Below are 53,672 nucleotides of genomic sequence, written 5' to 3' on the forward strand. Positions count from 1 at the left end.
CGTCTTCTTTCACTTCATTTAACGCTGTCATCTCCGAAGATTACTGATTTTTAGCCTGCATGGAGCTGTTTAGATCCTTGTATATATCCTTGTATATCAACAATCGTATCTCAAAATATGACGTCACCAGCATGAAATTTCGAATGATAGACCGTTCCATGTATTAGTAGTAGTAATAGTAATAAATAGTACATTGAACGCTCTCTTATTCGAAATTTCATGCTGGTGACATCATATATTGAGATACGATTGTTGATATTCAATGTTCTTTCCAATTCTCTACTAGTTGCTGACGCTTACCCCCGACGAGTGTCAGCCTAAAATATTCGAGTTCATTTCAATATGACTATTCTCTTATTAGAAGAACCTCTAAACGTGTAGATTATAATCAAGGTCATTTTACGTATTACGATATAGAGACGATCAACGCAAGCCACCAATCATTGCTGAAGCGTTCTTGATGCTCGGCGCACCACGGATCAGGTCGATGTCTCCGAGAATACTAACTTTTCTCAGGTTTTCCTGTCAGAAATAACATGCTCTGTCCTCAACCAGTCATCTACTACCACTATTCACACAGATTCTGTGTACTGGATATGAATATATAAAGCCTATACAGGCCTATATATATTTACCTATTAGGCTACTTTGGGAGACAATCGTACTTATTTTTGTAGCAGTTGGGGGACGAAAAAAATAGGGAGACAATTTAGTGTCCCCCTAATTCTTGGCGACATTTTTCCCTCAGTTGTTATCGTCTGTTAAGCAAATCCGTTTGGGACCACGCTCATTAGTCCCTCATTTGCCCCTTACAAAAGAAATCAAGCCATGAAGTAGCAGGAATTTAGAGTTACAATGGCGACATTTTGACCCCTGTATAAACCCCGTATTTTGAAAAGTGGCATTAAGTCGACAACCAATAGGGGGGATTTTCTTCCACTTTTCGCGTGTATAAAATGACACCGCTTTGCATACATGATAGTTTTTGTTTAGGATTCACTCAGTTCGAACCATTCCGGTATATATAGGGATTTTAAGCATTTATACACTGTGTTAAAAAATGACGACACAAAAAATGCTGACCACCATTGTGATGACTCAACATAAGTTCTAGTTGCGATTTTGGTAGACACCGCGGGTAGTACGATTTTAATGTCGACTCCTAATATTTGGGCCCTTATTAGCTCTTAGCAAAGGCGAAAAGGCACTACATCATTGTTACATGTTGTTCAACACTCGTGATACACATTGTGAAAAAGAATTACTGCTTTACCTTAATACAGCTCCATCAAATATATGTATTGGTTATAGCATGATAAATATTCTGTAGTATTTCTCGCACCCAATATATTGAGCTGTTAGGTCGTTGATTTGCTTGATGCTCTGTCAGTTGCGAGCATAAGGAATATACCTTACGTCAGTTATTCTCAACCTTTTATGTCCTTGCGGACCCCCTTTGGACCGTCTCGAGCCTCCGCGGACACCCGACTTTTATTTCTAATTTAGCTCAAATTATTGTTTCCGCTCAAGCCAGACAATGTACAGTGCGGTACAAAAGATGCATTGCGACATATTGAACAAAGAGGAGAATGATGAAACTACGAAGCGCGTTATTTATTAAGGGTGCCAAATATTATTTCGTGAATGAACAATTAATATACGCTATTTATTTGAAAATTTTTGCATCTTTTTAATTCTGCTCGCACTATACGCGATTTCATGTAGATAAATGTTTTGATTATTAGGCACCCTTCCTCCACAAAAAATACGCATCATTTATGAAAGTAGGCATCTAAGCGTTGGCCATTACCACGCCAAGATGTAAGAAGATATATGAAGTTTGGGCGAGCATGGGTCTCATAGAAGTGTGCCAAAAAGATCGTCAGCGAGAACACATTAGTCGAAAGGGATTGCCCTTATGTTGACCGTAAACTTCGATATAAAAATGTATTTGTACGGGTGCCTAAAGTGCTGGCACATTATATTCATGTCGTGGCAATCTGGACCCCACAGGGCAACTGACATCCCATCCCGAATTATTATTGAACAGTGAAAAAATACCAATTTTGAATCGTGTGCTTCTTTTAGTTTAGTAGCCTGCGTATAGGCGAGTTCAATATCGTTTGATTACATACCGCACAGGAAGTCGGACTGAGAGGATAAAAAATTTATAGCAATATACACGCAATTATCAATATTTTATAGACCTAATCAATCATTAATTATACAAACATTTTACCAGGTCCACGTGGTCGCATCTAAATGGAGACTGCATAGGTCAAAAGTGCTACATTCGGTCAAAGTGGCGATCACCGAATAGATATAGGATTCTTAATTGTATCAATGTGAGGCGAGATGCTATGTAACAGTCCCTGGATTTATGGCTTTTATACCTATACAAGAATAATATATTGCTCAGAACGCAGTAGTCAAAGCAGATGAATATAAAATGTGACCTAATATGGCCGCGGGTGTAATCATCCCCTCTCCACATCCACAACAATTTCGTTGCTAGAGAGAGGAGAACAGCACCAACTAGCATAATAAATAACAATATATCTCGTAATTTTCGAATTATACGCAAGGTCCAACGGACTATGTGACCCCAAACAGCTTTCCATACTTTCGTAAGTTTGTTTTATTCCATAAATTATTGTAATCACCCTATCATCGTCACCAGAAACACATATCTGAGTCGAAAACGCCTGACATCAATCAAGCGTATACGTTTTACATTAAATTCAACTACGTAGCTCATGTCATCCGCTCATACCATGCAGGAGTGTTGATAGAAAAATCGAGCTGGTTTATTCGTCATCACATACACAGATAAAATGACTCTGCAAAAGCTAACATAAACAAATAATTATGATCAGGCTGAAATGTGGCAACATAGGATTGGAAAGCAGCCAAGTGCAAGTAGTAAATTAGTTGACTTGTTTTTGTCATTTCATAACGTCACAATGCTGAGGCAGGAGAGCGTCAAATCAAACACTTATCAAACATATTATGGTATCAGCTTTAAATACCAGAGGATCGAATTCGCACAATGCGTCGGTTACAACGCTCCGTATAGGCTTACAGCCCACAATTCTACATTGTATACGTTGCACTAACTAATAATTTCCACGAGTACAGATATTTTAGTTTCCCTATTATAAAACACGGTAAGAAGCAGTCAGATTCGGGTATCAATTACGACCCCGTCAGTTCAAGCCAAGGCAAGGCAACATTACATATATTGACTGACTGATGTTGAAGAGATCAGAGCGTATAACGTCATCATCGTTGCTCATTATGGCAGACTAGGGAGTGATATTCGCATTTGCGTCTGATTATATGAAGCCTCCGCAGTCCGCATGCACTTATCGGTCACGCATTGAACAGCTCGACGGCAAATTCATTGGAGTGAGTTCCCAGCTATCTTGACGTCTCGATTGTTTGTAGTGGCTGAAAAATAATGCAGCGATGTAGTGCCAAATTGGTAACTACATGCACATGCACAGTACACTCGCGTTTGGAGATGATACACAACTTCAGTAAATTTCAAAACAAAAATGCAGCATGATAGGTTGCTTCATCAAGATTGAGCTACGGAACGGCGGGCCTATATGCAAAAATTTGGGTGGATTCACAAAAATGATCATAAAATCCGAACCCCGGGACTTGTACCAACGCCTAACGTATCGCCAGATTCTGCGTTTCAATGCTCAACCAACTGAGCTAAATTGACGGCGAATGCAATGGGATATCATAGTTTAATTATCCCGAGTGTTCTCGATTTCTCATCTGAGAAAAGAGAAAACTGGTATTCATTTGACCGTGACGCCATTTCTAATCCTTATTATGTTATAGTGATCGCTTGACCGAATTCTCAGCTGTATCATCTATCGAAAGAGTCCTGAGTGACGTGTTTACCTTATGCAGTTATCAAGTAATGAACTCAGACGTACATGCGATTTGAGCGTGCGTGTTGCGGTTTGCGTAAGATGACTCACACCGCGTGTCGATTACACAACGCGGCAGCCACTTCACAGTCACTAAGCTATTGTTTTTGTGATCAATGATAACTAATGATAACGAATAAAGTATTGTTATCCATGGCATTAGACATCTAGCAAATCTGCCAATTCGAAAGACAATCATAATACAGATGTGGCAGCCCTCGTGCGCCCCCTATCTGGGTTGGCGCCCTTGGGATGCTCTAGTGATTTCATGCTAGGCGTGGCCTCTTTGTGTTTGGTCTCGTCGCTGCTGGGTTGTTGAGTACGACTGAGTGAATAAACTTCCTATCTGAACAAAGGCCTCTACATTGGCGAGCACGCCAGGACGATGTTCTACTGTATAATCATAGCTGCTCAGAAACGCAATCCATCTTGCCACCAAGGGACCATGGGGTTCGCTCGAAGTGAGAAGCCAACGCAATGAAGAATGATCAGTCCTCAGAATAAATGGTCTCCCCCAAAGGTAATGCCGGAAATGCTCAATTGCCCATCTTGCAGCATAAAGCTCTCGATATGTAGCACAGTAATTCCTCTGTGATTTGTTAAGAGTAGTACTTGCATAAGCGATTACCCTCTCAAGACCCTCTTGCTTCTGTGAGAGAACCGCACCCACACCAAAAGCGCTGCAATCAGTGTCAAGAATGAACACTTCACCATCTTCACGTGGGTAAGACAGTATCGGAGATTTTGTCAATAACTCTTTCAAGGTGTCAAACGCATTTTGGCATTGATCGTCCCAGTTAAAAGGCACATTCTTCATTGTCAGATGTGTCAGTGGGTAAGCGATGGACGCGAATGACTTCACATACTGCCGATAGTAGTTTGCGGTGCCCAGGAAAGCTTGGAGATCTTTCAACTTCCCAGGAACCGGCCAGTCACGAATCGACGATATCTTTGTCTCACTGCAGCTAACCCCTTTGTCTGAAATTTCATGGCCAAGATATTCCACACGTCTTTGAAACAACCTGCATTTAGTTGGTTTGAACTTTAGTCCCGCCGTGCGTATCCTGGAGAAAACGTGTCGGAGGTTCTCCATTTCGTGCTCAAACGTTTTTCCAAAAACCATCACATCATCCAGGAAAACCAGGGCTCGCGACCATAATACATCAGCAAGAACTTTCTCCATCAATCTCTGAAACAGAGCTGGCGAATTTGCCAATCCCATGGGAAGTACAGTAAATTGGTAGTGGTTATGGCCTGGAACACTGAAGGCTGTTTTGGGGCGATCCTTAGGATCTATTGTGACTTGGAAAAAACCGCTTGCCAAGTCCAAACATGAAAACCACGAGGCGCCTCCCAACGAATCGAGAATATCTTCTATTCGAGGTAACGAGTATGCATCTTTGACCGTTACGCTGTTCAGTTTCCTGTAATCCAGAACAATTCTCCAGGAATTATCTTTTTTAGGAACCAGCATAATTGGTGCATTGAAAGGTGAATCAGACTCCTCTATCACGTTCTGTTCTCTCAGCTTTTCCACTTCTTGAATAGCCAACTTGCGTTTCTCCCAGCCCATGCGCCGGGGACGTACTTTGACTGGTTGTTCAGTGGTGAGAGTGATTCTATGCTGCAAAACTTGCCTCTGTCCGAGTTTCCCATCCGGCCCAATGAAAACATCCTGGAATTCAGTCAAGAGATCCCGCACTGCCGACTGCTGCTCCCCCGTTAGGTCCTGAACCCCATCCAACATGGAACTCAGATGACCTGGAAATTCGCCCGTTTGCGATTTCGATTCTTCACCTAAATAGGACTTCGCTTCACCCGGGGGCACCTCTTCATCTTCACTCTTCCTTATACTGGCAATGCCGGAAACTCTTCCATGTACATCCTGGAAGTTGTCTGCAGGGCAAATCATGCCAACAAAAGTGCCAGAGGGTATCTCAACCACACGATCTGAATCATTCACAACCAGAACTGGCACCGAGCATTCTGATGCGGTAACGAAAGCAGGACACACATACACTCCCGACTTATTCTGTGCCCACGAAAAATCCCTGACCGGCTCAACTACGGCCGTAACTCCCTTAACATCCACTGGCCAAGGGTGGTTATTCTCTCCAGTCACACATAATTGACTGTGAGCGGGGACCGAAATTGATTCCCTAATGTTTATACGGCTGCACGTGACATTATTGGAACTCATTAATTGAACCGAGTCATCACCCACTTGCATTACTCCACGTCTGGCATACAAGGTGACATCAAAATCCTTCAGAGCATCCATACCCAAAATACCAATTTTCGCTCCGAGCTCAGCCACAAACACTCGCATCCTCACACAAACTTTATTTATACACATCTTGAGTGTGCAACTTCCATGCACTACTAGGGGTCTGCCATTAGCCACTTTAAATCGATTGTCATCCGGACTCGATTCTAGCTCACCGACATCAATAAACTCCCGTAACCCAAAATCTATGAATGTTACCGGACTACCGGTATCTACCAAAAATTTATAATCTGTCCTGGCAATACTAACAAGTGTGTACCAGTTGGTTGAAACATTGAGGGAGCAAATCAAGTTATCAAGATCATCTTCAACCGTATTACAAGCGGGGTTACTGGTTTCGCACCCCGCTACTGCGAGTTTAAACGACCGTTCCAGTTTCCATTATTATCCATAGTTGGCTGTGGTTGAGGGAAATATTGTGTTGGCCCATTAGGTCCATGCTGCCATGAACTATTCTGATTGGAATATTGACATTGATAATCATAGTGCCCTGCATTACGACAAAGTGGACAAAAAGGTGCCCGACAGAAACGTGCAGAATGACCAGACTTACCACACCTGAAGCATTTACCAAAGTATTTTGACTTGGGACTTTCGCGGTTTTTATTAGGTGAATTCGGACGACTCGTCTTATTGTCTGGGACATGATTTTTATTAAATAACTCTGTCAGTTCAGTTCTCAAGGACTTAATCTGGTTTTGCAATTCACCAATACATTCATCACATTCTGATTTTGAGTTCAAGTCAGCCTTGCGGGTAGGGTTATTAACGACTGCCACATAAGGTTTTATTGTACCCGCATTGGCCCCATGAGTAGCAGCCATTGACTCATAGTTTTCGGCAGCACGAACTAACTCCTCTAAACTATCACTCTCACGCACAGCAAGCATACCACACAGTGTGACATCAGAAAACCCTTGACAAAATTGTTGACGTACCAGTAACTCTGCAGCATTACCATTTATCATCTTGTAGCCTTTACGTACCAATTCTCGGAGAGCAGCAGCAAATGCAGCAGGGGTCTCAGTCGGCTTTTTCCTTCGGCTGTTGAACTTAGTTCTGTAGTTTTGTCCCGATTGCTCCTTTCCAAAACGTTTTCTGAGGTGCTCCACTATTATGTCGAAGTTTTGGGAATCCTCGGCAGAAACCTCCTTGGCGTACTTTAGCGCGGGACCTTCCAGGCTCCAGCCAAAATATGAAAGAATTTCACGTACACCCCAAGATGGGTTGCAGCCAACAACATACTCAAAATGGCTTAGATGGTCTTCTAACGTAACGTCCGTTGTTCCACTGAACTTTGTATGGTTATGGCTCATACCGTCACGCATGACTTTAGTTCATGCTGACAAAGACTTTTGTGTCAACTCACTGGAGTTGAAGGTAGTGACAAGTGCAAGTTTCGGTTAAGTCTTTCGTTGCTTTATTTACAGCTTAATCATTATTGGAGTATAAAACTCACTAATAAATGCATAATTGTACATGATTAAGCTTAATACACCTGGATAACGGATATGCCTGTCGGTCAATGCCCTCTTCCGAATTGCGGATTCCAGACTGCTGATACTGAAGCTGCCATCGCTGCTGCAGAGTTGAACATTCATGCTATGGTACATCTGACGGCCACACAAAATAATGACAGTGTCGCACGTCAAAAACTTCCCAGCATGGAACGCCCTGTAGTCTCTCGAGATACGACTGCTGAGGATTGGCATGTATTCCTTCGCAAATGGGAATTATTTAAAGGGGGCACGAATATGCCGGCAGATCAAATCACTAATCAGCTCTGGCAATGCTGCGAATCTGCGTTACAAACAGACCTTTTCAAACAAGTTGATGATGTGTCTCGGATAAGTGAGGACGAACTTCTGGCTACCATCAAGGCCTTGGCTGTTATGAATATAGCAGCAAGTGTTCGCAAGGCCAATCTATTCTGTTGTCGCCAGGATCGTGATCAACCTATTCGGTCGTTTGCTGCTCAGGTCCACGGAATAGCTCGTACCTGCACATTTGCTATGAAGTGCACGCGACAAGACTGTGATCAGATAGTCAACTATTCTGATGACATCGTCAAACATGTTGTGATATCAGGCATAGCAGATGAAGATATTAGGCGAGATATCCTCAGTTTACCTGACCTGGACGACAGGACTCTGCCAGAGACTATTAAAGTGATTGAAACGAAAGAAATGGCGTCTCGTGCTATCTGTGTTAGTAGCCAGAGTTTCGGATCATTTGATAACACCGGAACTGTCGCGTCTAATGTGCCAAAAGCCCAAGATGCACCGCCATCGGCCAACCTTGATGTCATGATACCATGCCGTTCTTGTGGCAAGAAAATTAAGAAATTCAAGTACATTAAGGGACGTTTCGGGAAGAAATTTTTGAAAGAATTCGTACAATGCTCAGAATGCTGGAAAACAGAGAGAAAAGTATCATCTGCATCTAGCCCGTCTGGACGTATGGCATCTCTTTCAACACTTGACCGCCATAATGACCATGCATCGACAACGCGTAATGTTACTCCGCGTGGCCATCAGTCGTCGTTCAAGCACTACATCTTCGATGGAACAAAGGGGTGGTTAGCAAAGGAATCGAAACCGCAACCGACTGTGGAATTGCAGGTATGGACTGATGCTCGAGATTATGATCAATTCAATATCCCATGTCCACAAATGTCGTCTAGGGCAGTAAAAGGTGTTGCGGACAGTGGTGCCCAATCGTCTTTGATGGGCCTAACAATGTTATTAGCATGTGGGCTTACTGAGAACTGTCTATTACCCGTAACTAAACGTATGCTTGCTGCTAACGAAGAGGGCATAAATATTCTGGGTGCAGTATTCCTTCGAATGTCTGGTAAAATGCGCAACGGACATCGCATAGCAACAGCCGAGATGGTTTATGTAACAGACTCGACTGATTTGTTCTACATGAGCAGAGGTGCGATGGAGCAATTGCATATTATTGGCCCGGATTTTCCTACAGTTGGCGCTGCCGCAATAACTGCTCCGGCCTCCACAAAGGAATATTCAAACACCAATAGTAATCAACGCTCGTGTGAATGCCTAAAACGCTCGTTGCCTCCTAGTTCGCCCACTGAGCTCCCATTCACGCCATGTGTGGAAAATAACGAAAAGATGAAACAATGGCTTCTACTGCGATTTAGTTCGTCAACATTCAACAAGTGCAAACATCAAACGTTGCCTTCTATGTCTGGAACACCCATATCCATTCATGTTGATCCAGATGCAAAGCCAGCAGCAGTCCACACACCTTCTCAAGTGCCAATTCACTGGCGTGATGCAGTTAAGAAACAATTGGATGATGACGTGCGTCTTGGTGTCATTGAAAAAGTTGAACCTAATACGCCGACAAAGTGGTGTCATCGAGCAATATGGGTTCGTAAAAGCGATGGAAGTCCTCGCAGAGTAATCGACTTCCAATCCCTCAACCGTCATTGCTCCCGGGACACGCACCACATCGTTCCACCATTTCATCAGGCCCGTTCCATCCCACCCGATACTTTCAGATCGGTTACTGACGCCTGGAATGGCTACCATTCGGTACCTGTCAGAGAAGATGATCGCCACTTACTCACGTTCATCACTGAATTTGGCAGATATAGATATCGAGTGGCCCCACAAGGTTTCATAGCAAGCGGGGATGGATACACTCATCGATATGATCGGATAATCGCTGATGTGCCTAGAAAGACAAAGTGCGTCGACGACACAGTGTTATGGGATGACAGTCTGTCTGAACATTGGTGGAGAATGATTCATTATCTCGAACTGATGGGACGCAATGGCATCATTCTTAACCCTTCAAAATTTCAATTTGCATGTAAGCATATTGAATTTGCAGGATTCGAGATTACGGCAGACGACGTACGTCCACTTCCAAAATATTTGGAATCCATCGCCTGTTTCCCAAGGCCACAGAAGCTGTCAGACATACGGTCGTGGTTTGGACTTGTGAACCAAGTCTCCCATTATGGCAAACTTACCGACATGATGGCACCTTTCAAGAGCTTACTTAGCCCGAAATCTTCTTTCACGTGGACCAATGAACTTGATAAGGCGTTTGCAGAATCAAAAGCTGAGATTATTCGAGCAATCCAAAATGGGGTGCGCATTTTTGACCCGAAGCGAAAAACTTGCTTGAATCCCGACTGGTCGAAAACGGGCATTGGGTACTGGCTGCGTCAAAAATACTGCGAGTGCGAATCTACGACGCCTGATTGCTGTCCCAATGGCTGGAAAATTACTCTGGCAGGTTCCCGATTCTTACGTGATTCAGAAAGACGATACGCTCCGATTGAAGGTGAAGCCCTTGCTGTGGCATGGTCACTGGAGGACACCAAGTTCTTTACCCTTGGCTGTGATGACCTTGTTATTGCTACCGATCACAAACCGCTGATCAAAATCTTCGGGGACAAATCGTTGGACGATATTACAAACACTAGAATATTCCGCCTGAAGCAGCGTACAATGTCCTGGCGCTTTCGTATTTTTCATGTTCCAGGTAAATCCATACCGGCATCGGATGCGTTCTCGAGGCACCCCGCATCACTGGACACGACTCACTGGTCCTCCCTGGACCCAGTCGATTGTGTGGCGGCAGGTCACGATGAAAACAACCAACTAGAGACGTCTATTATTGCAGCTACAAGGGCATCCCTGAACGCCATTAAAGTCATTTCATGGGAGGATGTGCGAAAAGCTACCCTATGCGATGATACTCTCAGTAAGCTGAAGGAATACATTGTCTCAGGATTCTCCCATGGATCGGAACAGTTGCCGTTTCAGGTCCAAGCATATTGGCGCTATCGTGGTAAGCTTTCTATTGTTGATGATGTCGTCATGTATGATGATCGAGTTGTTATACCTTCAATTCTGAGGAAACCAATATGTGACACCCTTCATTCTGCTCACCAAGGTATCAGTGCCATGTCACAGAGAGCTCAAGCTACTGTTTTCTGGCCCGGTATGTCGGCTTGCATTGCAAGAACGCGGGCACAATGTGATGCGTGTAGCAGGTCCGCACCGAGCCAGCCGCATTTGCCCCCTTGTGATCCTTACGTACCGACATACCCCTTTCAGGCTATTGCCGCAGATTACTGCACTGTTGCAGGTCACCAGTATCTCGTGGCCATCGATCGTTTCAGCAATTGGCCTGAAATCTTTCATATAAAGCCTGGCACTCAAATGTCTGGTGCACTTGGACTGCAGGATGCTTTACGAAGTTACTTCATGACATTCGGCGTTGTAGAAGAACTGAGCAGCGATGGCGGACCTGAATTCACCGCTCATAGTACGCAAGATTTTCTACGTCGATGGGGTGTTCGTCACAGACTGTCTTCTGCATGCAATGCTCGGTCAAATGGCCGGGCTGAAATTGCGGTCAAGTCAATTAAACGACTTGTCACTGGAAATATATCACAGGATGGTGAGCTCCGAACCGACTCATTTGTACGAGCCGTGTTACAGTTCAGAAACTGTCCTGATCCAGACAATGGCCTGTCTCCAGCTCAAATCGTTTTTGGAAGACCTTTGAAAGACGCTCTGCCATTCAAGAAAGTTGGTTCAGTCTTCAACGGACATATCGTAAGACCGATGTGGACAAAGCTATGGCAAACAAGAGAACGTACGTTACGTACCAGGTTCGCTAAGCAGCTCGAATCTTTGCGACCGCGCACTCATAATCTGGCACCCCTTGAAGTGGGGGACATATGTCGTGTACAAAATCAACATGGACGTTTCCCTCTTCGATGGGACAAGACCGGTATGATTGTTCAGTGTAACGGCAATGACCAGTATCTTGTTAAGATTGATGGGTCCGGGAGATTGACTTTGCGAAACAGAAAGTACCTTCGTAAAGTACAGCCATTCTGTCGATATACTGAAAAGCAGCATGGTACGGAAACTTTATTACCCGTGCCGACACCTGAGTCACCGCATGTTGATGGTGCGAATCCCGCGCAGAGGATTCTCAATGACGCACACGAGGAAAAAGATTGCAACGACCAGCCTGTGGATGATGTTGACGATGCGTACGTGGATGATGACTCTCCTGGTACTTCTCCATCAACCAGCGCTGATGGTGGCCGCATGTCAAACCGTGTCAAAAATCCTCCATTTTGGCACAAAGACTATGTCCTTGGCGCGGTCTATTCATATTGATGCATGTTTATTGTTGCGCCTTTTATTTTCAACTCCTCAAGTTGTGCCTTTATCGGAGTTGTGGGGGGATGTATGGTTATGGCTCATACCGTCACGCATGACTTTAGTTCATGCTGACAAAGACTTTTGTGTCAACTCACTGGAGTTGAAGGTAGTGACAAGTGCAAGTTTCGGTTAAGTCTTTCGTTGCTTTATTTACAGCTTAATCATTATTGGAGTATAAAACTCACTAATAAATGCATAATTGTACAAACTTATTAGGTAGAACATTTGGCGTTTTTGATTCGAGAGGAATAGGCTTACCAGGCACTGGTATTTCGGTTGATTTCTTGCTGGTAGCAACTATTGGATCGTCGGAATTAATCCCATTCGGAGCAGAAACACATGGACGATCAACACTGTTCTTGTCGCCAGAACTACCGGCAGTCTGTTCCGGTACAGTATGTTGCATTTCTTTAATTAGCGAAAGAATTCTGGTCTCCCACGCCTGCATTTTTCGGTCGATCATCTCTTCTACAGCAAGTAGAATTTTTTCTGAGATGCGCTCAATCTGCCCCGATACTCTACTTTCGGTGTTTGTCATTCTCACCTCGAGGTATTCAATTTTCGTTCGCAGCACGTCTAGTTGATGCGACTCGATCTCTTCTTCTATCTGTCTGGCCTCGGAAATTAACGACTGAGGTGAACTGTCCATTCTGGTCCTGGCGTGCTCGCCAATGTAGAGGCCTTCCATCGTGCGCCCCCTATCTGGGTTGGCGCCCTTGGGATGCTCTAGTGATTTCATGCTAGGCGTGGCCTCTTTGTGTTTGGTCTCGTCGCTGCTGGGTTGTTGAGTACGACTGAGTGAATAAACTTCCTATCTGAACAAAGGCCTCTACACAGGGTATATTGTATCACATAGGTGACACGCGGGCGTCGTTTCTACGCAGTATAAGTGATGTTTCTTTCATATCAATATGAAAGGCAATACACATCACCACGTGCGATTTATTGGCGTCATGATCGGCATACGTCCTTTCCTATCCAGAACTTATGATATCGCTGTTTATGGCGCGTTATTATATACACCAGTCAGCTAAATTACGGCAAAGTCTGCGGGCTCATTTGTACGGTCTCACTAGTCACGTTGGCATTTTTTGCTACGCCAGTGTCCAATAGATTGATAGTAATGAATTCTTTTGAATTGCAGCTATCTTGTACAATTTGCAAGTGCCTAAAAGTCTCATAAAAGCAAATATGTTGCCATGGCGGACGGGCATTTGTGAAAATTCAATCATGCCTGCCGACATCGTTAGCCGCGTAATGTTTTGCCGTATAGAACCTACACTTTTAACAGGTTTTATCATCATAAAATAGCTTATAAATGGCTGGGTACATGTGTGTCGATAGAAGCCATCCACAGCACAGTACTGCAACATCATAAGACCATCATAACGCATTATATCTCCGATTAGGTGAAGCGTGTTCAGGGAAGACTTTGCATGTCTGGTCTTACCGACACGCGCAAAATTCGTTTTTCTGTATTCAACCAGCATTTGAACAGGTTATACGCTGCTCGCGTATATGATATATAGCTTGATGTACGCGTATTGATAAAAATTATCATTACAAAAAGACTGTAACCGTCTATGACCGGTACAACGCCAGATATCTTAGATCAAAGGAGGCGTGTTAGTGAACAATTGCGTCCGTCTCACGACCGAGACAATCGTATCGATCAGGCATAGGCCACACACTGGATTTTAAAAAGAATCAATGAAACGAAAATGCAGATGTTATCGTAACTATATGCTCTCTCAAACAACGTTTAAATACGATTTATCAATATTTAGAAACTATCTAGTTGAACTATTTGAAATTAATCGGGAAACAATATAAAGTTAACGCGAAATATAAAGTTAGCGTGAAATATAACACAACAGAAGAGAAATGCATTCTTTACTCAATACTCACTTTTTGTCATGGAAATGGAGTCGGCGTGGCGATCCATTTTTACACGCTATTTGTACGCAGAATTCAGCAGCTATGTAGAATACTCTTCAATACGCACAACGGATCGTTCGATGAAAACACTGATTGGGAAGTAACTCCATCACGCATGGCATGTTTGCATCTTAAACTTTTCTTATGAGATTCGTGTTTATAGGATTCATGCTAATATACTTGTCATGAAACTTGGAGGCCATGAGCTGCTAATAACATCATCTTCATCATTCTACATCATCTGCTATTACATCTTCCAAAGTAACGTCCATTAACTATAACCTGCTAAAGTGCTAAAACGCTGAAACTAATCCTTCAATCAATCGGTGACAGCGGACATGAGACCTTACCAGTTGATGGCACGCAATTGGTCGCACGTACGTATACAACACTAAAGTCATCGACCTAATTCAACATTGTGAATTGCGCCTATCGCTGTAAGTAAGGCGGCATGTTAAATTTTTTGTGATAAAAGTAGGCTATTCCTAAGCTACTGCTCGATCTGTATATTCTGCGAATTCGGTAGCCTTTGGGAGACAAAAACCGACTTTTCAAACGCCAATACCGGGCCAACCCCGGGTCCCAAGCCGTTGAATCGGATATCATCGCGTTCAGTTCGACGAGAGAAAAACGGGGATAACTCTGTCGAACCCCTAGGACCAGCGGTTGTCGATCGGTATTTCGATCTCTGTTCTGATACCGACCGATCAAAAAACCAATTGCGTAACCCGTATTGGCGTACCATCACGGGTTTTTGGAAGAAAACTTTTTTCTACGCGTCCCAGCCCCATTTCCCGGGCATCGTTGGAATCGTAATCGAATTACGCGTCTGCCGGTACCAAATTTATCCGGCTACGATATTTGGTTGGTGAGAAATCGGTGATTAAAAAAACTGTGAAAAAAGCGCTATACACTGTTTTTTGAAGGCCGATCCCGAGTCGGCTGAAAGTCCGATACGATCGTATCAGGTATCGGTCTACGCGGGGCCCGAAGACGAACGCAGCGGTACCTCGTATGGCCCAGTGGTGTGAACGACCGAGACGGAACCTCGGATAGCCCGCCTATGAAAAACGTGAACTTCTCGGATGATCCACCGATCCAGGATAATCCGAGGATTATAATCGAAAAACTCACATAACTCCGCTTCTACTGGTCGGAATTGAGTCAAATTTGTTTTGCATCGTCTTTGAAAACAGCTCAACAATTTCATGGGGTTGGCAGAAAAATTTGATTTTTTTTTAAATTTTACCTAATAAATTAAAAATTCTAATTTGATCTGCGGAGTCCTATGCTTGTTAGAATTGAACCAAATTTGGTGTGCAGTGTTTTTTTAGAGTAAGCTGACAATTTAATAAGTGAATGGCTGGAATCCGGAATTATTTTTTATGACATTTATGATCAGTGCGGGATTTGAAGCACAGGCCTGCAGACATGGGCGGTGCCTGGAGCCTATTAAATCATATTACGTCGCGTGCAATACCTCGGTTACAATGATGATGACCCCATCAAGCGCCAAGGTAATCAAGGAGGTTCGCAATTCGAAATGAAGATAGGTTGGGATTGGTTTATGCAGGGTTTGACGCTTTGGCCATGTTGATAATTGTAATTATAATTGATCGGGCAGGGTTATTACCCGTAACATTTATGATACCTTACAAAACGCGTATTCAACGTAGTATTGCCGACAAATATAGCTTTAGTTACGAAATTACACATGAAGGAAATCTATCGGTATCAAGGTCAATATTACATGACTTCACTATTTCGAATCTGGTTTTACTGGTGGATGGCTGCATCAACAAACCCACTCTGACTGTTTTAGTATAGATTAGTGAAGATTCATTCGACTCCGAGCCGGTAAATCTAGGTTAATGTGTTTCAACTGCGAAAGTATGAACAGTGAACATAGACGATATCAGATCGATGCGATTCATGAAAGCAATTCTCACGCCGCAATATAGCGTACCGCAACAATTTTGGTCGTTATTGTTTGATATTCACGGTGCTCGACTACATTGTTCACATTTTACACCATGCCGATGTTTTTTATGCCATATTTACCTTCATAAGACAACGATTACGCGAATGAAATGCTACGTAGAAGCCGAGATAAACCTTTACTACCTTAGTACAAATTCTGGAGTCGACCTCGGTCGGACCCGAAACCGCAACCAGCTGGTCTTGCGGTTGTGGATTATTCCACTATACGCTATCTCGCCCCGCTCTCACTAGCGAGCATGATTGAATTGGAGATCTAGGCGTGTCTATGAATGTGGCGAATGTTCGGTTGGGTTTGCTGGATTTCCCGCTGCGTAGACGCCGAGGCCAGTCAAATGCAAATTTCGGTCATTTTTGAAATAATAGTATTTACGGTGACCAATTTCGTCACACCGACATGACCAAAAATCGTGTTCCATTTATGCCTGAAGAGGCTGGGATGTCCCTTAGACTTGTTTTGATCTTGACAAGGGCCTACATCGCCAGTAAATGAAAGAAATTGATGACACATATTAGCTGTAAATTAGTCCACTTCATTGAAATAGACACGTTAAAACGATGGTGAGATAATTTTCCAATAGAGTAGTTTACACACTGAAATTCACGACCACAATAAGCACGCAAAATACGGGTAAATATATTTTTCAAGTGATAGTCAATATCTATATTCTTTATCGGTCCAAGGTGGATTCCTTCACGCTACAATTTGATATTTATGATATTCTATCATTTGCTCTGCAGCACTCCTATAGTACTCTTACAGGCGGATTATAAGACTAATTGGCATCGTGACGGATCTTATTCCTATCAAAAGTCATCGTCCTTTTTTCATGTCATCCTCCACATTCGGTGAATACCATCTAATAACTAATTGTATCCATATATCGTGTTAAATCACCAATGTTTTTTATTACTTTATGACAAGAAGGGGGTTCTGGTGATATTGAAAGACCAGAAAATATCTAATGTGCTTTATAAGCTCAGTGGGTTACCATTTCGTTTCCCTGAAGCTCGCAAAGTTTCCAGCACATACACAGCTCTAGTATCAACGCCTAAGTGAAGTACCATAAATGATTTTTTAACTCATAAATACCATTCATTGGCATAGCCCATTCTCAATTGCAATCGGCATCATTTACGCCCTGGATCAGTCAATGTCAAGTGGCAGAGAAATATTCGAACGCTGCGAGTTGCTGAGGAATGCAATTGATGTCTCTGTGGATGAGATTTTGGGAATGGCGACTTTGCAATCAGTAAAAACTTCGAATCAAGGCAGAGAGACATCGGTGTGCCCTGCATAACTGGGATTGATTTCATGAAATCTAAATTATTGGTCCGACAAAAATACATGTTACTATCACTGGAGAAATATATTTACCCGTATTTTACCTGCTTGTCAGCTCATTTCATTTTCGTCGTCCTTAATTTCAAAAAATTATCCCACCACCCTTTGATGGAGTTATTTTAATGAAGTGGACTAATTTCCAGCTAATCCGTAACGATTTGAAGCGGCTTTAACATGACGAGAGTCTGAGATAGGAGGTAGAGACCAGACATGGGGTAATCGCGATTAGTAATCGTAATCGATTACGACGATTACAGCATTTTCAAGTAATCGTAATCGCAATCGATTACATTCGAAAAAAATCCAAAGTAATCGTAATCGTAATCGACTACTTCACATATCTAATCGATTTCTTTGTGAAAGAACGATTACTTTTTATTCGTACAATGAATTTGACATAACCGAACATTCGAACATTCGTGAATAAGGAAGAGATATTCTACCAGGTTATTGATAGCGCAAATGGTTGATTTTCAAACGCCACTGCTCATTATTACGTCAGAAGTATTAGCTTTGCTCGTCCTTCCGTTAGAAGTATATACAAAATACATACACGTAGTAAATATATATTCGATGGTCATTGTTGTGTGATTGTTAGAACAGTATAGGCCATGACGTATATCAGGTTATCAATACGCTCCAGACGCCACTACCTCGCAGCAAGAAAATAATCACCACTCTGACTATAGTTTCTAATAGTAACTTATGTATTGATGATTGGTTACGCAGTTTGACCGTTGCTGCTTGGCGAACAGTAGGCCTATCTATGTAGTAGGCCTATACGTATCTGTTGTACGTACACCCGACAAAGATTTGAAATTTTATACTCATCAAATAAAACATTACGATGGTTAAAATCAACAGCTGCTGATATATATCATAACCGAGCCGTTCTTTGCCGTTTCTCGTAACGGCAGTTTTCTGTATCTGTATTAAGTGGAAGGTAGAATTTTATTCTCATATGACTCTACTTGAAACGGGCGCCAATCGTTATTCCACAATTCTTCACTCGACATTTATACCTGTCACCATAGCCATCCGCTTATACGCCATGTTAGCGTGGGTTGTAGGTACAATCAGCACCAAAACAGTAATTCGTCCCCCACTCCAAACGTTGGTATTAGTCGGGTTGTAAGTCAATATCACTTTTATAGTTTTGACTCGAGTCAAGTCGAGTCATTTTGAATTCACCCCCGAGTCAAGTCCGGGTCCAAGTCAGCTATTAAAGGGTCGAGTCCGAGTCGTAGTGTTTGACAAGAGTACGAGAGTACGAGTCCGAATCGTTATGTTCACAGATCAGTTTTCAGATCAATCCGGTTCAACCCACTTTTTTCAACTCTGCTCGAGTGATATAGAATGGCTCGTATAGTAATTTTCATCAGTTTTCACTGTTTACGGCCCTACTTCCATGTACCAGGACTGATAGACGAAATACAAATAATGTGGTAACTTTATTATTCTTCGAAGTTACATGGAATGTCTGTCTTGGCCGTTCTAGTCTCGAGTCATGTGATTTGGTTCGAGTCATGCAAAATGACTCGAGCACAAGTCGAATCAATACAAAAATTCACTCAAGTCGAGTAAATTCACGCATTTAAAAAAATGACTCGAGTCAAGTCTAGTCACCAAATAATCGCGAGTCGAGTCATTACAACCCTGGGTATTGGGGCCCCATGGTGGTCAGTTTTCAAGTTGATAACTGAATTTCGTCATAATATTGGTAATTGCATTATATTGCTATTCATTCAGATTTAGCGGTAGAGCTGGGGGCACGTAATTCATAATTATAGCATCTGGTATGTTGCTATAATTACTTTATTGTATGTTGTTAATTCGTGACCTCCCGCCTTTCATATAATGAAATGATACTGTAGTAGCCCAAACGCAGTAGACTATACGAAAAACTTTCGTGAGACGCACACACAAATTGTCATGTTTTCATTCTTCTGTGAGTGCCCCGGCTAGCATTTGCATTGCTGGGGCTCAGATTGGAGGGACCGGACTATTCGTCAAGCCCACAGAGCACGGCTACTGACAATGGACACATACCCAAAGTTTTGGCCAAGTCGTTCTTTGGTAGCACACTTTGTGGAGTTGAATGTTGGCCGAAATTGCATACGTCTTTTGGTGTGTCGTGGTGGGGAGTTTGGGGTGTGGCAGTTACGGACCTGGCAAGAATGCAAATCGTCGGGTGCGACGAATAGCCCTGCATAGAGTTGGGCAATGGGTGCATTATGACGTAAAAAGCAAATGACGTATGATTTATAAAGAAAGTTGTTATCTCATTAGACCTTATTTTCATGGAAATAGCCTTATATTGTCTTCCAATATATTAGTTCTAAGAAGCAAAACAGATGTAATCGTGAGTAATCGTGATTACTTTTGAAATGTAATCGTAATCGTAATCGACTATTTCCTGATTTTGCTGTAATCGTAATCGTAATCGTAATCGCGGGATTCACAAGTAATCGTAATCGCAATCGATTACAATCGTGAAGTAATCACCCCATGTCTGGTAGAGACATGTTAAAGTGGTCTTTATTCGAAGGTTTCTGTCTTGCAGCACTAGTAATAATTGATCAAAAAGTGTGCCTTGCGTTAAGCCGAAAATTGCCTTATACCTGCTAATACACTCCAAGTCCATGAAACAAGAAGCTTCCGATGGATATTAGGGTCGATTATAATAAATGAATATATTTATTATTTTATGGTAACTGAGATCTGCTATCGCAGCAAGGTAGCTATTGAATGTCGTAGTTATTTGCATACTAGCCGTAGAGAACTGGTGATCCAATCTGCAGCATGGCCAACTGTAGCTTCTTATAAAGACACATGTTCCGTATTTTCACAGCAGTTTTCAAACGCAAATATGTGCGTGGTGAAATGGCGTGGTCATTGGTATAATCCACAGCTGCAACACCAATGGGTTGTTGGTTCGAGTCCGGCTGAGGACGACACGAGAATTCCTACCCAAGTGTTGGAGGTTTATCTAGGCTCCTCGTCGTCATGTGATCCGCGTAAGCGGTGATTTATAAAAGCCTAGGAGTGGGCTGTGCTAAAAGTCGGTGAATACGGAATCAAAAAATGAATATAGGCATACTCTAAAACTACCAAATTAGTCAAAACACCATGAATAAAAAACAAACAAACGGCGAATTATATATCGCGATCATCGATATCGTACAAGGATGACGTCGTGGATTTCAAATAGTGACGTCAAAAGTGATTGTCATTGGTAAATGACTCTTTTGACGAAACTGGTTCCCGAACCTTGTCATATAATACGACGTCAATGTCCACCTAAGTTCAGTAACAGCAATGGTCATGGTCTGGTAATTCAAAATGGCGAATTGTCTCCCTAAGTAACAAATGTCCACTAAAGTGGTCTATTAGATATTGCAAAAGTTGGGAAAAATTAGGGCAACCGCAGTTGGAGGACATTTCGTGTATATTCTAAACGCTGCGATATAAACCGCAAATCACCAGTGACAAAGCGCGGAATCGATATTCCAAAACCAATCGAGTTATTTCAAGACGCCTAGCTTGTCTCCTTCTGTTGGCGATAATTGTCGCCCAACTGCTTCAAAACAGGACTGTCCACCAAAGTAGTCTAATAGGTAAATATATATATATATGATTGTATGCTCAAAACTGATATCTACAATGAGTGCGGAGAATGACGAGAAAAATTTCAACGTGTACTACATGGCAATCGCCCTTCTTGCTGAAAGACGAAGTAAAGACCCGGCCCGACAGGTGGGGGTGTCTTGAGAGAAATAGCGGGTTGCAAATATTGCCGCAGAAACGTCTGACATTATTTACCATGTTCGAATCGTGGTATGATACTGTTATTAGTGTAGCAGACTTGGTGATGCTGTAAATCAGAGGTCTCAAACTCTAATTTGCTCCAGGGCCAATTTCTTGGTTTTTGATGGCGCCGCGAGCCGCATTGTCGATAGCGGTATGCAGTGTATTTCCAAGCCGGCAAGTAGGACTTATTCTAACGGGGCCTTGCAGATTGACATTACACACGCATCTTGGAAATGTGATTCAATATGTAGCAATTCACGCCGGGCACAAAAAATCAGATTTTATAATATTTGAATAATATTGTTTATGCACTTGATTTCGACCCCGCTATAAATCTTGTTAATGATCTCTGTTATCTTGAACTCAGCATTTGGAATGTTATGTATCCAGTCAAAAAGCCTATTAGATCCGAGGCTACTATCGATATAGAAGATAACTGACCTAGTTTCAAATTGAAGGGAACTCTACGGAATGTCTCACGCTTGACAGTGACTCAGTTTGCTCTCGCCATATTTCTTTGAAAATCTATGTGCTGTTTGGATTTTCCCAAGATACGATCAAAAGCGTTGACAGACATTTGAGCAAGTGACTTCAACCTCATCCGTGACTGAAAAATTAGATCGTATATTTGAACTTTAGTCAAAATGATTAAGGGTCGTATGCTATTGTGTTGCTTCCTGAAATGTGCAGTCCACGGCCGGTCAAAAGATAGTCAGTCAAGCAAGATACGATATCGATGCACTTGCAAACTTATGTTATCGATCTAGGTTGGAGCGTGTATTGTCAACGAAAATGAAGGAAATAACGATAAAGGAATTGAAGGCAGAGTCATTGGCATCGGCTACAACGGTATGCCCTTGATGATGCCATGGGATAAGATCCCTGAAAAGAAAAATTTCTACGGTAAGAACTGACGGGGTCTCACGATAAATTACGCATGAGCGGTTTAAGCTATATTCAGAGCACAAATACATCCTAACTGGTGCTTACTCTCGACAGTCTCTATCATATGTAGGCCTACTCGTCGAGATAGGTATCGTTTACAAATTGCAACATATACGTGAATATGTGGGCGTCATTATTTCAGGAGATGGAAATAACTGACACGAATTCGGACGGACTGCATATAAGGTGTAGGCCATGTGATGATGCATTACAGTAACGAAAATTAAAAAAAAAATCAACGAACAAAAATTGTTACAAACGGGAATGTACCCCAAGGAATTGGAAAATGCGAAATTACAATACACTGATTCAGTGCTTTTCAACCTTTTTGAGCTCCATTCGTACTTTTTTTGTAAAATAAATTTCATTCGCACGAATTGACCGAAAATTGTTATACGAAAAGAAGATGAAGATATTTAACAACATTTTGTTCAGATGTGCAACAAATTGGCTACTATGTAGCTTAAGCTATCAAATGTCTCATTAAAAAGGCAACTTTTTTCTCTCGTTTTGATTTCAACTATTTCACTGAAACCCTTCTCGGCCAAACAAGTTGTTGGGTTTTGTATAAGAACGTCTAACAGTGCTTGTATGGCCAGGCCTTGAAATCTATTCTGCACTCCTATCCAAAATAGATTGTATTTTTCGTTTGTGAATAATGCTTGCAGGCATCATAGAAATCATTTTTGAGAGCTGACACAGAGGTCCCGGAGGCTCCGGTTCGTCGAAAGGGTGAAAAACTCACATGTTTGTGTTGAGGCTTTTGCCTTACGTCTTGGAAAATAAGGTCCAAAACGATCAAGGAGAGTAGGCACATTAGAGTTCGTTACCTTATGATACGTTTCTCCCACTTGTGTTCTGTTTTTTTTTTGATCCCCCATTTTCTGTCTCGCGGGTGAATGAGAATACCGAATAATCGCACGATACTGTGTTAGTCCTGTAGAATTTTAGGTCAACCTAGAATATTCTTATAAAGACGTATTATATACCGTTGGAAAGATAATTTTATCAGCTTTTCAATGATGGGTTTTGTCACTTTTTTTACCTTAGGGAAAAGAAGTTATAACCAAAAACGTGCCAGGGGATAAAGCACTATTTTGCCTAACATTATAATACAATTATAAGCTAAAATACGATACTTTCGTATCAGAATACAACACCATAAATTGAAATATCACCCACAGTAAAGCAAACTAACAATCGAACAGCAAAACAATGAAACATAACTTTATTTAAGAGGTTTTTATCACACGTTATGGGGGCAAAAGTTGACCGAGACAGAGATAACACTGGTTTACAAATTTCGAAAAAAAATTAGCGTCAAAAATTTCAATGATTGATTTAGGATAATTCATAGTTGCTGAATCCGATTCTGTGCTATTAATTTCTCCATCACGTCAGATTTTTTCCGTATCAATTTTTCTCATTTTCATAAATTAATCAAATTTCAGCTTTCGTTAGTGACATCACGGTTAGCATACAATAGCAACAATTCAAATATTGTTATTGAAATCATTTATCATGAAACGCCAATTCTATATACAAAAAGCTTTTCATTTTTGACGGTTTCTGATTTTCCGTAATATTTTGCTATGAACTTGAGCAGTGGTTCTCAACCTTTTTGTATTCGCGGACCCCTTTTGGACCCCCCCCCCCGCCCCCCGAAGTTTTAGTTCAAATTTTGCTCAATTATCGCACAATCGTCCTCTGTCTTGTACAAATGATAACTGTAGGCTAGTGATGAACAGCAACAAAATTACTTTTCTTGAAAATAGCAGCATTCTATTTATGTAGAAATCGGGTTGACTTTTATTATTTCAAAGCTAATTATTCAACTGCTTTTTTTTCAAATACGTGGTCGTGTCTTTAAAGTCTGCGCAATCGATTTCATATCAGCGAGTACTAAAAATCCATTTAGACAAATAAAGGTGGTGGCGAATGTAATAATAAGGCAAAACGCTTCTGACGACACATTTGGGTATAATCGGAACAATGATGACACCAAAATTGACAAACTATTGAATATTGAACATATAACGGCATGCCTGTTAATTTATAACTAGCAGCTCATCTTGAAGTTATTGTGGAAATGGTTATGTAGGCCTATATCGCAGTAGAAAACGGATTTTTGCGAACATTTCAAAGTCTCCGTGATTGACTTTACTTATCCAACCATTAATTTTTACACAATGCCCTGCAAAACACCTCTACACAGCCAAATATTTGTATCAGTGGGCTATTGGGAACTTAGCAACTAAATGAGTCCGCACAGCAGGATATTCCATCTCAGACAGCCATCCTGTAGATGTGAGTTCTACTGTAATGAAGCAAAACTGCCTCGGGATTTTCCTAATTTGAAAAATATAAATTAGGTTATCAACTATTTTGTAAATCCACTTCGCTTCGTGGACCCCCTGAAAACGCTTCACGGAACCCCAGCGGTTCGCGGAACCCCGGTTGAGAACCACTGAACTAGAGTTTGTAGAAGTGATTGGCGTTGCTACTCAAGTAGCACAAGTAACCCCCTATATTTTTTACTCATTTAGCAGTATAAGTAGTAATTTTTAAGACACGTGAAAACTACTTCAAGTGGCAGAAATATCTAAGTAGCCTATAATTGGTCGGGGGGAGGGTGGTCGCAAACTTTCGACAGTTATGAAGGTGGCTACATACGAAATCACAACATGTATCTTTTCGGCTAACGCAAAATGTTTATAATGACACAATACAATGGTACAATATTCGAAAATATATTCAGTTACCGCGCTTTCGAGGCTGTGAAGGCTACTGCATTTATGAAATCATAGGCAGCCAACATCGTCGCGGAGCGGAGCTTTGTTTGTAATACATTCGTGTTAAAATTAATAACTGGGTGCAGTACCAAATTCAATGTGGGCAGATATCTTCATGACATTCCCAGTTGATTTACTAGTCATAAAGCACTAAAACAAAACCCAATACAATTATTTTCCCGTATTGCCAATCACAAATGGGAATTCGGATTGCGTACATCTGGTTCGAAGCACATGGTATGAACCCTTCGCCGATGGCTGTTATAACAGCCTTGATTTGACTACGAATATACCACATGCAATTAATGTATATATATGCGATTGAAGCGCAAAATATTTCCAATAGTAAAATCTCATCCAGAAAACAGTGACCGGAATTTGACCTCTTACCTGGACCGTAACTGCCGCACCCAATATCGTCCAATTGGTGGTCGCGATCTCGAAGGGGACCCGAAAAAATGTCGGTGAATGTACATAAATTATTTATACATCACTTATCAAAAATTTATGCAACTCTTTTCTATTTTTTTTTTGCGCTGGTCGCAATTTCATGTTGCCGAATTTTTGATTATTGAGTACCCTTCCCCCAGAAAAAAGCATGATTTATAGAAAATAAAAATAGGCATTTTGGCGTCGACCATTACCACGCCGCAATGCACGAAAACATACCAATTATATTTGCCAATATGGTACTCTGAAAAGTGTGCCAATATATCGCCTGCGAGAAAACCTTAGCCGAAAAGGATTGCCCTCATGTTGACCGTGAACTTCGATATAAATATAAGCCTATCTAATTTTTCACCATCATTGGTTTATTAGCAATTTTATCAGCTCAATACACCACAAAAATGCGATACAATGAAAAGACAGGAAGATGTCGAAGCGACAACGAGTAGTCTATGAAATCTGACACCCACCTTGGCCTAGGCGATGTAAAGAGGAGGCATGCACACTCAATGAAAGTAAAGAAGATATAGTATAGAAAAAGAAAGCGACAAGAATAGGGCGGCATGTCATGGGAAACGAGATCGATAGGTCAATCGTAGTCCGGTAATCTTGAGGATGGACTGTATTTATTTAGTAGAGCTTCTTGGAGGTACAGAACTTCAATATACAATTAAATAGTATATTCATATTGAAATGAACCCGAATATTTTCGGCTGACACTCGTCAGGGGTAATCGTCAGCAACTAGTAGAGAATTGGAAAGAACATTGTATATCAACAATCGTATCACAAAATATGACGTCATATTTCATGCTGGTGACGTCATATTTTGTGATACGATTGTTGATATACAATATTCTTTCCAATTCTCTACTAGTTGCTGACGATTACCCCTGACGAGTGTCAGCCGAAAATATTCGGGTTCATTTCAATATGAATATACTATTTAATTTATTTAGTAGTAATTGCTTGTATTTCGACTTGAATGTGGACATGCTCGTCGACTGTCGGATGGCCGGCGGGATACTGTTCCACACATCAGGTCCGGCATATTTGATCAGAGCGGTGATCTTTTCGGTCGATCATATGATATTTGGACGACGTGGACGCGCGTGTGTTGTGCTTGTGCGCTTTTGATTCTGAGGTAAAGAAGTCATTGAAATATTCGGGGCAACGACCGCAGGTGAACTGATACATAAACTTGGCGATTTCTAGTTTCCGCATATCTTCTATGTTTATCCATAGCTGCCTAAGTGGCTCGTGTCTAACTATTCTATCACAGCAATCTGAACCCCACAGGTCAAATACCATTTCTCAGAGAAAAATTATTTGCCAGTGAAGAAAAACCAATTTTCGATAAAGCCACCACAAACGTTTCTTGGATCTCGCATGGTTTCTCAATAATTACGGCATGATGTGTGGATGTACGTAATATGGCCATTTCCTTAATTTGTCTGAAAAGTTGCGATCAGCGTTTCGAAATTCAGTTTCAAAGCATGACCAATTATAGTGTCCAAAGTAGGGTTGCATTTAAAACAAACGGTGTTTTGAAATACAAAATTGTATTTTTTCAAGTTATAAAATTATGCCATAATTGTGTAAATACTTTCCAAAACATGTTGTATGAGCACACGGACAATTACTACCAAATTTAGCCGACGTATATTGTTATGGGATGGTTGGAAGTGGAACCCTTAAAATAGTCGCTTCAACAGATATTTTCGGTGGTCAATTTAAATCCATTATGACGTCACAATTGAATATTCATGATGTCATGGTTTAAAAACAAAAAAACAAAAAAAAACATGTTTTAAATTAGGGCCTTGTTTTAAACAAGTTTGTTTTAAATGCAACCATAGTTTAAAGGGTGTGTGGTACTATCACTCAGAAATAAGCTCCCGAATGACACAGTGAATCACCAGTCCGATAGCCGTTTCTACACTTAACATAAATTGCTTTTTCTTTTTGACTAAGCACTATCTAAAAAAACAAGCAAGGTAAATGAAACAGACCATAGTAAGTAAACAATAACATAATGAAGTTATTACGAACAACGATAGCTCTACTTGCGTCCCCCCCCCCATCCCCCTGTCTTGCTAACTCTTACTCCCTGAAACAGATGCATAATTCTAGTTTTATTTTCATATATTCCTTTTGCATCTATATCCTGCTTTTCTGTTGATAATTCATTGGTTTATAGCCTTTTGTTCATATTTTTAAGGGAATATTTTCCCTAATTTGAATTTTTACCCTTTGGGACGTTTTTGATCGTAACTTTTTTCCCCAAGGTAAAAAAAGTGACAAAACCTATCATTGAAAAGCTGGTAAAATTATCTTTCCAACAGTATATATTACGTCTTTATAAGAATTTTTTCTAGGTTGACCCATTTTTAGACCAAATTCTACAGGACTATGTGTTCTGCGCTTTAGCTCAGTCTAACTTGAGAATTCATAACAGAAACGGTAAAGCAGCTTTTTGTGGCATTTTTGTGGCATCTCGCGACCCAAGCCTCACCCATGAAAAGGAATTCATTTTTAATATTACAGTAGTATGCTATGATTTTACGGACATGTAGGCTATGACATACAGAACGCGCACACCACAATTCTGTACCCAACACAGCTCGACAAAACAAGTCTGACGCACGCGATTTCAAATTATGGTGAATTAAATTCCTATGCGTGTCGCAGTTGTACTACTGTAACTAGGGTTGCATTTAAAACAAAAATCAATTTAAAATAAACATGTTCACAACAAGGCCCTTATTTAAAACATGTTTTTTATTGTTTTTTATGTTTTTTTAAGCCATGACGTCACCAATATTCAATTGTGACGTCATAGTGGATTAACATTGACAATTGCAAATATAGGGTAAATATAGCTCCTTTGACGAGATATCTGTACTATTAATGTTGAACCGACTGTTTTGCGGGCTCCCACCATCCCATATCGCTATGTGTCGGCTATATCGGGTGGTAATCGTCCGTAGGCTCATACAAAATGTTTTTTGGAAAGTATTTACACAATTATAGCATAATTTTACAACTTAGAAAAACACAATTTTTTTTAATGGCCTTTATTTAAAACACTGTGTAAAACAAGTTTTAAACAAAGTGTTTTAAACACCGTTTGTTTTAAATGTAAACCTAACTGTAACTAGCTAGGGATGGTGTGAACGTGAGGTTCAAGTTCGCGTTCTGTGTGTGAACCTCCGAAATTCAGAGGTTCGCGTTCACAACAGAACCTTGGTAGGTTCTGCACTGTGAACCTTTTTCATGTATCATAATTCTCACTTCATTATAACATATTTGGTTCAAATTTTTCGCATTTCCACTGCGGGCCACTCTATGCATAGCGCTGGCAGCATAAAAAAAGCAACACTAAACGAGCATGCACCTTCATAAACTCAAAAATTTTTACTTGCTTTGTTACAAAAGTTTGCTCGAAATATCCAGCTTTCCGTTTGTGAAAATTTAGTGACTATCTGCTGTGACCTTGACCCGCAATCACACAACATCGCGAGCGAAATACACTACAGGTAGTCATCGAATGATGCGTATTCAACCAATCCAGGAGATTGATATCGTTTTCTGATGTATAAAATCCAGCAGGTGTCAAGCTTGACTTGTCATGTTTACTGTATCATTAGAACCAAATCCGTGCGATTGAGGTGTTGGCTACTGCTGTATAACTTGGTAATGGGGTAATATAGCAACTAGCAAGTATAGGAACCCGTTTTACAATCTGCTCAATATCAATGTACCAATACTCAGGCGCCGAATACATTGTCAGGTCTGGCCTATACCGCTGAGGCGTAAGCTTATATTTCCCCGCCCCGCACGTCCTCGTCGAAATTCTTGGCAAAGTGACGTAAGATATTGATTTTATCGGACTATTATATCATTTGATTGCCCCACTTGATACATTTGGTGACGGTTAAAATGTCAGTATGTAGCCTACTCCTGCATTGTGGCATAATGTGGTCCGAGTTGTCGCTAAGTATTGTTCTCATTAGTATATCAACTCACTGAAATCCAGGGTCGGAATAAGCATTATGACGTCACGAGGTTCACGTTCGCGTTCACACAGAACCTTTCAAAAAGGTTCGCGTTCACACGAACCTGAACCTTTCAGAGGTTCACACCATCCCTAGTAACTACTGTCTACTCAGATAGCAAGAACAGGACTATTCCGTGCCGACAACGGAGCATATTCATATCGAAAGGTTTGCTCATCCAGTATCGGTCATTTTTTGGCCAAGGTTTTGTCGCCGCTTATGTTTTTGGGACCGCATTTTATCAGTGGTTTGTTGGCAAAACTTTACGTCTTCATGTGCCCCGACGCATAAGTGGTTGGCCTCGAAATGAATGAGTCTCATAGGTCTGAACTCGATCGTTGCTCACCCCTACACTAGTTCATCCCAATTCCAACGGTCTTCGAGCATTATGACGTCACGAGGTTCACGTTCGCGTTCACACAGAACCTTTCAAAAAGGTTCGCGTTCACACGAACCTGAACCTTTCAGAGGTTCACACCATCCCCAGTAACTACTGTCTACTCAGATAGCAAGTACAGGACTATTCTGTGCCGACAACGAAGCATATTCATATCGAAAGGTTTGCTCATCCAGTATCGGTCATTTTTTGACCAAGGTTTTGTCGCCGCTTATGTTTTTGGGACCGCATTTTATCAGCGGTTTGTTGGCAAAACTTTACGTCTTCATGTGCCCCGACGCATAAGTGGTTGGCCTCGAAATGAATGAGTCTCATAGGTCTGAACTCGATCGTTGCTCACCCCTACACTAGTTAATCCCAATTCCAACGGTCTTCGACCATGTTTTACAGAAAACCAGTCGGACAAATCTTATCATGAATTGTCATGATAAAGCCATATTTTCTGCGTGTCTCGCTTATTGGCTACAGTACCCAACACAGTGACATTAGATATGTAAAAACCGTCGCAGGATTTTTTCAATATATTCAACAAATATTACATACATATTGACAAATAGCTCGATGGCACCGTGTCGTCCCAAAATTATATCCTTTGTGGTCCATATTTTAATAAACCTTGAAGGGGTAAAAATTTGCGTTACAGTAACTTGCAAATGTGAGTCTCTAATAATGGTATTTACTACTATCCTCGTGCCGCACGCTAATCGAACAGCTATTACGAAAATATGATGATTGCTCAGGGAAAGAAAGCAGAAAGTCGATTTGGCGTCATTTTTTCAGCCTGTCGCAGGCTCAGACGGGCTGATATACTGGCACTGGCGTAGCAGCCACTTGGCGGTTATGGCTCTGCGCCAGGGGACGCAGGCTCCAAGCGGGCGGCAAAATGATGTTGCACAGTGTACAGTGTACGTACATAGCCGGCAAAAAGCAGCGTATAATTGGTATTCCTGCGGCTTGCGACCCGAGAGCTCAAATTCAATCTACTGGTCTCACTCAATCGAAAGCTAGTGTCCCATTAATTCCGAAATCACAAATTTTCCGAAGACACAAAAGTTTAAATGTGAGCATGGCAATGGAACCACTCCGAAATAGCCATCAAGACCGATTGTCCCGAACAATCGGAGCGCCGCAACACAATGACCAGTTGACCATGATAATGGAAATTGTATCGAGATATTATTATTTTCATTCTTAAATGGCAATTTCGGGGTGGTTCCGTTGACCTGACCAGCTTTTAAATTGTATTTCCGGAATCAGGGCGGCCACAATAGCTTTCGATTAGGATCAGTATTGTTAAATTTGGGCTAGCGGCGGAATTTGTCAGATTTAAGAGGCTGGTGCAGATCAGTGAAACCACGTTTTATCGTAATGCAACAGCGTTTGATGTTTTACACTCACAGTGGTTGGTTAAATCACACCTACTTGATTCGACACCATATTTATGCTACTGGTGTCTGAAACTTTGTCTGCCCATTGGTGTTTCAATTGCGTGGTGTGAGAGAAGCTTCTCAAAGCTCAAACTGATACAGTCTTATTTAGCCTACCTTCTACCATGAATGATGTTCGGCTATCAGCTCCATCCATTCTTTCTATAGAAAAAACTTGATTTGGGGGATATTGTCGCTGATTTCGCTTCGGCGAAAGCCCGAAATGCTCAGTTTTGAGGCCATTATTGATTTTTCATTTGCCTAATACAGGGGCCCCACCTCTTCGGCCAATGGGCCACATGAGATTTGCGAATCATTGCGCGGGCCACTTGGATGTCCGATAGGAGCTAGCCGGATTAAACGTAACGATGAGAACAAGACGTATATCGCTACGGATCAAAATCGATGACAATTATGTCATGAAAAGTCAGTGTGCATATAGTGCACTCATGAACTAACCGCGCAAAGCGCTAAAATTTTTCAAAGTTTGTGAATGAGTTCGGCCAGCAATACTAATGTCACTTGCATATATTGCGGGTCGCCTCAGTATGTCGCTGGGCTCATTTGACAAGGACAGGATTATTCGGCGATTAGACATATTAATATCGAAGATTCATGCGTAGATGCGTCCCTGATGTTGTGCAAAGGTTTCATCGCCTACCATCTTTCTGCAAGTGCAGATGCGAAGTCGGATGTTGGACGACACGTTCTCTCATAATTGCAAATATTTTCGAACTCAATTCGGTAAATTTTCAGGAGGGAGTACTAAAAGAAAGAAATTGAGTGAAAAAAAATCGCGGTAAGTGCTAAGAAAAATATCAAGTCAAAAATCTACCACGAAATATTCTACTTTTATGGTCATATACGAGGATCTACGAAAAATATGGCTGATCCCTGGCTACGCCAATGCGTCGGACTGATGCTCAAGTCATCAATAACCCAAATTTCGTGGTCATAAGTTATTCAAATTTTTAGTTGGCCTTGCAAATTCATAATTCACATACTTTGTTGCGCCGATATCAGGCGATATATATATATATAAACGTTATTGTTGTTGTTTGTGGTATTCATGGTGCTTGTCGACTACTATGGTCATTGGTCATTTACACCAGGCCGACATTCTTTATTTTTTATTCCGTATCTGCCGACTTGTAGCACGGCCAATTTCCTGGCTTTTGTAAGACACCGCTTACGCGGAATATAAACGTAATAAATTACATGGGATATTCATTATTTAATATTACAGCTAATTTCGAAGATTAACTCGCGAGCCACTCCAAATCTTCTCGCGGGCAACGGGTTGGCCGCCCCTGGCCTAAGACATTCGTTCACCATTTCTCGTGTTAATATATTTGGCCTTATAAACGCTGAGACGGTGAGGCTTTTTTTGCAAGCAATATAGAACTTCTGAGACGCGGCATATTATTTGTAATTATCATTATTAAAAAGGTTGCTTGAACATGAAACTGCGGTCTACTTAGGGGGGGGGCGGCATTTTTAACGAAAGCCATGGGCGTCAGCACATGCTGCTACGCCACTGGCTTCCAAACCAGGCTTTTGGTTACGTAATCATTATAACTGACTGGTGGTAGTGAACTTGAACACGGCTTTTAACAGTAAATTCATATTTATTGACTCGAAGAACTTTCCGCGTGCCTCTTATCAAGAGCAACCGGCACGATAAAGGATACAGGACAGAGATAGATTCAAAACCAAATGGCGAATTGTGACACAATAATGAAAATTTATAAATGACATGAATGGAATTTCAACCATAGCAACAATGCAGCGTATATAGCAGTGGTCGGGAACCTATGGCTCTTTTGGGTATAAGATATGGCTCTTTAAGAAATATTTAATTTTGCACTTAGTTTATCAATATTGCAGCAACTTGTTAGTCGATTTTCATGAGGGCGATAATATTTATTCTCGTGGCATCATGAACATGTCATTGAGAAGTCAAGACAGTGGGGTATCCAGGGTTAGGTAGGCTACTCGTACCGCTCTTTTTCAAAATCCCCAAATTTAAGTTGCTGTCGCAGCGGCGACTAACACCACTCGCGAATTCGATCTACCCAGCATCGCGCGCGTAGAAATCGTGAATTGCACGATGCCTTGATTGACGAATGAGAATAGCAGACGTGGCGATACTTGTAGGACAACGCAGTTTTCAAATACACATTGTTTTCCTGATCTATGCCTGGAAATAAAATGCCTTTGAATTGACATTTACAATTACAAATTCAAATTTAAAACAACGTCATATCCATTTTCTTGATTGGTTGGTAGCTTTCTAGCACCGCCGTAAAAATGTAGGTGTGTAAAATAACGTTTCGTTACGCCGTATATTTCAGAAGTCGGTCAATACATAGATTTTCTGAATCAGCACGACAATTACATCTGAATAATATCAGTGATTATAAATTCTAAGCTATTTACGATTAGTTGCGCTGTCACAGTTGAGGCTCGGCCCGTCTATGCCTCATCTCAGCCTTACCTCTCTTTTCGAGCTTTATTTTGGAACAATAAATATGAAAATTCCGTGAATTTGGGAATAAAAATGTTTAAAATGTAGCCATTCATAAACATCGATAGATCATAACAATAACCATTGAGGGGTTCAAAATTTTTCTTCACTCATCCCTGACGACATCTGAGGCACTGTCTCACTTACCTCCTCTGACCCCACGTCACTGACGTATCACACGGTGGGTATATACCAGTGATGAGCATCGGAGCGGAGTCGGAGTGTATTCAGAGCGGAGTTTTGCCGATTTTGTGACACTTGGAGCGGAGTCGGAGTTTACTACAAATATTTTTTCGGAGATTTTCGGAGTTTTGTAATTTTTACCCCCGATATCTTTGGATGGCTCTGACCAGAAGACACTATTGATACCAAACCAAAATACAGACAGTTGACACCTTATAAAGTTGTAATATGGCGGGTAACTTGCAAAAATGATTGCCAAGTGCATAAAAATCAGCCATCTGCACTGCCATTGGGGACTGGAGAGTAGACAATACTATAAGGCCAACCATATTAGGTATCACATTTATTTAGTAAAACGGATTACCAAGTGTACCATGCTCGCCACTCTAATGCTATATAACTGGTTAAAATGGTTAGATTTGCCACGAGCTATCTTAAGCCTGGTGATCTAGCAAAGCATTTTCGTTGAGCAGTGTCTGTAGTTCACAAAATTATGGATACTTGACGAGATTCTTCGGAGTATCTCGGAGTCTGGGATTGAGCTCTTCGGAGTCGGCGGGAGTTTTCCTCAGAGACTAAAGTTGTCGGAGGGATTCGGAGTCTCGAAAAGCACTATCCGCTCATCACTGGTATATATACTGCTGTAGTGACCATGTTTGGCTCCACCTACCCATGTGGGCATAAAAATATGGCGCACAATACGAATCCCAAATAATAGTTCCCTCAAAGACGCCCCAGATGTTCAATTGCGACGTAACAGTTGATTGACATGTATGGCTCTTTCGCAGTTACAATTGAAAATATTGGGATATAACGGCTCTTCGGCCGAAAAAGGTTCCCGACCACTGATATATAGCATCAGGCAACTTGACAAAGTAGTTCGCGTGAGGAATAACATACAAATACAATGAGACAATGCAGCAACACAGAAGAAAAATTGAACAAAAACACGGACGAACCACAGCTGAGCAACGAAAACTTGTGTCAGATTCTAAGATTATACAAAAATTCTTTCTGGCGGCAAAGGACCGGATTGTTTAGTTTGATGAATGTGGATTCCAAAGCTGTCAAATGAAATATAGATTTACTCTTGGATAAAACTGAAAACATGCCGTCTGAATAGTTCAAGGCGCAAGATGGGTTGTCGATCAAATGCTGGCCAATTGAAGAACTGCATGCCAACACTTGGCTGTACGATTGGGATTTTGATGCGTGTTTGCATTGCTGAGTGAAATTTTTAAAATTAGGAGACTGCCATGCCGATCTTATCCTCTTAGGAACATGTTGTTTAAACGTTCTAGCAAGCGTTGGGATGTGCGTCTCACGTACCGACTGTCACAGTGGCATTTGCATTCCTATATATGACCATACTTTGATGAGAAGCAGGCAGCACATCCTTTCGCGTGTTAGGCAGAATTTGTTTCGTTGCATACAAAATCCTCGCATTAACAGTGTTGTAACACGATTCGACGCATGATCTGATTGATTTGGTGAATCTATTTGAAACAGAGCCGAGCCAAGGAAGGTGTATGTACATCGGGCATTTGTCAGGGCCGAAAACTGTAGGTTGTCTGAATTTGCGCATTTTCTCCGCAATGGCAGCGTCAGTTATGCTATCAGGATATCCATTTTTGGACAGAATGGAGCTAATCCAATCTGATTCTGCAGGCAATTTGTCTTTAGAACAAATCATAAGTGCTCGATGCACAAGGGTAGAGATTATAAATTTTAATTATTGCGTCACAATTCGCCATTTGGTTTTGAATCCATCTCCGTTCTGTATCCTTCATCCTGCCGGTTGCTCTTGATAAGAAGCACGCGAAAAGTTCTTCGAGTCAATAAATATGAATCTACTGTTAAAAGCCGTAATCATTAGAGTGCGAAAATATTAATTCACTACGACTTGTGAGAGCTACGATTGGTGATGCGTCATAAGTTAAACAAGTTTTTACAATTGCGTCTCAACTACAACAGTTACACTACTTTTGAATGTCCTATTCGGTTTATTTGAATTATACCACGTCAGAAAAATTACTAATTATTCACGATTTTCATTCGCACTCATCCGGAATTTTCATCCGCACCACCTTCTTCATTCGCACTGCAATTTTTTTCATGCGCACAACTGCGAACCGTCACACAGGTTGAAATTCACTGCACTGATTAATCAATTTTCGAATTGCAGATTTTAATATCGATGTGAGACCCCGGAATTGGGGAATCTTCTAGACTTCATCCTTAATTTGATTGTCTGTAGGAGTTGGAATTATAATTGAGTACACGCTTTTTTCGTATATATTTAATATCTATGGTATATCCTCATAACGAAGGTTTGCCGAATCTGACAGGAGTAAAATGAGAGAATAGAATAGATAATGTTCATTTTGACGTCATACATACAGCTGACTGAGAGGAAATTGAGCTTTGATGGTTACGGAGCTAGTGACCAATTAACGGAAAGTCACAACTTTTACATAACCAGGGATATCTAGAACTCTAGAATTCTAGATATCCCTGTCACATAGGAAACAGCAACATGGACCAACCGTTATAACATGAATATTATAGTCTGTGCGCGTAATTAATGTAAGCGCGAATGTGTATTGCGTATAGTACATTCATACGCAATAGTGGTTCTCAACCGCCAGTCCGCGGATCGGTGCCGACCCGTGGCAAGTTTCCTGCCGGTCCACCAACTATATTAGAATTTTCTATCTAATTTCCAAAATGCAAGAGTTTGAACGCTTGTCCATCAATTGGATAAATAAAACATCAACTTGTAAATTGATTTAGACGTTTGCAACGTATTCACTGCATGGGATCGTAATAGACAGTTCATGGTCTTCTTTGAATGGACGTCACAACACTACAAGTATATTACGAAACTGGTAGCCTACAACTCGTTTCGGGCAAGTTATATGTGAAAGCTACCGAGACTTTTACAAAATTCCGTTTGATTCCGACAGTGCGATTAAGCGGTAATATATGCATTGTGATAGAGACTATAGCAAACAGAAAATTCGCATTTCTTTCAAAATAATCGTACAATTGCAATCAAATTAGTGGTATTCAACAACTGACTTCCAGAGCTTCTTGCAAAAACGTCAATATACAAATATAAAATATTGAATAGGCAGTATGAAATGATGTTTCCATCATTGCAATTGAGTTGCATACATCCATGGTTATTTGGATTTTCGAAGGTTCACCAGTTGGCAACATTTGTTTTGAAGTCTTTACCAGTCCTCCAGGTCAAAAAGGTTGAGAAACACTGGTATAGGCTAAAGTGCTAAAGTGTCTTAACCCGAACTCACAGCGTGGTTCGTGACATCATTTTGAATTTTTATAACAACGATTAATTCATCAATTTCAGTGGTACATGCAGAGGCCAATGCCATTGTGAACATGAATCCACAATCAGTCGCCAATTGCGCTATTTATGTGACGTTGCATCCGTGCATTGAATGCGCTAGAAAGTTGATCTTAAGCGGTAAGTAACGATTATGTTTATTGATTAACAATATTTACAAAGTTTTACAAATGTGCAAATGTTATGAGTGGGGCGATTTTTTAACCTAAAACAGAAGATTTTGACCTAAAAATCAAAATTCTGACATTTTTTACCTTAAAAATCCTAATTTTGACCAAATTTGACCTAACGTATGCGAATTAGGTGCTTTCCCACATAATGTTAGACTTTTACTACTTATCTTCATTTCTGGTTGGAACTGTTTGTCCTCACGAAGCACTTTGGCCTTAAAAACTTTTCTGCCTCAAAAACTGACAAATTTTTACACGAAAAAAACTTTATTTTAACGAAATCTGGCCCTATGAAGAATCCAGTAGTTAAGGTTGGGCCATTATGAAAGGACGTAGTTTATTTTTGTCCTTGATGTTTTTGCGGCATATTCACCGACTCATGACACACATACACACGATCTCTGCATATGCATACCATGAGTGCATGATGTGCATATGCCGCTGGACAAGGAAGAGCAGATATAGCCTTTACGGCTATCTAAGTCATGCACCACCCCTCCATGCTATCCCAGTAATGCATGAGCGCCAATGAGGGAAGTCATGGATACCAGTGTTACTAATCAGGTCTTCGGTCTGAACAGGCCGGGGATCGAACCCACGACCTACCGATCAAGAAGCCGGACCATTACGCTATCTTGTCGTTACGCTATCATGTGTTACATTACGTATTATGCTAGAATTTTTTTTTAATGTACTACAGCGAAAGATGCTTTCCTACATTCTCGGGTAAAAAGTGTCTGTCCTTACTAAGTAACTTGCCAAGAACGGAGCAAGAACGTTCAACAGCAGCAGCTGTTGGCTGACAACACTGAAGTTGTGTGTACACTGCTGGTGACAAACCGTGTTGCTTCATTCTAGAAATGGTGTCTACATCACAATTTTTCATAATTCGCTTCTTGATATAAAAACCATGCCATGCCCACGCAGTCTTGCTTTAGTTAGGATATTGCGGTACGTTGAGCATAGCACCATGATAACCTATTTGTTTCATTTGAATGTTTATGATTCACAATGAGCAGACAATGGGCCGTCTTCAAGGGTATGCCTATTAAGTAGACTATAAACTGTAAAATTTGAAAGAATAAGTTCACCGACAGTGCAAAATTTACGATATAAAAGAAATGCAGGTGGCGAAACTGTTTTAACTTTGTAAAAAAATGTTACATTTTTGACCTAACGCTTCAATTTTGACCTTTTTACTTTTTTCGACATGTCAAAAAAATCGCCCTAGTTATGAAAGTACGCTGTTGCTCGTTCGGCTTTGACTGCGGGTTCGACTCAAGAATATGTCGTAGAATGCATTCCTCACAGGAACATTTAGAACTAGTTTTATTTATTATATATATCTGCTTCTTGTTTTCTATAACGCAATCAGGGGGAGCGAATAACTGAGGTGAAACCCTCATTGCTCGAAGTAACAATGGGGGCCCTTGGCCCAACGGGGCGAGTCTTTTATAGCCGCTGTATGCTTTTCTTTTATATTATAGTGTAGACAAGTGGTTCCCAACGTGGGCGATTTGGCGGTCTATAGAGGGGCGAAAATACCGAAGGGGGTGATAAGGGGGCGAAAACGGACATAGGGGGCGATAGGGGGCGAAAACAACGGAGGGGGCGATAAGGGGCGATGGCGCGTTAAAACATCTACATGGAGTCGGGACAGTAACTGCCGCACACAAAACCCCCAATTTGGGGGCGAACTCGGAGGGGCTCAAAATTATTTTGTGAATTAACATAAATTATGGAGTAATATTTTTAGAGATTCTTCCAACTTTTTCAAAAAATTCTCGCGCTGCGCGCGATTTAATAATGTAATATATATTGATTTTGGGGTACCCTTCCCCCTTCAACAATACGCATGATATATGGAAATGGAGACTTCAGCGACGGCCATTACTGCGCCACGACGCTCTAAGAAATATGAAGTTATAGGCCATGTAACATACGACTCCGAGAACTATGCCATAACGATCAGCAGCGAGAAGACCTTGGCCGAAAAGGAATGCCCTAGTGCTTACCGAAAACTTCGATATATATACATATATGTTTAATTGTCCAAAGGCGCCCCAACGAAAATTTAGCTGTAAAAGTGTAATTTCGAGGTCGAGCCGAAAAGTTGACTTTTTTCGGCTTCCAATATTTGGGGGGCGATGATCGGTGTGGAGCTTCAAAAGGGGGCGATGAGTCGAAAAAGGTTGGGAACCACTGGTGTAGACGAAAACCTTTGATCACGACCGAAGTGCACCGCCACTTCAAATATTTACAATTGTGTTATACAGGTGTAAGCAAAGTGGTGTTCCTTTCGTTTGATGAGTGCTACTCCAAAAAAGATGCATTCAAGTATTCCAAAAAGCTGTTGAAGGGTGCTAAAGAAATCGAATACGTCGATTTTCGTAAACAGGTATAGGGTTTGCTCTTTTTACCTGGATAGGGTGAAATAGATCGAGAGTATATAAATATTACGTAGTGTCGGTTCGCACCACACGCTTGTAAGAAATCGTTATTTGTTTGCGGTGTTCGTGGTGTTTTTCGGCTACTATGGTAGCGTTGCCATACGTCCGGAATTTCCCGAACATATCCGAAATTTCACAGTTCAAACTTGCGTCCGGGAGGAATTTTTAAAGTATGCCTAAATGTCCGGAATTTTGAAGGCTTTACGTAGGCTTCTAATTTTTTCGTAAATCAACATAACAACATTAAGTTTGGAGATATTTATGCTAAATCAGTGGTTCTCAACCGGGGGTCCGCGGACCCCTGGGTGTCCGTGAAGCATTTTCAGGGAGTCCGCGAAGCCTCAAAATAGTTGATAACCTAATTTGTATTTTTTAATTAGGAAAATCACTAGGCAGTTTCACTTCATTACTAGTAAAACTCCAGAGCTCACATCAACAGAATAACCATCTGAGATGAAATATCCCACCATGCAGACTCATTTAAATTGCTACATTGTCAATAGCCTATACTGATACAAACATTTTGCTGTTTAGACATGTTTGTTGGCGATTGTGGAAGAAAAGTTGTATGAGTAAAGTCAATCACGATGACTTAATCATGTTTATAAACATCCATTTTCTCCTGTGATATAGGCCTACATAACCATTTTTCCATAATAACTTCAAGATAAGCTGCTAGATAGAATGACCAGGCTTGACGTTATATGTTCATTAAATAAATTTGTTTGTCAATTTTGGTGCCACATTTGTAGCGATCATACCCAACTGTGTCGTCGGAAGCGTTACGCGTTAATTTTACATTCACCACCCCCTATATTTGTGGAAATGTATTTTCGGGACTAGTTCATATCAAATCGAAGGGGCGGATTTTCAAGAAACGACCACGTATTTCTAGAAATGCAGTTGCAGAATTCGCTTTGAAATAATAGAAGTCAGCAAAATTTTTACATGAATAAAGGGATGGTGCGAACCCTGAAAGGTTCAGGTTCGTGTAAACGCGAACCTTTTTGAAAGTTTCTGTGTGAACGTGAACTTGAATCTATGACGCCTCCCGGAAGTACGGTTTATCACCCTAGGGGGGGGGCAAGACCAAAGTTTGGGGGGGCAGACGAAGTGCTGTTACGAGCCTGCTTACGCCTTAACGGTCTAGGCCAGACCGGACAATGTATTCGGCGTCTGACTATTGCTACATTGATATTGAGCAGAGTGTAAAAATGTTTCTATACTTGCTACCGATATCACTATACATCATCAAGTTATACAGTAGCCACCACTCCAATCGCACGGATTTGGTTTTTATGCTACAATAAACATATCAAATTAAGAGGGATCCCATACTCCTGGTAGATTGTTTACGTTAGACGACGATGTATCAATTTCATTGATTGGTGTAATGAGCATCATTCGCTGACTACCGACATGGGGTGTATTTCGTTCTTGATGTTGCGTGATTGCGGGTAAAGCTCACAGTCTGAGTCTGAGTCACTAAATATTCACTAAAAGAAAACTGATTATTTTGAGCGAACGTTTGTAACAAAGCAAGTAAAGTTTTTGAGATTGGCAAGGTGCATGCTCGTTTAGTGTTAAATTTTTTTTGTTATGCTGCCAGCGCCATGCATAGAGTGGTCCGAAGCTGAAATGCAGGGAATTTTACCCAAAGATGTTATGAAGATGTGAAAAACCTCTAAATTTAAGAGATCCGCACATAGAACGAGAACGTGAACCTCACGATCACACCATCCCTAATGACATGTATGATCTTATTTTCAAGAAAAGTCATTATTTTGCTGTTTATCACTAAGCCTACAGTTATCATTTGCACGAGACAGATGACAATTGCACGATATTTGAGATCAATCTGAAGTAAAATTTATTGGGGTCCGCGAGGTCCGTGACGGTCCGAAAGGGGTCCGCGAAGACAAAAAGGTTGAGAACCACTGTGTTAAATGATATTTTTCTTCGCGCTGCGCGCGATTTACTATCACATTTGCTGATTTTAATATGGGGACTACCACCCTCGCAAAAACTGCAATAAAATGAGAATGGTTGCAAACGTGGGGGTCGCTTGCCTTTATTTTGGCGTTCGCGAAGATGTTGAGCGTAATCAGCTTCGAAAAGAACCCGTGAGTAAGTCTGGGCAAAGGTGCTGATTTCATAGAAATCAGCTCGTCAAATTATGATCTGGGCCACGGAACATTTTCAAGTTGGAGATGAAGTCGCGACCATAAAAGGTTGTAAATCACTGGGTGTGGGGTGTTTATAAAGCTACGTGGTGCGCACCGGTATAAGGCTGATAAACAATCTTTTCGGTGTGACATGAACATGACTTAACGATGTACAATTGTACATTGTACAATTACGCTCCATTTATTTTCGAAGCCATCATCCTCCACCAGCTCTACTGCTAACTCTGATCATGTGGGCGGAGAGAGGATCAAACTAATTAATATATGGAAGAACCAATATTATTGACAGAATTCATTCAAAAAATTTAACGACCAGATGCATATAGCAAGCCCCCCATAAGTGGCATCGATTGCCCTATGGTGGGCCAAAAATCATTGTTTATTTAGGCGGCAAGGGGCTGAAAAAAGTTTGGTCTCGGTCCCGGTCACACAGCGACATACTCCTGAACCGGATCGTGACCATTTCAGGTCTATAAGCGAAGCTTTGCTAGTGCGACGTCATCTTGACAGACAATGTGCTCATTTTAAAATCGTTATATATTCTCGCATGCCATGACTGAGGATTAGGGTTGTCCAAAATTTGGAAAATCTCTAAAAAGATGCGTATCCATGTCTCATTCTGTAGATTATTGATAAAAAAAAACGTCAATGAACCTGCAACAAGCTTACAGGAAAGTCGTTAACATTTGTCTAAATGCGTTTGAAAGTAGCTGCCATAGAATGGGCGTATTAGCGACCATAGAACGACGAGAAGACTAGTAATCATGAAATCACGTCTCTTGATTGGTTAATCAGCTATGCTTCAATGATCACGACCACTGCGGCTTGCTGATTATGTGCTTCTACTAGTTCAAGAAGTACGCTAACGGCAATGATGATTCTGTAAGCGCATTGTACGTTGGTGATTAAATACTAAAATGAGACACTTGGTCATTGAATTTTTAGTGTTAAAACTAGATAACGATAGGTTCAGAAAAACAATAGGCCTACCCTCTTGTAGGCATGACAGACAGGAAACAGCGAATGCTGGTGAACTTATAGATCCCAGAAATACCTATCTGATATGATTGAGATTACGGCAAGAGGTCCTGCTTTTCTGGGTGCAGTGCAGGTAAAGTACATTAGTTATCGCCAAACTGGTGCAGCACACCATGTGAGGTGGATTCTGGACACAATCCTGCATGCTCAGAAGATATGTGGGCCGACCATGTAGCTTGCATTGGGACTCTAAAGAAATGCAACTACCGTACCGCTTGAATACATTCTTTTTTATTTCCATGTCTGGTTTGATTCAAGCATTAGTCGTGATGCAGCCGGTAATGATCTAAGATTCATTATGGACATGCTAAACAATGCATGCGAACAGTCTTTTTGCTGGTCCTGCCAGCATAGTCTATGCTTGCCTTTAGACCTTCTGCCGGGGCATCATTGAGGACTTAGACAGCACTCGCGGGTATGATTCATTATGCTGCAAGAATGTGACAAGTACCAAGCATAAATGGCTGATTCATTCAGCCCGTACAGCTTTTAAGACTTCAATTATATAGGCTACCACGACAAGATAAGTTCAGACACGGTAGTGTCAATGTCAAGTTTCTTATTTGTATTTAATCATTGAACATCCCTTCTGAAACTAGAAGTTCGTTCGCCACTTGCATAAACGCCTCTGCAATATTTCTTCTGGTGTTTTTGTGCTTTCCATCGATGAAAACAAGGCATACAGGCTACAACGGTTGCCTTCACAATAAGCCATCAAGTCATGTATTTGAAGTTTTTGTGAAGCAGCTGTTCTTTGTTCATCATTTATTTCGTCACTCAACATGTTCTGAATTAATCTTAAATCATTATCTGCGGACCAACCTACAATGCGCTTACAGAATCACCGCCGTTAGTCGACTCCTTGACCAGCTGATCAGCAGGCCGTCACCGTCGTGATCATTGAAGCATAGCAGATTAGCTAATCAAGAGCCGTGATTTCGTGATTACTAGTCTGCTTGCCCTTCTATGGTTGGTGACACGCCCACTCTGCGGCAGCTATTTTCAATGCATTTAGACAAATGTTAACGACTTTCCTGTGAGCTTATTGCAGGCACTATTGACGTTTTTTATCTATAATCTATAAAATGAGACATGGATACGCATAAATTTTGAGATTTTCCAAATTATGGACAACCCTACTGAGGATTCTAATCTATTACAGACGAAGGAGAAAATGATTTTGGAGATAAATTTTCAATTTCCGGATGAAAAATCTCCTCCGAAAGATGGCTCACATTCCTCCTGGGGGCTGAATGAGGAACAAGACTCTGAAAACGAACCTGGTGCGAAAAAACCGCGGTTGGCAAACAATTACGAGGCTGGGTAAGTAAACGAATATTTATAAAAATCCAATTTAATTCAGATGTTCTGATAATATTCTCGTAAGGTTTTCGTCAGAACAATAAAACAGGGTGATTATTCCTAATTTCACTTTATTTTGGATTAAATCGTGTTCCGTTTTCCAGTGATAAGTATATCAGGAAGGAGATCCATCTACTAAAAAAAGATATCAAATTATTAAAAAAAGGCAAGTCACCCGAGTACATGAAGAATCCCATAACTCGGGAAGAATGCGAAGAAAAATTGAAAGATCGCCAAGATAAGTGGGATCATATTAAAAAAAAATTGAAACGGATTTCTTTGGAACAATATTTCATGGGACTGGCGATAATTGCGGGTGACTTGACGGGATCTAAGGCGCACGTAAATACGCATTAAAATTGAAGAATAATCAGCTCGTAATAGATGCATGTGTTTATTGTTCAGGAAGGCGCTTGCATCGTCAATGAAGATGGAAGAATTATAGGATTGGGTTATTGCGGCATCATTGCGCAAATTGAAGTTGAGGAGGAGGAAGACGAGAAAGAGGAGCAAGCGGAAAAAGAAGAGCAATCGCAGGAAGTGGAGAAAACGGGAAAAGAAGAGAGAGAGGAGAAAACGGAGAAAGAGGAGAAAACGGAGAAAGACGAGAAAACGGAGAAAGAGGAGAAAGCGAAGGAGAAATTTGGTATTCGCCATAGAAATAGGTTTATAATCACCGATTATAACTGAAATGTATTTGTTCGTGGCGAAAAACTTTACCATACATCTTTATGTAATCAATTCCGGTTGCAATTAAATTGAAGAGTATATCACGAGCATGAGCGACGGGAAAACCTTGTCGAACGAGCAATTGTGTATATTAAAAAAACATTTTATAGTGGTTTGTTTTGTTGTCTGAACCAAAGTTTACGATTTTGAATCAAAAGTGCAACTCACATTCTTAAATGTTGGAAGAGCTTCTTGGAGGTACAGAACTTCATTATACAATTGAATAGTATATTCATATTAAAATGAACCCGAATATTTTCGGCTGACACTCGTCAGGGGTAATCGTCAGCAACTAGTGGAGAATTGGAAAGAACATTGTATATCAACAATCGTATCACAAAATATGAAGTCACCAGCATGAAATTTCGTGAATGAGAGAGCGTTCAATGTACTATTTTTAGGTGGTACACGAACACCTTTTGTTGACAGAGTTTTGGTTGATGTATTTTGATAAAAGTCGACTCTAAGGCACACAAATGGAATTGTGAACGGCCCCGCCCAACGATTCGAAATCGGTCGTCGGTTGTCGTCGTCGGTTGTTAGATAATCCGATGTGTGCGAATAATAATCGAGACGACCGATTTCGAATTGTTGGGCGGGGCCGTTCACAATTCCATTTGTGTGCCTTGGAGTCGATTTTTATCAAAATACACTAACCAAAACTATGTCAACAAAAGGAGTTCGTGTACCACCTAAAATTAGTACATTGAACGCTCTCTCTTTCATGCTCGTGACTTCATATTTTGTGATACGATTGTTGATATACAATGTTCCTTCCAATTCTCTGCTAGTTGCTGACGATTACCCCTGACGAGTGTCAGCCGAAAATATTCGGGTTCATTTCAATATGAATATAGCCTACTATTCAATTCTTAAATGTACAATCTCTCTTCTTCACAGGCGCGCATGCTCCGGTCACCGCGATCGTAAACAGGAACCCCGTGTCCCTGCGTGGCTGCACGCTCTACGTCACGCAATACCCATGTAACGAATGTGCCAAAGACATCGTGCAGGCGGGTACGATTAACACAGAAATATTGTTTGGCTGGCCGATGGCTTTATAGCTTACGCTATTAATATTCTTGAAAGACTATATATGCATTATGCACTAGTGCGGAGCGGATCGAAAATTCTCTGGTCCAACTTTGATCCTGTTCTTACAATGCACTGGTTCGACACAGGCCAGATTCTTGAAATGACCTAGATCCGACCCGAAAAACTTCGGTAATAATCATCTACGAATAACTACTTCTAGTAAACTGCAAAAACAGTTGATCATATACGGTAAGGAGTCAGGCTGTATATTGAATATTGAAACAGAGCACACGTGACAATAAAAACTCACAGGTTTGTATTGGCGGCTATACTGTCGTGTGGTTGGCAGTTACAACAGTTATGTTCATCAATAGCCTCAAAAGCGATTTTAAACGTATCAAAAAGTACGAATGCGACTCCGGCCGTATCAGGAAGAATATGAATGCGGCTCCCGCTCCGGCCAAAAATGAAAGAAGTCCGGACCGATATCCAGTCCGGCTTCGATCCAGAGCCCACTCAAATAGGCACACAGGGATGTTCGCGAATATTAGAAAATTGACCTATGAATCTCCGAAAATTCGAAAACATCATTATGTGGTATAATTTCTACAAGCAAGGGCCCGTATGACAATTTCGGGCAGCTTCGAACATTTTCGCATTGAAATGACGTCACGGTCACGGATACTATGTGATAGAAACAGGATCACTTATACGTCGTATTAATTTCCAAGAACCGAAATATTTGGAGGATATTTGGCGCATTCTTTGGAAACAACAACGCCGAACCGGTCAATAACCGAAATGTGGAATAGGTGCCCTTATGTCTGTTTCCCATAATGCAGAATGTTGATTATAGTCCGGTAGGAACATAACACGAACCCATGATTTGGAAACATGGGTAGAGTTCCATTTAAAACAGTTTGCCAATAACTCTTGAAAAGAGGCACCCGAAAAGTGTTCGAGTTAAATAAATATATTACTGGAATGCATGCTGTAATGAAAGCACTCTTCAAGTTTTTACCACGAACCAGCTATTTAAAACCAGGGTTGGGATGACTCGAGTCATGAATTGAATTTTGACTCTGAGCAAAATTTACTAGTCAATTTCAAGTCATCAAGTAATTGGTGTCGACTAATTCTCTGTATTTGGTATAATATTTGGAATGTTGGATTCAATATTGTGCGTTTTGCTAAACCTTATTTATTGTTGTACAAAAAGTAAATTCATCGTAGTGATCAAAGATGCCAGCTTAAGTTGTCGTAAACTCACTCTAAAGTAATTTAGTAGCAATGTAGGCATACCTGCTGTTTTATATAGACTGCTCACGATGCTCACTTTGAACAACACTTGTGTATGATTTGAATTTAAACCGAACAAATTAGTTTATACGTTCATAGTACGCGTTACCAATTGGATGAGGTCCAGAGGTGGTCAAAGTAGTCCAGAAAGCTACTCAAGTAGAAGTAGAAATAGCGACGAAAAAAATCTACTCAAGTACAAGTAGAAGTACTTTTTTGCATCAACAACCTAAAACTACTTGAAGTAGAAGTAGAATTGACCGACTTTAAATCTACTCAAGTAAGTAAGTAGTTGTTAAAACGATCCTAATTCGTTCACAGGGATAGTCAAAAGGTGCAAATTGAACTATGCGAAAGGTGCCGAGCTCGAACATGGGATGAAAATGACAGAGGATTAGTATCGCATTTTCATATCAATACTGTTTTGTCGAACAGCACGTTTTAGAAAATATCGTGGTATGGCGCCCTCCGCCATATTATAAGGCCCGTACTTAATCAAAGAGCAATACGGAGAAATTGTATAGGATACGGTGTAAACACTTTGCGCGATTAGTAAACGGTAATAAAAATATGGTGGACCGTAAAATTGCCATATTGTGCAGGTTTATTTCCGGAAAATAAAGGCATTACTGCACTTGCTTTTATACTTTAACATGTATGTTATCCAGACAAAAGAACTGATATTAACTAGAACTCAACCTATATGATACCGGGAATTGAAAGTGAACTATAAATCCCACTTCAAAAATAATAACATGCATTTCATGTCTTTAGTCCAGAAAGTTTCTAAGGTGGTATGCTAAAACGGCTCTAAAACTAAAAGAAAAATCAGAGTCCACTTTTCCAGATCAGGACACACCATGGACATGCTAGATTACGATATGATATGCTAGATTGCGAAACATCAGTTTCAAACGTTTTGATGAGCCATATATACTGTGATGAAATATTTTATATGGACGAAGGGCGACAATATGGTGTGAACGGAACCGCGCTAACCCGCTACCTAAATTATATTCACCGATACTTTCGTGAAACCATAGTGTCCACTCCATATCCATTGCGCACGAAACGCGACGAAAATTCTGGGCTCCACTCAACTTTTATGAAAATTAAATGTTAATACTCTGTGAATGCCGCCCCGAAAGTCCTCAAGCTATCTTCCTGATTGGAGGATTAAACTACTTCTACTTGACAAACTGAAAATAGCGAAAAGTAAGTAAGTAGATCACAAAATATTATGAAGTAGAAGTAGAAGTAGAAGTAGCAAAAATCTGATCTACTTGAGTAAGTACCAGAAGTAGAGGAGAACTACTTGAGTACTTCTAAAAAGAAGAAGTACTTCGTTACTGACCACCTCTGATGAGGTATGAATTGTATCTTATGGGTGTGCAATTGTGCATGTGCTGGTTGGTATTGTATTGCATCATATCAACCTGTTTCATCTTCGAGGTTTCGTATTCTGTCCTCTATTTTGACTGATAAATCAAAGACTGACACTGCACAGTTACTTACGTAATTTAGCAGTCCTATGCGTGAGCGATACAACCCGTTTTTTGCATATTTTTCCTCTATAATCTTTCCTCAATCTGGGTTTGTAACAGCTAGCAAAATGCTTTGATTTCAAATCATGCCTCGCAATTCAAATATTAAACATGACTTGAATTGTGACTTGACTCGTGACTTGACTTGTCTTGACTCGAGACACCTCTGGAAGTCGATTGACTTGACTTGACTCGAGTCGAAACTTGCAGTGACTCGAAATGACTCGTGACTCGATCCCAACACTGTTTAAAACAAAAGACCTTTTAAAAGAAAGAAATGCCATTTCAGAAAAGGCATTTTTTCAAAAGTTGTATGATTATATCATATTTTTTGTTTTAAACATGTATGTTTTATATTGATTAATGTTACAAATGCAACCCTAATGGACGTATATGACTCCTTCGAGATTCATTGAGCCACTGTACACCGATATATCCCGAGTATAATTGAATTTTATCTTTAAATGACCACACCATAAGGAAACATAATTTTATATATTCTAGGAATAAAGACGGTTATATACTTGGACGGAGGAAATGATGATAATAACAAGAATACAGAAAGAGGCAATGCCGCAGATAAGAATCATGACGAAGACACTGATGAAAACAAGAACCAAGAAGGAGAGAATGACGCAGAAAAGCATTTAGAAGGAGATAATGCTGAAGACGAGAGTCTAGAAGGTTGCTCTAAGCAACAGGTCAAAGTGGAAGCCAAAAATATCACCCCGGATCCGGCCGAGAATATCTTTGATATGGCAAGAGTGAAATGTGTTTCGTACAGAAAGTGTTACAACATGGATTCTGTTCTTTTGGATTTCTCGAAATCCTATCTATGACTATGAGACTAACAACATTCTGTGTGCATGGTATGGTGTTCATATATATCGCATCATCAAATATCCATATATAGTATATTTGCTTTTATATATTTAGATGTTATGGTATAACAAAATTATACTCTATACTCTATTGATTCCATTAGATTTTAAATATATATAACCAAAACCATATATGCCCGTCCTATGTGTCGCGGAATGTAATGTTTACGGCTTCGCATATCGATGCGAATATGAATCAAGCCGAGAACTGAGAGTCAGTGTTTCAGTATCAAAGTTAAGCACTGATTAATCTATATTGTGAATGAAAACCGTCAAAGCGATACTTTCCTGCCACTACATGAGCTTTGAAACCTCGATACGATGAACTGCAGTATCATATCATATCAAATCCACCCACGTTAATGACAAAGACATTTATATACTGACCAATCCACAGTTAATGTCTTAAATCGCAAGGACATATTTCTGTCAGCAATGTATCAGGCATTATTTACTTCGTGGTAAAAAGTATATGCACTTGGACACTAGAGCTGTACAGATCCTGGATTTCCGGGCTCCGGATCCAATCCTTTTCGATAAAATCGAATCCTGTTGCAATCCGGATCCTGTTTCCGCCTCCGATGTTCAAATCCGGATCCAAAAATATCCCGTTCAAGTCTAGTCATTAATTGCCCATGTCGTCGAAAATCTTGTATAATTACATCTCGGCAAAGCATTGAAGTTCGTGTAGAAGTGAAGAAGTGTAGAAAACAGCTGGGTCCAAGTTCATAGAAAACATTAGGGTAAATAAATAGAAAGTCACTTCCGTGCACTAGAAATTTAGAATCCTGTCCTGATACGGATACGGCAGTCGAGCAAAAATATGAATCCAGTTCCAATCCTGTTTCAGAAAAACGTTCCGGATTCCTGTTCGGTTAGAATCCAAAACCCTGATCCTGTACATTTCTATTGCACACGTCAAGTCCCTTTTCAAAACCTGATATAGTAAACTCAACTATAAGCTTTATTCTCGTCTCGGAAATTGATATCTCGGGTACACTCGTTTTTGTGGAGCTCAGGATAATGATATGATCGACAGATATATTTATTCGATTCAAAAGTATCTGTACAATATAGTGAAATATACAACGTTATTAATTGAACTGCGATACCACCACATTATGGTCCAAACGAGATTGGTAGCGAAATCACGCCGTTTCGAATCACTCCACTCTGAAGTCGAATGAAATCCCCGTCTTCGAAATGGTTCAAAAAATCGGATTCCAGTCAATCGTTTTACTGCTATATATTCAGGTAGGCCTATATGTGATTTATAAACGGTAAGAGACCCTAATAATGGTTGAGGTTCGTGTGAACGCGTCACAGAGTTGGCCAACTAGAAAATTCTCAGCTTTTCCAAATTCAATTAGAATTAGAATCAGAATTATAGCTGCACAGTTCTTTCTAAAATAAATAAGAATTAGAATAGGGTTACCATACGTCCTCCTTTGGGAGGATTTGCCCTCCTTTTTCAAGAAATCGAAAATGTCTTCCGAGGACGCCCAAATGCCCTCTTTTTTTGGCAATCCGTACTCCTTTATAGTTCTGACAGACTGGCGATTGCACAGGCACAACTGCAAAACGCCATAAATGGCGCGAAACCGGATTTCGACGGCAGCGACGCCAATGATGACAGAAAACTCTGCTTAGAGAGGGTCTACAGCAGTGGTTCTTAACCCTTTTTCCCGCAGCGCCCCCTTTCGAAAATTGCCTGGGTCTGGCGCCCCCCCCCCTCCCCGATATTTTAAGCACGGTAGTAAAAACTAGATGTAAGAGTTCGAAGTCCGGTCGGTCTTTACGGGTTGGCACTTCATTATTAGAAATAGCTCGAATCACGCTCGAGGACTACACGACTATTTAACGCTGATAAATTGTATGTGCTATGTTCGGGATCATATCAAGGTTGTTATAACAACCATCGCGTACGGGCTCATAGCAACTGGTCGATTAAACTTTAACATGAATGTATTCCAAACAAAGCAACCCATATTACACAACGTTTATGTAAGGTTGAGGATCACATCACTAAACAGTCTCATCCTTTATGATACGATGAAGAAATATTATGAAGATTTAATTTTGTAGCTCTCAAATACCGCTAGATTTAATTAATCATTTGGACCAAAAACCTTCAAAGCATCTTTAATGTATAAAGGGCTCTCACCTTCGCTCTTAAATGTGGTACAGTACCTCTTTCGTCAATCTCGACACGCTGTTCGCTGCGGGATAAGATACCTAGTTCGAAGCATTTTGTGGTAGCGTGATGGTATTATTTTAACGGGGAATTAGCGATATAAAAGTACGCGCAATTCATTTGACATGGTTTATAATAAACCAATGCAAACATGGAAACATGTTGCAAACATGGCCGGCATATATTTAGCGCGCAGAACGACGAAAGATTTTGACATTTGGCAGATTTTGTCAGATTTTATCGCCCCCCCCCTGAGCCCAGCGCCCCCATATCGGCCCTTGAGCGTTTCCGCTCCCTTCAAATTCCAAAACGCCCCTTGGGGGCGCAGGCAACAAGATTAAGAAACACTGTTTTAGACACTATCACCAATATGGCAGAGTTAAGGCTGCTGCACACTGGCTCTCGCGACACGACAAAACGAGAGAATCGCGCCTGTCTGTGACAAAACCATGCACACCGCGTCGCCAGATTACGCAACAAAGCGTCGGCGAGCGGGCTACGCAACTCGCCGACAAAGTTGAAAAAATCCAACTTTGTCGCGAGTTGCGGGCTCAGCCGCCGTAGAAAATAAACACGCACTCTTATTTCGACGGTGCTGTTGCAATCTTTTCTAATCGTTCAACTTCCTAATTTAAGATACTCGTGTACCAGATGCGTAATTTATCTTGGGATTGACTCAGGGCGCTGTATGATATCCAACAAGCCCAGAAAAAGAATGATTCAACCTCAAGTTGATAACTTGAAGATGGATGAACGAAATGAAGATATATTTGATAATTAAATTACGATATGTTCACAATACAAGATGAATAACAGAGAACATGACCGCTATCCCGCCAATACCACTGACATACTTGACATTACGAAAGTACCGGTAGGCCAAGAAGAGTAGGCCCATGTATTATAAAGATATCTGATTGATGGAGTATGTTGGGGCGTATCCACGATTAGACACCTTCTTGTTTATATTCTTTGTATCTTGGGTACTGTATATTGGGCATCTGCGTCTTGACTTGAAATAATAAACTGAGTTGTCAAATTTGAGATCTTAGTGGCATTATGGTGTATTCCTTATCAAAATTCGGAGCAT

At 40.9% G+C, this 53,672-nt stretch overlaps 1 protein-coding gene across 1 annotated transcript; it reads left to right on the forward strand.

Annotated features, from left to right (window-relative positions):
* Positions 1-20,261: 20,261 nt before the first annotated feature.
* LOC145442084 (uncharacterized) lies at positions 20,262-50,346 on the forward strand. The gene is made up of 9 exons (XM_080320077.1): positions 20,262-21,495; positions 22,317-22,452; positions 37,698-37,814; positions 40,141-40,262; positions 44,701-44,861; positions 45,005-45,242; positions 45,306-45,546; positions 46,530-46,646; positions 50,012-50,346. Exons 1-9 carry the CDS (start codon positions 21,373-21,375, stop codon positions 50,344-50,346), a joined length of 1,590 nt encoding a protein of 529 aa, XP_080176203.1. The 5' UTR covers positions 20,262-21,372.
* Positions 50,347-53,672: the final 3,326 nt, after the last annotated feature.

The sequence above is a fragment of the Botryllus schlosseri genome, chromosome 6, assembly GCF_051294905.1.
Source record: "Botryllus schlosseri isolate E-star chromosome 6, Bs_hap1, whole genome shotgun sequence".
NCBI classification, from domain to species: Eukaryota; Metazoa; Chordata; class Ascidiacea; order Stolidobranchia; family Styelidae; genus Botryllus; species Botryllus schlosseri.

Excerpts from the sequence above, each read along its gene's own strand:
- LOC145442084 (XM_080320077.1), top strand. The coding sequence starts at position 21,373 with ATGATTGTATGCTCAAAACTGATATCTACAATGAGTGCGGAGAATGAC. Across the intron at positions 37,815-40,140 it reads TAGAAAGTTGATCTTAAGCG|GTGTAAGCAAAGTGGTGTTC; the intron begins GTAAGTAACGAT and ends TGTGTTATACAG. Across the intron at positions 46,647-50,011 it reads CAAAGACATCGTGCAGGCGG|GAATAAAGACGGTTATATAC; the intron begins GTACGATTAACA and ends TATATATTCTAG.